The 69387-nt window shown below is 28.4% G+C and overlaps 3 protein-coding genes across 4 annotated transcripts; all 3 read right to left on the bottom strand.

Moving 5' to 3' along the window:
* Positions 1-9133: 9133 nt before the first annotated feature.
* Positions 9134-10827, bottom strand: LOC100209412 (cytochrome P450 4V2). The gene has a single exon (XM_065804014.1). The coding sequence runs from the start codon at positions 10749-10751 to the stop codon at positions 9234-9236; it is 1518 nt and encodes a 505-aa protein (XP_065660086.1). The 5' UTR covers positions 10752-10827; the 3' UTR covers positions 9134-9233.
* Positions 10828-28788: 17961 nt separating this feature from the next.
* On the bottom strand, positions 28789-29817 carry LOC136083485 (histone-lysine N-methyltransferase SETMAR-like). The gene has a single exon (XM_065802886.1). It carries the CDS (start codon positions 29815-29817, stop codon positions 28789-28791), a length of 1029 nt encoding a protein of 342 aa, XP_065658958.1.
* Positions 29818-60332: 30515 nt separating this feature from the next.
* Positions 60333-67028, bottom strand: LOC136084395 (uncharacterized). 2 transcript variants are annotated; one of them, XM_065804399.1, is made up of 4 exons: positions 66961-66987; positions 61153-61230; positions 60897-60990; positions 60333-60821 (listed from the first exon to the last, which is right to left on the bottom strand). In XM_065804399.1, the coding sequence occupies exons 3-4, from the start codon at positions 60979-60981 to the stop codon at positions 60376-60378; spliced, it is 531 nt and encodes a 176-aa protein (XP_065660471.1). In that variant the 5' UTR covers positions 60982-60990; positions 61153-61230; positions 66961-66987; the 3' UTR covers positions 60333-60375. The 2 variants fall into 2 exon arrangements, with proteins under 2 accessions (XP_065660471.1, XP_065660472.1); XM_065804400.1 differs by lacking the exon at positions 61153-61230 and having other exon boundaries at positions 66961-67028.
* Positions 67029-69387: the final 2359 nt, after the last annotated feature.

The following is a 69387-nucleotide window of genomic DNA, read 5'->3' as shown; positions in this document are numbered from 1 at the left end:
ATTAGACGATTAAGAAGATCAGATTTTTTGTTGTGTACCATTTATTTTGCTAGATATACAACTATATGTTTTACATCATTGGTACATATCATATATGTGTTTTCTTTCTAATCATCGTCAAATATGCTATTGCATACAAGAATTTTGTTCTCTTTTCTTTTCTTTTTGTTTTTATTTATATTCATTGTAACTTATAACAAAATAAATCTTTACTTTAGTGAAAATGTTCAGAAAACTGATAAAAGGGCTTTAAAAACCCATAAATAAAACCGGGACACTGTAAAAAAAAAATACCTGATTTATTTTTAAAAATCATAACGCTACATTTTGTTTTTTATAACTGTTAATTACTGTGATGTTCAATGTGTAAATAGCGTAACGGTTCGTAAGAAAAAAACATAACGTTATATAACGTTACATAACGTTTCAAACATAACACTAAGCTAAAGTTGTTTGGAACAAAAGCTAAATATCTTCTTTGAAACAAAAACAAACAAACAAGGAATAATAAAATGTTCAAGAAATATTCAAATAAAGTTTAGTATGTGTTCTATTTGAAAAATTTTTAGCTGAAAATTCTGTTATCACTAGGTCTAGTACGTTTGTCGATTACATGTTATTTATTTTATGTTGGCTGATTTTTATTTTTAGAAAGAAAACAATCATTCAGTGCATCTAAAAATGTGCTATTGGTATTATTCAGGTCTGCTGTTGAGCCAATTTTTTCACCACTGTAATTAAAGTCACCGCATATAAGTAAACCTGAGTATTAATTTTTTTCTAACAACATAAAGGAGTGTTTTATTGTTTTACTTGTTATTTGTCTCACTGCAACCGTCTGCTCTATAGATATACCCACAAAGAATTATTTAAGAATCTGTACAAACCAAGTACTATATTCACATAATATTGTTAAAAGAACTGTTGCTTTCACGGATATAAATGTACGCTTCACCTCCCCTATTTAACCTCCTGTCTTGTCGGCACAAAGAATAACTATAAATATTTGTTGTTAATGATCCATCTCACCATGTCTCACATATGATTACATGTTATGGTTGCTTAATTTCAATATCAACTAATAATTCATCAAACTTGTTGTTTAGTGACGTTGCATTAGTATACCAGCAATACAGCTGACTTTAATTTCTTCGCAATTTACTTGATGCAGATTTTTTAGACTCTACTTCCTCGAATACCATATCAAAAGGGCTTGTTGATAGTTCCTTATATAGCAAGTTTTCTGTTGCGTTTGTTCCTGTTATTAACTAGCTCTATTGTTTGTTTCCATTTAACTCCAGTTTGATCCGGATTAATGTATACTTTTTGAAAATTATTCTATGCCTTAAGCTTTCCTGCAGTTTTCAAAATTTCTACTCTGTTGGCGTTGTTGATTAATATTGTTGGTCTAAACAGGGCGACTTGATGTATCGTTCCTGGGATGACCTCTTTTGATCATATTTTTATCTTTGCTTATTTCAATAAAGAGATCATTAACCAAATTGTAGTCAGTACTTTTTATGTTTTTAAGTATCAACCTTTTAAATAAGTTGCTAAACAACAAAACGACAACAAGATATTTGTTCTCTTTTTTAAGTCATACAATAATATTATAATAATAATAAATATAATAATAATAATAATAATCAAAAAAAAAAAAAATCATAATTGATTGTAGTAAGTAAAAAATAATTGATAATATATATATATATATATATATATATATATAAAAATAGTAATAATATAAAATAATATAGTAATGATTAAATTAATTATAAGTATATAATAATATAACTAAATGATTGATAAGGATGGTGTCACTCAAACAGAATTCTGGTCATACGAGTGTCACAAGTTTTCAATATGATACGATTAATAATAAGCACACACACATAGAACACATAAACAAAGTAAACATTTAAAAACCATCCTTTGATAATAATAATAAAAAATATACAAACAAGAAGTTAATGATAGTAGCTTTAGTAATCATAATTAAAAAATTATGATTACTAAAGCTATATTTTAAATGTTCAGTGAAAATCATGTCAATAAGTTTGAACGAAATTGTTCTCAGAATTTTTTTAAATTGATTTTGTTTAAGATTAAGAAAAGGCGATAAAGGTGTATGAAGTTGTAGTTTTTCGAACTCATTCTCTATGCATACAAGACCCTTGTTCCATTCACAAATGCACTGATAGACAACAGAATGTTAACCATACTTCTGAATTTTAAAAGATGGTACATTAAGTTTTCCATTATATATGTTTCTAGAAAAGTATGTATGTATTATTCAACTTTCTGTAAAAAAGTCTGTTTTAGAAGAAATTTTCATTCAAAGAGTCAAAAGCAAAAGGAAGATCAGCAAATTTTACAAGCGATGAAAAAGGTTGGAATATTTAGTTTTTTGAAAGATTCAAGGTTTTTTGAAAGATTCTGGCTTAAAAGATTAGAAGTTTATAATTCTTATGTATTGGCGTTGAGAGGACATCAATTTTTTGATGTGACAGTTGCCATTTTGACCCCAAATTTGACAGCAGTAACTAAGATGCAATGAAAATAATGCACAGTAAATATTCTTTAGTATGAATTTATCGACATAATGACGAATTATTGAAAGTATGCCGTTTGCTCGATTTTGTTTCTTGCGTAGCTCACCAATATGAAAATTCCACAAAAGATTGCAGTCAATCAAGACACCGAGAAATCTAATAGCTTTTGTAGGATATAACCGTTTATTATTAATTTTGATTTGTATTTTGGAATTGTTGTTTAGATTGTGTTTTTATCTAGAAGATGAAAAAAAAGATTAGTTCAGTCTTTTTTGGCGTTAAGACATATTAGGTTGGCATTTAACCAACGAGCAATACCTTTTAGATCCTAGTTTATGTTTTTACATAGAGAATTATACGATTTGTTGATATGCAATAAGTTTGTGTCATCAGCAAATAGAGTTGTTTATGTCATTTAATAATAGAGTTTGTAGAGCGAATAGAGTTGTTTATGTCATTTACATAAATTAAAAACAAAAGAGGACCAAGAACAGTACCTTGAAGAACACCGCACACAACAGATTTATTAGTAGAATTATAACCATTAATACTTACAAATTGTTTTCGATCTGTAAGATAAGATCAAAACCAGTCACTTACAACACCACGAATATTATAGTAGACCAGTGTTCTAATTTAGAAATCAAAATGTTATGATCAACGTTATCAAAAGCTTTTTGTAAATCTATAAAAAGTTTAGAGCCATTTTTAAATATTGGAATAACACGAAATAATTTTAAAACACTCGGAAAAGTTCCATTTATAAATGGTATATTAATTAGTTTTAAAAGAATATTTGAAAATAGTTAAAATTGATAAAAATGTTTGTCGAAATGCTATTTTGGTCTACTGATTTCCTCGGCTTCAAATTAGATATAAGAGATGAAACTTTAGGAATATTTTTGTTAGAGATAGAGATAGATAGGAGATTTAAGATATTTTGTATAGTTTATGTAAGAAGAATAAATATTGGATTTAAGTTTTTTGTGCGACATTTGTAAAAAAAGTGTTAAACTTTTCAGAGATAAGATTTGGTTCAGTTATACATGTTTCATTATCTTGTAAGCAGTTGGAAGGTGAGTGATTAGAGTTTTTGACATTTACTAAATTAATAATTCCTTTCCATATTTCGCGAAGCTTTTTTAAATTTTTTTGTAAAGAACTTTTTAAAATGCATTTTTTTTTACTAAGCTTTATTAAGGTAATATATAGTATTAAGGTAATAAATAATCATGTATTTAAATTTTTTAGTTTTTTATTTTATTTAGGTGCCTCAAGAAGCCCTTACGGTCTTATCGCAGAGCACCGCGTATGAGGATTTAATTGGAAGTTCACGCCTCCTTCCTAACCGATGTTGCAAAACTTGCCCAGAGGTGGGGTTTCAACCACGGATCCTTTGTTTCTAAGGCAAGTGCGCTACCACTGCGCCAAGGCTGCTCAAACTTGTTTGAAAGTAGTTTTTAATGTGGTTATGTTCCTAATATCTTTTAATCTTAAATTTTTTTTTAAAAGATTGTGTATTTTTAAGATTCCCTTTGTAATCCAAGATTTAAATTGACGATTGGAGTTCTTAATATTAATTTTTTTAAGTGGGGCGTAGCGATTCAAAATCAAGGTTGTTTCAGAAATAAACGTTTGGAAGCAAGAGTTAACATCACTCTTCTCTATATTTATTATATATTATCTATATTAAGATTATTCCAATTAATTTTTAACAAAATGCTGTCATGTTTACACCTAAATGCTACCTCTCTCGATAACAAGTTAAATGAGTTTAAAGTGGTAATTGAACAATACAAACCAAATGTAATTACTGTGACTGAGACATGGTTTAAAAGTGATTCAGTTGTAAACATTGAAGGTTACCATCTGTACAGAAAAGACAGATCAGACGGACGAAAAGGCGGTGGTGTTTGTTTATATATAGACAACTCATTAGACTCATATGAAATAAATGATGCTGTTCTAAATCCCTGTAAACTACAACAAGTGTGGGCAGTTGTTTTTCTTGATAATGAAAAGTAATTACTTGGATGTATCTACAGACCAAATGATATTTTGGATGTGGCAGAATTTGATGTGGTTTTTGGCCTGGTACACAAATATATAGACAAAATTAAGTTCAAAGACTTACTTATCACGGGCGACTTCAATTTCTCATCAATCAACTAGTCAAAGGGCTGTGTTGATGCAATTTCAAATGAGAATGGAATTGAATATAAATTTACAGATATTTTAAGTGATAATTTTCTTTATCAGCATATTAACATATCAACTTTCCAGCTGTCAGATCAACAACTTGGGAGTACCTTAGATTTAATCTTTACAACTCAGTCGGAGAGTGTTAACGAAATAGATTCAAAATTTGTTCTGGAAAATATAACCAGAGGTCATCTAATAATATGTTTCAGTTTCATTTTGTCTGATAAAGCAATCTGTGACAATAAAAGTAAGCAAAGATTTATGTTTGCTTATTCCAATTTTGAACTAATATCTGAACTTATTTCAAATGTTGACTGGATACAATGCTTCAGTAACAAAAACGTACAAGAAATGTTTGATGAACTGATTTTTTATACTGAGATGGCATGTAATCATTTCACTCCAATTAATAAGACATTAAACTCTTTAAAAATTAGACCAGCCTGGTTTAATGCTAGGTTAAAGTTTCTTATTAGAAGCAAGCAAAATTTAAGATATAAAAATTGCTCTTGTAAATGGAAAGACCCTGTTTTGAAATCTAAATACAAAATGATTTGGAAAAATGTAGCAGACGAGATTAAAAAAGTGAGATAAAACTTTGAGCTTAATCTGGTAAAAAGAGCCATCAAGAATCCAAAGCTTCTCTACAGCTACATGAACAATCAACAAGCAGTCAAAGATACTATAAAAGCATTAAAGGGAGAAAATGGTATAACCACTCAAAATTCAAAAGATATTGCTGATATCTTAAACAAAAATTTCAAGCTGCATATGTGAAAGAAGATGATGGTCCATTGCCTTCTTTTGATTTAAGAACTACTGAAACATTCATTATGACAAATGAAGATTATACATATGAAGATGTCTATCTAAGATTAAAAAACTTAAAAGATAAAAATAAAGTGGTGTTGATAATTTACATTCAGGTATTTTAAAGAATTGTGCATCAGCCTTTGCCATTCCACTTACGTATATTTTTAAAGAACCGTTTAAGACCAGCAAACTGCCAGTGCAATTTAGATCAGCAAATATCACTCCTCTGTACAAAAAAGGCGAAAAAACCTTGGCAGGAAACTACCGACCGGTATCACTCACCTCAAGTGCATGTAAAATAATGGAAGGTATAATCAGATGTAAACTTGAAACTTTTCTATATAAGTTCAAACTAATAGTCAAGCAACAGCACGGTTTTGTTAAAAATAAATCATGCTTAACGAATCTACTTGAAACACTTGATTTTATTTCAAATGCCTTAGTGAATGGTAAACCTGTTGATGTTATCTTTTTGGATTTTGCCAGGGCATTTGACACAGTGCCACATAAAAGATTGTAGCTTAAACTTACAGCTTATGGAATATCTAGTCTGACAATACAATGAGTTTAAGCATTTTTAAAAGAGAAAAAACAAAGAGTTGTGATAGGCGAAAATGTATCCTCTTGGGCAGAAATTACCAGTGGTGTGCCACAAGGGTCAGTAATTGGATCACTCTTGTTTGTACTATTTATAAACGATTTGCCTGAAACTCTAAAAAATCGAACCAAGCTGTATGCAGATGACTGAAATGCTTTCCAGTGCATCAACACTTTCTTTGCAATCATATCTTGATTTAGCTTTTAAGTGGACTCAAGACTGGCTTGTGAAATTTAATATTTCAAAATGTATGGTCATGCACTTTGGCCGGAATAAAAAAAACCTACCCCTTTATATCAATGAACAAAAGTTAAACAGAATCTGAAAGTGATCTTGGAGTAATCTTCTCAAGCAATCCGAAATGGAAAAATCATGTAATAAAATGCGTAGGCAAAGTCAACCAAATATTGGGTCGGATTAGAAAATGGTTCGTTTGCTTAGATACAAGACTGCTGAGAATACTTTATGTTTCATTTTGTGCGACCACTGTTAGAGTTTGCAGTACAATTTTGGTCACCTATTCGAAAGGGAGAAATTGAGTTATTAGAAAGAGTCCAACATCGTGCAACTCGATTAATACCATCACTTAAAAAAACCAACTATGAATATTGTCTAAAAGCTCTAGACTTAACTACTTTGACAAAAAGGAGGCTACGAGGAGATATGATTCTACTTTTTAAATTCTTCAACGGTTTTCACGATTTGGAAACAATCAAAAAAATTAGTATTCAACAAACTCAAACGAGAGGTCACAGCTTTAAATATGTCAAAGAAATCACTAAGCAAGCATGTCGTGAAAACTTTTTATTTAATAGAATTTATGGAACAGCTTGCCAAGCGAGTTGGTTAAAGCACAATCAGTTAACAGTTTTAAAGCAGGTCTTCATTGCTAGATGAGCAGCAATCAAGCAAATCGGCTGTCATAGTGTGTTAATACCACACTCACTGGCTCACACCAGTTATAGCATTTACTAATACTAATACTAATACTAAACCTGATTTTAAGTTTATTTAATTGAAGCTTTTAAAATTTCTGCGGTATAAATTTTGATTGCGTGGTATAAATAACTTATTAAAATTAGGACAATACAAAATTGAGGTTAGTGATCAGAAACTGAAGTTGTCAAATTTCCTGATATAAAAATTATTGAATTAGAAAAAATATTGTCAATGATTGTAGCAGAATGGTTAGTAATTCTGGTTGGCAAAGCGATAAAAGGGCGAATATTATAAAAAGAAAGCAAGTTTAAAAAATCATACTTTGCAGTGTCATTATTTGATTTTATCATATCAATATTATAAAAACCTAGAAAGAAAACCGATTTATTTTCAGCATTTATATTTTGAAGTAGGACAGACATGATAATTTATATCCATGCATGCGTGTTTATAAATGCAACCAACAATAATATTAGATTTTTTAGAAAAAATTATTTCAACAAATGTTAATTCTAGACAAAATGGTGCATAAATCATTAAATCATCCCTTCGTCTATAAATCAATTCTTTTGATAAGTATAACGATGTACCTCCACAAGAAGATTCTGTTGGTGTATGCTCAATGTTGTAGTTATCAATGAGAAATGGATGAATTGATTGTGTTTCTTTTTTTTAATCGTGTTTGGGTTGTACCAATCATGTTTCGGTTATACCAATCGTGTTTCGGTTATACCAATTGTGTTTTGGTTATACCAATAATGGAAAGTTCAAAACTCATTAACGATTGTAATAAGTTTAATTCCTCAAAGTGTTTTTGCAAAAGTGATATGTTTAGATTAAATAAAGAGAGAGTTAATTTTGTCCAAGTTTAGTGAACAGAATTTACTTTGATCATAATATTTGCAAACTATGTCTGTTGACGCGTGGATTTCTTCATCTGAATCTAAAACATGAGATGAAACATAATCATTAATTTGAGTATAAAATTTATTTAAATGAGAAGACGGAAAGAGATTTACTGACGGAGGTAAATCATCATTTATAAGAATTTGTCAGAAGAAAATAGTTACTTGAATTCGTTATCTGGTACATTTGTGAATGGACACTCTTTGTACAACTTACACAATGCCGCTGTGAGCGACTTAGTTGTAGTAAAATGTACTCAATATCAAGCCGGCTGCATTTTGAATAAGCCCAAAACAAACAAATGTCACATTGAATTGAGCAGCAACTTAAACTTTTTTTTTTTACAAAGATGACCGTTTAAAGCCATAGTAAAACTAGTGAAAATGACTAACTCTTGCAATATTTGAAAGTATCTGGAGATAATGGTTTATAAGTAAATAACTATGTAAATAATAGTAGGTTAAAGCTAATAATATTAATAAGTAATATTATTAGGTATAACAGGGATAACAGGTATAACAGGGATAACAATAACAAAAATATAACACCTATAAAAATAATTAACAAAAACAATGATAAATTATAATGAAATAACAGTAAAACAAACAGGCAACTGCAAAATAATGATCAAAACTTAGTTAAACGAATAAAAATCTTATTTTATGTTAAGAGTTTTATAAACTAGTAATATTATAATAAATTAAACATTTATTAAGTTGCTCATATAGCATAATTGAATTTTGATAAAGTTTTCTATTTGTGAACTATTACTAATTTCTGAAATATTTCTATATAATGATCCTCAATATTTTCGCTATCGGATCTTTTTTAACCATCTACACTTTCCTTCTAATTATCAATGGTTTGAAGTTGGTTTATATTTTCTTCTATTGTTTTCAATAATTAGTTCTCGAACTCTTAATAAAATAACTTCTATTTGAAAAAGTAACTTAGTCTAAAAGTTTCTTAAGATTTTGGCTTCTAGTGCATATTACTTATAAACAAATTTCTTATTCGAAAAACGTGTTCTTAATATTTGGGGACCCAATGCGAATGCATTTGTTGCACTTGCATTAGTAGGCTCTGTATATACAGTAATTAGTAGAAAAATAAAGTTAATAAATGGTCTCAAATGTATGAACTTCTTTTCTAACAATTCAAAAAAATACATTTCTTTAATAACAAACATGTTAATTTTTTAACAAATAGGTTTTTTACAAATATCATCTTTCATAGAACTTCATCATGATACCATTAGCTGATTTATTTATAAGATCTTGAGTTCTTGAAATTTCGTTTTCATTCTGCATGGATTCTACATAAAAATGTTTCATTATGTTATATAAAAGAATTTTTTCTTCTATCATTGCAAACTTTTGACCAATGCAATTTCTAGGGCCAGCGGAGAATGGAATATATGTGTATGGATTACGCTTTACAAAATCATCTTGATCAAATCTTTCAGGTATAAAGTTGTGAGGATCTTTCCAATACTCAGGATTTAAATGTATCATCATCACATGAATTGCGATTTCAGATTTTTTAGGAATAAACTGACCATCAATCATCATATCTTCTTCAATATATCTACTGATTAAGGGAACTGGTGGATAAAGTCTCAGGCTTTCTTTTAAAACGTTCTCAAGATATTTAAAGTTTCGCACTTTTTCATATAGTGAACCCGAAGTTAGTTCAACTTCATCAATTTCAGCATGCAGTTTCTGTTGAACTTGTGGATATCTTCCCAGCAACCATAATGTCCAACACAATGCTGACGAGGTGGTGTCGTGACCTTCAAACATAAATGTATCCACTTCCTCTTGAATCCCATCAATATCAATTTCATCATTTTTATGCATGTCTAACAATAAATCTAAGAAAAACTTCTTTTTACCTAAGCCGAGTTTCTCTTCATTGTTTAACACGTTCTCATTATCAAGTTTATTGATTAACACACTTTCACTTTTGTTTTGTAAACTAGTTTTAATTCTTTCATTAATTACATTAAAAGACAGCTTATGAGCAACGTCTAATGCTTTAAAGTAACGTTTTCCACAAGAAAAATGCTTATAAAAAATAATGGGCCACAACCACGGGTACTTGGACCGTCTAACTATTTCCTCACTTAAGATGTTAATGGCAGTAACATATTCGGAATCTGGGTGATACTGTGCGTTTATTTTCACTCCCATTGACGTCTCACATATTATATCTAATGTAGCTAACCCAATAGGCACCTGAATATCAAAAATTTTTCCATTTTTGGCAAGAACACGAAATTTATCAATTAAGCAATTTCCTTGTTCTTCAAAAATTTTTAAAAAGTTGTCGAGTATTGAAAAATGAAAGCTTGGCGTTAGAAGTCGACGACGCGATTTCCACTTATTTCCCGTACTTGTTAGTAGACCAGTTTTAAGCCATTCATGCAAAAAATCGTACGCAAATCCCTTTTGAATTACGTTTTGACTGCTTAAAATTGCTTCGGAAAAATTTACAGAAGATGAGAATATAGTTGGCCGAATGCCAACCCAAACACAAAACACTTTTCCGTATTTTCCGCTCCACTCGCATAGTTGTTTGGTGGCTTTTACAGGATCACTTTCAATTTGAAGACAATTGCCAAATAATGGTAATGTGGGAGGAGTAGAAGCAGTTGACAGGCCATAAGAATAAATCCAAAGCTTCCAGAATACTTTAATTAGAATATAAATAAAAAACAAAAACATAGCAGTTAAAAGCATTTTCTTCTTTTAACTTTTTTTTGCAACTCAATAATATGTTTTCATTTGAAATTAAATGTTTTAGATAATCCATTGAAAGTGAACTAATTACGTTTATTTAAATAACTAAACAGCGTGTCTTAATATATCGTTGTTATGATATATGATATCACTATTATAAAAATTTGGACGATTTTAAATTGAGCTTTTTTAAAAACCACTTCAATTCAAAGTTTTTTTTGTTATGCTTTTTTATCTTTAAATAATGAATAACGGGTGATGCGGAAGTTATCGGACAAAATAAAAACAAACTACTATTATATTTTTTTTAAATAAAGCATTTATCTTTTAATAAAAATATATTATTTTTTATATGAAAAAACACCACCATCTGCAATTGATCTCAATTTTGCTCTGACGCCTTTCATATGCGACTGTAAAAAGTTTAAATCAATTTCTTGTAGTTTTAGTTTAATGCGATCAATCAAAACTTGCTCTGTTGAAGCTTGCCAATCTCCCTCGTAAACCTTCTGTGCCAAATGTCCCCAAAAATTTTCAATTGGTTGTGCTTGAGGCACATTTGGGGGATTGGATTCTTTATCAACGTAATAGACATATTGGTCCATCCAATTTAGAGAATCTTTAGAATAATGAAAACTTGCTAAATCTGACCAAAATAAATAGTTAAAGTCTCCATGATACTTGTGAATAAATGGAAGAAGTTGTTTTTCTAAACATTCATTAATATAAATTGATGAATTGATCGCTACAGCCTTGGAAGTGCAAAACAATGGCTCGGACATACCATGGTCAGATATGGCTATTAACATTAATAATTTTTTTGGAAATTTCTTTCATGTCTTTTTGCTGTCTGTGTAGTATCCAGAACTTCCAGGCATGTTGTCCCCTGCAAAACAAAAGCATTTTTCGTCATCGATGACTAGAAGCGATTTTGTGTTATTGAGTTGGTTAACTAGTTTCCTGCTTCTTTTCTTTGCCTTTATTTGTTGTTCTATAGTGTATTTTGGAGTCTTTTCACGTTTTCTATATTTAATATTCATTTTTTTTAACTGACGACCAATTGTCGATTGATTTGCACCGAATTTAATACCTATTTTTCTCTGACTGACCCCTTTTCGATTGTTGACAAGTCTCTTTAATTCGGCTTTCTTTTCTCTAGTCCAGGATGTCGGACGACCTGGGTGCTTTCTATCAGAAAACGATTGAACAGTTTCAAGTCTTTTTAGGTTATCATATATTGTACTTCGAGCAAATCTTTCCTTTTCAAAATGATTTACGATTTTTTTTTTTTATATTAGGTTTATTTACAAAAAACATTTTTAGCCGCTTTCGAAAAGATTCTCGTTCAGCAGCATTTAACCTCATTTTAAATAATTGTGTTTCAAATAATAAAGTTTATATTTTATAGAACGTTTATGCCTACGCCTATAACCACAAAAACTAATTATTATGCTCAAATAATGAAATTAGGATTTGTCGGATAACTTCCGCATCACCCGTTATGAATAAAACTTTAACAAAATTTATTTTTAATGCGAAAAAATACTTCTTGGAATGAAATACACTACTTTCCAAAGTCAGAGCAAACGGTCTTCGAACTAAATTTTCATTTCTTAATTTATTTTAATATTTAAAATTGGAATAACCTTCATAAATACCATTTTTTTAAAGAAAAAAAATTAATATCTTTTTTTATTCAAAACTTATCAGATGATTATAATCTGAAGACCATTTTTTTAAATTTAACGGATTTAATTAATATAGTTTTGCAAAACTTAGCTCTTTTTTTTCAACAGAAAAAAAAAGTATTAGGGATTTGGATAAAAATACAATAATGGAATTTCTGATGTATTATGTTTTTAATCAGGTTTTTGCAAATTTTAAAACTTTTAGAATTACAAATAACATTGAACTTAAGCGTCAGCGTGTCACGTGTCATTGCAATCAGCTTTGGAAATACCATTTTTTATTACAAAATTTCCTCGTGGTAATAGGGTAGATTAGGGTAATATGAGCACCTTAAGCAAAAATTGGAATAATTTCAAAAATAATTAAGCTGGATCCAAAATTTTTGCGAATAAACAATATTCAGGGATCCCTTCTCATGATCCACTTAGATATTTGGGCACCCGAAATTTTTTCTTAAAGACACAGAGGTTTTAAAAAAGTCACAAAAATGCTCATATTACCCAGACCACTTGGTAATATAATTATTAAAAAGGTTTACAATATTTTATTTTTATTCAAAAAACCAATTAAAACCACTGCTTTTTTAGGACTTTAAACTAGGTAATTTCAACGAAAATCACTGGGTAATTTGAGCATGCTCATATTACACAAAAATGGCATTTTTAAATAAAGTCAAAACTAAATAGTTCTATGCATTGTTTTTCAAGCCAAAAAGGATTAAATTTTTAGCTAACATATTTTTCTTTATGAAAAAATTAATTTCACTATTTTAGCACCAAAATTTCGCGCCACAAATCTAATTAAAACGCAAAAAGTTTAACAACGTTTTAATTAGATGATACCCGCTAATTACTGCATGTAGATTTACGCTATAGCGTAATACAATTATAGTTGTACTGATTCCTGTAATCACCACATAAAGTCGATTAAAAAAATACATAGCAACTTTAACTTCACTGCTTACATCTAAGAAATCTTTAAGTATGCTTATATTACCATGGTGCTCATATTACCCTGATCTACCCTATACTTAAATAGCCAAACCATTGCAAAATCAAGATTCATGCAATTTAGAAATATTTCAGGAAACTTCCAAACACACTTGCATGTTTGCGACATGCAAGTGTGTTTCGAAGACACCCAGCTTTAAAGCCATCAATTTACCTGAAAAACTGAAATACCAGAAAAAAATTAGCATTACAGCATCTAAACAGGAGTAGACTACATTGTTCAAAAAACCTTTTTAGGGAGAATACAACTTTATGCAGTTCTGATCAGATTGATTTGAGTTTGTTTGACATCCAGTAGATACAAAATACGTTCTCAAATTCCAACTGCTCACCATAAAATATGAGGGAGATATACTAATGGTTGACTAGATGATTTAATTGGGATAGTGTTGATCCGCTCCATTGATATTCTAAACTATTGATCAAGAAATATGCAAGGACATATGTAAGAGCATTGTATTACCTCGTGCGAAGAATAAAATGCCTTGTGGATGGATTTAACATTAGAAAAACAATCTCAACCATACAGGCAAATTGGTGAAGGAATTATTTAAAAAGAGTAAAATTTGTGTTTTGAAGTTGATATCCTAATCAACTGGCTTAGTTAAAATAAGATGTCGTTGATTATTTATAGCATATTGTTGCCCATTAAGTATTAAACATTGAGCCTACAAATTATGCTGATTTATTTAGAAAAATCAAAAAAATATTGCACTCAATTTGCATTGATGTTTGCACTAATTTAGTTGACTTTATGCCTCCTAGATGCAAAGCGGTTTCTGATTGTCAAGATTGTCTTTAAAAGGTTGTCAAATATCGTTAAAAAAATCCAACTTTTTTAAATATAAACGCTTTGTCAGCAAATTTTTGAACTCATCAAAAATTATTATTATTTTAATCAACTAAAATACTCTGATTAAGTTATCAATATTCGTTCAAAACATAATAGTAAACATGAAAATAATATGTTGGCTTCAGTAAAGTATTTGCTGAAATATTGGTAAAACTCAAATTTTTTTACTTTGTCCACAAATTTTGGGACGCAATTGTATCTATACTATCAATCTGTTTTTTTGAAATGGTTACCCGTTACATTATATATGTAGAATATAAAAGTACTAAAAAAATAATACATTTCATTTAGATTTTAATCAAACGAATAATATTGGTTAGAGTTAGCTTAATAATATATTTATACATGAAGATTAGTTTGTAGCACTACTAAACCTTTATTGAAAATATAATAAATACTGAAATGACGAATGTTTATGAAATAAACACCTAGGTGTTTATTTCATATACATTCATCATTTTTATACCATCAATATACATTCATGATTTTTTAATAAAGGGTAGCATGTGCGCTTCTTTTTTTCCCGCATATAATTCTTCAAGCATGTTTTTGCAAACAAAATATATCTTTAAGTTTTGTTGGTTATGTACAACCCCATGTAATATTAGCATAGCTGATGAAACAATGAATTAGAGAAAAGTTTTTTTATTTTGGACAAAATGTGGATTCATATGGACAAATTCGGAAAGTCCGTATTAAGTTTTGATTTTAAACTTCGAATATAGGAAAGACAAGAAAAATTTTTCTCAATAAGCATTTCTAAAAGCATTATTTGTTCTAGTTTTTTATTTGTTTATTATTCAAAAATAGATCTAGTAATTTATAAGAAGGTTATCTTCTTGCAGTTTTTTATGAAATAAGATATGCTTTGCTTTTTTCGACGTTTAGAAAAATTTTATTTGCTGTAAACCATAAATTTATCTTACTTGATTCAAAATCCATGTCTGCAAAAGGTTGTGTAATACTATTGTTGGAAAGAAACACTATATATTAAGTATTCTGTATTCCTTATTTAGAATATTGTTTTCAAGTTATGAGGTAACTTTTTATCCAATTCTAGAAATTATTTCGTCATTATTTCGTCATTTTACACATTTTACAATGTTATCTATAAATTTAAACAAATATATATAATTACAAGCTGACTGGGGCAAGTAGAAGTCAAAATGACTTATCATCAAGCCCCTTTGTGAAATACAAAAAAAAAAAATACAATTAAATTTTACATTTTCCAATATTACATAAAAGAGTGAAATTATTAAGTTTAAAAAAAAAAATTGGTTAGAAATTTTAGAAGGTTAAAGAAGAACTTAAAGTTAAAAAAAGAAGAAATTTAAGATAAAGTTAAAATATGAAATAACAAATAAAAAATTACAAATCTGTACATATTCTTATACATATTAAAGACAATAAACAAAAAAAAAAAAAAATTTAATTCGCTTCATATGCATATACATATTCAATACAATATTAAAATTAAATAAAGTACATAAAAAATTAAAAATACAAAACTATTTCGATTTTTTTTTCAAAAAAATGAGAGAATGTACGTAATGTTTAAATTTAGTAAGTGTTTTTTTATAGTTCTTTTAAATGTAGCAATAGATTTTATTTTTTTCATATTTTCGTCAAAAACCGAATTCCACAAGCGTGGTCCCCGGCATATAGTCGAGAAGTCAGATTTTTTGAGTGATGTTAGTGGGATGTAGAAATTACTCATTGAATGTCTTGTTTCATATTTATGATTAATTCGAGTGAAACTTTTAAAAAAATATTTTGGAATCATTTCATTTTGAAGTTTAAACATAAATAACAAGTTATGGTATATATTTAGTTTGTATACATTTAGAGCATTTATTTCCTTGAGTAACGGCTCGGCACTTTCGTATCTACTTGCGCCCAAAACTAATCTACTTGCTTGCTTTTGTTTAGTATAAATAATTTTTAGGAAAGATAAATGATTGTTTGCCCAGGCAATATTACAATAGTTAATATGACTATGTATAAATGAAAAGTATAAATTTTTTAAACATAAATTATTTAAAAGATGTTTTGTCTTGTACATAATCCCCAGGGTCTTTGAAACTTTGTTCTCGACTAGCTTTATTTGGCTTTTCCAATTTAAATTCTCATCGAAAATTATTCCTAGTATTTTCATTGAAAAAACTCTTTTTATTTTAATATTGTTAATTGTTAGTTCAGGTAATTTGAGTGGAAGGTTCTCGGATTTAGATGACTTAGCAAACAAAATATATTTCGTTTGCTAAGACATTAATAACTACCCCTATTGCCTCAACTTTCTAACAAAATAGAATGATTAACGATGTCAGGTGCTAATATTCCTAGAATTAATTTGTTTTTGTGAAAGCTATTATCTATTTGATAAATTAATTCAATACATGCGAATTCAGTAGAATGGTTTTTCTGAATACATTCCTTTTTACATGTAGAACAATAATACCCGTCGGAGTTTTCATCAGTTTTTTTTTTTTTATAAGTCATTTCTATTTTAAAAACAAGCACAAGTATGCCATCATAGGCAACCACTGCTCCTATGATGGCATAGGGGAGGATGGGGCTGGTTAGGATCAAGGGTAACTTGATGATTTTATTTTATTTTTTTTTTTTTTTTTTTGGTTTACATTTGTTAATCGTTGCACATCTTAAAATAAAAAATAGTAAAAATAATAATATAAACTTACAATGATAAAAAAATAACAAATATAAACAAGGTATCTGAAAGAAGATCACAAGGATTTTGTCGTCAGAACCTCAAATAAGCATTTAACAAAGATAAGATAAAAAAAAAAAGTTAATAAATTTTTACAAAACTACAAGGTAAATAATCTGATCTGAAGAAAGATCAAGATGATCTTGTCATCAGAATTGTATACAAGAGTAAACCAATGTGGAAGTTAAAAAGTAAAAAGTATATGAACAATAAATAAAATTAGTAGGAATAAAATTCTATAAACTTAAATATGTATATAAACAATAAAAAAGTAGACCAAAAAATATTTTTAACTTTTACTACTAATAGTAACTCAAAATATTATCTAATGAAAGAATGAGATTTTTCAGTTTTTTTTTAAAAAGGCAAAAAGTAATAGGTACTTCAAAATTAAAATTCGGCAAAACAAGTTTATTCCAAAGGTGTGGCGCTCGATAGGTAATACAAAATTGGGTAAAGTTTGTTTGACAAAAAGGTTCATTTAAAAAGTTATTATTTCTCAAAGTATATTTACTGATTGGTTTAAGAGAAAAAAGATCTTTGAAAACGGCTACGGATAAGTTATTTATCCACATATATACAAAACATAAAGTATTAAATACATTTAACTCGTATATATTCAAAATTCTCATTTCAATAAAATAATGCTTCGAATGAGAGAAGCGATTTGCAAAATTGATTATACGGATTGCGCGTTTCTGACGGAGAGAAAGACGTTGCAACTTACTTTTTTCAGTACTTCTCCAAGCAATATTGGCATAATTTAAATAACTATGTATAAATGAGTAATAAAGTTGTATTAAGACTTTCTTATTGAGATAGATTCGTAATTTATATAGGATCCCCATGTTTTTAGAAATTTATGTGCTTATATAATCAATATGGTGATTCCAAGTAATACTTTCATCAAGATAAACACCTAAAAATTTTGTAACAGAATCTCTTTTGATCGATAAAAATTTGAGGTAAATTTGTTGGGAGAAATCGTTTTTTTGTAATCGAATGAAATAAAACCCATTTTGTTTTATTAATATTTAAGGTTAACTTATTACACTTAAACCAATTAGATATATGTCTGAGTTCTTCGTTCATTGTTTTAAAAAGTTCAGCGATATCATAGTTTGAAAGGAATAGGTTTGTATTAACTGCATACATAATGCTCATTAGTTTTGAAGCTTTATTTAAGTCATTTATATAAATTAAAAAAAGGAGAGGTCCAAGAATTGAACCTTGTGGAACTCCACAAGTATTAAGAAAAGTGGATTGATAATCATTGTTAAATAATACAAACTGTTTTCGATTAGATAGATAACTTTTAAACCATTTTAAAATTTTATTTTTTATTCCGTAGTATTTGAGTTTATGAATCAAAATATGGTGATCGACCGTATCAAAAGCTTTTGATAGGTCAATAAAAATTCCTAGTGTATATTGTGATTTTTCAAATGATTTTGAGATTTCACGTACAAATTGGATAATAGCATGTTCAGTTGAGTTATCTTTCTTGAAACCAAATTGACTAATGTTTTAGCCTTTTTATTTAGCCTTACAGTCTTCCCTCAGAAAAGCCAGAAATTAATCAGAACCATCCTAATTTGCCATTTCATGCTACACAGCAGCATAGTAAAGTTTTCGCACATGCGCATAGGATACCTTGCCCGTCATGTATTTTTTGGACAAAAAAAACTTTTTGAAGCATTGCATTCTTTTTACTTTACTGAAAAATAAGTTTTTCTAATAAAAAAAAAAAGTTTTCCCAATATTGCAACACGTCAATATTTGTGCGCAAAGGACATATTTTCACCTAAACTAATGTAAAGTCAGTATAGTCATGTAGGTCTAATCACTTTTTCACCAAAACTAATTTTTATGGAAATATAAGCGGTATGCCATCATAGGCGCTATGCCATCATAGGCGCCTTTCCCCTGTATGCTAACGGGTGAACATTTGAGATTTTTTTAACGGTTTTTATTTTTGAAATTTTTTTGTACACTGATTCATTTACTCTGTCTATTTTAGAGCCCACTCTCTGTAGTTGCTGCCGGCAAAATTTAATGAAAATATTCTTACTATTTTCTAATCTACATCAAAATGAAGCGTGAAAGTTTGATTGATCGTGTGTAGAGGTATTGTGCTACGCATTTTAAGGAAGGTAGAAAAGCCGTTATGGATCATTTTTTGAAAGAAAATTACCCAAGAGCAAGCATTTACAAATACTTTTCAATGTGGGAAAAAGGCAAATCAAAACTTCGTGTTGTTGGTTCTGGTCGAAAAGCTAAAATAATGACTAAAACCAAAATTACCAAGTTGAAAAGCATGACTGATGGTCGTTCTGGCATTTTCACCCGACAAATTGCTCGAAAGCTCAAGTGCAGCCAATCTTACGTTGTGTATACAATTCAACAACACACAAATATTGCTTACCGAAAAAAACAGGCCATTCTAGCCCGTTCTCCTGAGCAAGTGTCCAAGTTACAAACATGTTGTGGCAGATTGTGTAGAAAATTTTATGGGTGTGATTTCACAATTGATGATGAATCATACTTCACATTTTCTCACTCTGATAAGAACTCAAACATTGGGTATTGGTCAAGCAATCCAAAAGCAGTTTCTTATGGTGTGAAATACAAGTCCAAGGCAAAGTTTGAAAATAAAATGCTTGTATGGTTAGCAATTTCACCTCAAGGCATCTCAACACCCAATTTTGTTCCTTCGGGCCTTGCTGTCAAAAAAAATGTGTATTTGAAAGAGTGCATTATTAAAAGACTGATGCCTTTTATTAAAAAACATCATCCTGAGGGTAATTTTTTGTTTTGGTCTGACTTGGCTTTGGCTCATTATGCTAAATCAGTGACAAGCTACTTAATCTCAAAAAACATAACTTTTGTGCAAAAAGCCGATAATCCTTCTGCATTGCCTGAACTTCGTCTAGTTGAGAACTTTTGGTCAATTTTGAAGGGAATGGTTTATAAGAACAATTGGCAGGCTACTTTTTGTTAATAAATTAAAAAAACGGATGACGAATTAACACAACTGATCAAGTATTGTTTGAAGAAAGTAGATGTAAATGCTGTACAGAATATGTGTGGAGGGGTGTATTGAAAGCTTGATTTTATAAGACGAAACGCTGAAACAAGTCTATTGCAACTTCAAAAATAAATTGTTTGTTTATAAATCTACAAGCTGCTTTTTTTTTTATCAAAAAATATTGATCCATTGCAAAGTAAGAGTGTTTCAATAAAAATCTTAATTTTACTGTTCACCCGTTATATATGAATTTCGCTTCGATAAGATGATACGACAATAGCATAATATAAGCATATAAAACTCCAATAAATTCTCCATATTACTATAATTAAAACCTTGTAAATTTTTTCATAATGGGTTATGTTTCAATAAGTTTATCGAACTGTTTCAAATATATATTTTTTTATAACAGAAAAAATGTTTGATTGGAATTATTTAAACGCAGTCATCAGGGAGCTCGCGAAAGACTAAAAACAGTCTTTGAGTCATCGAGTACCTTAACACTAAACGAGAAGAAGACATAAACTTTGTAATTGATGTGATAAATGATGAACGAAAGTAGTTTTAAAAACTCCTTATAATTGTTTAATTTAATAATAAGATTTGTTAATTTTATTTTTGAAGAGTTCTTTTGTTTCCCATGGAAATTTAAATTTTCCTGTCGCTCTTGTATTATATTTGGTCAGGTTTTTTTTCAAAAATGTTTGTATTTATCTAGTATGGATCTAGTATAGATATAGTTTGTATAGATCTAGTTTGTATTTTGACTAGAAAAGTATATTTTGATAAATATTCATTTGAATGATATATTTAGTGCTTACAATTGTTGAAATAAAGGTCGTGGATAAGTAAATTTGTCTTTGTTGTACACAAGTCTTGAGGCATGTTTTAACGTAAATATAACGGTTCTAGCTTTGATTTGTGAGTACTATATATATATGTTTTTCAGTTGAACCTTTATCAAATTCTTATATTTATGTACAAATTTCATAATAAAGTAACTCCAATAATATTTAATACACTTTTCAATAAAATTAACCACGAGCACCCTACAAGATTTTCAAATTACAATTATCAGCAACCTAAAATGCACTATTTGGTTACTAAATTTTCAATTGCCATCAGAGGTCCTAAATTATGGAACACTTTATTAAATAACCAGCTGAAAAATTGTTCTTCACTTTCTCTATTCAAACAAAAACTTAAACAAAAACTTTTTTTTTTAATTTTTTTTTCTTTTTTAACAACTATCTTATTGGTCTTTAATTTAAATTTTCCTAAAATTCTCCTATTAACTTATTTTTAATTTTTAGGTGTATCTACATATAAAATGCTTAAAAGAATACAAATAATACTTTTACAAAAGCTGCTGAAAAATAGCGAAAGAATTTCATTTTTTCAAATTTCGTAGGCGTGTTCGTAGTTTTGTGAACGTGTTTGTTTATAACCGGTGCAGGAAAAGCTGAAGAATTTTACGAACTTAGAAAAACCCATGCTATAAAAGAATAGAAATACAAAATTTGGATTTTTTTGTGACAACAATAATCTCGCTTTGTAGAGTGTACCTATATTCTTATATAATTGTGTGTTTATATAGCTAATAAGGGTTTTACAAGTAATGTATTCATCAATCAAAATCCCTAAAAAGTTGGTATTTTGAGTTCTTTTGATAGTTATGACTTCTATATTAATTGTTGGAAGAATTATGGGTAATTTATTTTTTTGTTTTTTAGAATGAAATAATATGTATTTAATATAATTCATTTGTCTTAAACCATATATTCATTTATTTTTATTATAATATTTGTTCTTTGAAATAGGTTTTCGATTGTTGTTTAGGAGAAGAACAAGTTTGTATCATCTGGAAACACAGTTTTAAAGCTGTTTAAGAAATTTGGAAGGTCGTTAATGTAAATTAGAAACAAAAAAAGGGCAAGCACAGAGCCAACCATTATTATTTCAATTTCCCAAATCTAATTTTTATTAGATTTGAGTTGCTATTTTCATTTCAACTGTTGCCTGTTATTAAGGGTCTGCTGTTAAACCATTGTAAGGCATGATTTTGTATATCATACTTTTGCATTTTTTAAGTAAAACTTCACGATCGACGGTGTCAAACACCTTTGACGGTGTCAAACACCTTTTGATTTTAAATTTTCTATTGTTCCGTTGAATGTCGCTTTTGGAAACCGTTTTGGTTTTTATTTATCATTTTTTCAAAACTTAAGTACTTTTTTTTATTTTACTTATATATTTTTTGTAATTGTAAACTTTTCTTTCAAGAAGAATTGAAAATAAAGAAAGGACATGTATATTGGTACTATTTTGAAAACTTTTAACTCTTTTGTATGGTATGGTACCTGTTTTAAGTACAGTGTTGAATATATGGAAAATCTGGTTACGTGTCTCCCCAAAAGAAACTAGTACTACTTTACAACAATTGTCATCAATACCTGAGAACTTGGTTCTTTCGAGAGATTTGTTAGGTGTTTTGAGTACGTCTTGTTAAAGTTTAGGAAGCAGTAAAAAAATCGTTATTTAACTTTCAAATAAATTATTCAGGAATTTAAGATCTAGATGCAAAATCAACATTAATGTTGGCAAAATAGATGTTGACTTCATTAGAGATATCACTCTTTTCATATAAATTTTTAGAATTAGTCATTATTCCAGAAGGTGTTTTGTTAGAATTAACTTTATTTTTTGCAGTATTTTCCTTCATAAGGGGTCATCCATAAAAGACGTCACGCTAAGTTTAACTGACGGCGTGAAGTAGGAAAGAATGTTGGATCTATTGCCCAGAGATTTTTAGAGCAAAGTAGAGCGCCTTATGTTCAATGAAATGTTCAATCCGCGGAAAAGAACCAATAAACTTCTGGTTTGTATTTAAATTCTGAATGAGATCCTTTATAGACGTTTACTGGTTCCCTTTTTTAAATCATTATTTGATTTTTGAATTTGCTTCAAAAAGTAAGATTCTTTAGATTTGTTTTTTTATTTTTTCAAATAGATTTTTGTATTGCTTTTGTAAATAAATTGGATTCAGTTCTACTTTTTTTATTGTGTTTTTGTGAATAGCTGGATTCAGGTCTATTTTTTAGATATTTTAAGTAAAGTTTTTGTTTTGACTTTCTTATTTCTTTCGTGATCCAAGGACAAGTTAGATATTTTACCTTTATTCCTTTTTTTTTAATAGGTAAGCTCTCATTATTTTGCAAGTAGAAAATCCTACAAAACTATAATACTGAACTTAATGCTGCTGCCGTTACTTATTCATGCGTGTTTGCACAGAGCTCACGGTAGCCATTACACCCGAGTTAATAGCAAGAAAGAGTTGCAGCAGTTTTTGCATAAGAAAATGTGAACGAAAGTGTATGCAAATATCTAACTTATGTAAACTTCAATTTATTTAATGTTAAAACATATATCAAGTTTTACAGTTTTACTTTAAGATTGTATTGCAACAACATTTCCTAAATTCTGATTTATAGCATTTATTTGCCGTTTCATAAAGACTTTTGTTTATCATATAGTGTAAAAACTTTTGTACGATATTCTTTAGTGATTGAAGTGTTTCGGTCGCAGTATTCTAAAGTGAAATGCCGTGATTTAAATCCTTGCTTTTCCACATTTTAAGAAAAATCTTTTCCGATTTTTAAAATACAAAATAAAACATTTTTGAAGTTCTATAAATATTTTTACTTTTATAAAGTTTTACTTATATTTAAAAATTGCATATAGCATTTATTTGCCGTTATATAACGATATTCTGTCTTTTATTTATTAAATGGTGTTAAAAATTGCCAGATTAGTGTGTTAAAGTGGGGTTTATCCAAAAAATCACGCACGGAAACTCCAATATGTTTTGTCTATTATTTTCATAAAAATAAAACTGGCAATCTCTAATTTACTCTCATCTAATGTATATTAATATCTAATATATATTCTAATCTATATAAATATTTTGTAAACAAATACTGGTATACATTAGCAATGTTATCAAAAAATAAGTTTGAAAAAAAAGGTGTGAAGCGGAATCACACTCGGAACAAACGAACGCAAATTTTAGTTACTTAATAAATAAACTTGAAATCCTCGGAAAATATAAGTTTCAGCTGTATACTTTTTTTTTAAATAATACTTTAGATATTAGTAAAATTTTCCAGTTACGGAATCGCACTATGTATCATCGAGCCACAACAATCATTTAAATTCATAAAAGATCACGCACGGTAGTTGCAAATTTGTTGATTTTATGTAGTTATTTTTATGAAAACAAATTGTTTGTGAGTATTTCAAGTAAAATATTACATTTCTTCAACTCATATTTAATATATTTTCGATGAAAAATAGAAGTCACCAAATATTTCTACCTAGAGTAAAGCGTTTTGAAAATTATTGTATATTTTTCACACTATTGCGACCTTAACATGCAAAAAAAAAAAAAAAAAAAAAAAGATAAAATTATATATATTTAACTTAATCAGGTAGCCTAAAATATGACTAAATTATTTTAATGGTTCTTTAAAAAAATCATAATAGTATTGCTATAAGTACCAGCTTTTAATTGTTAAAACAAAGAAAATTAAAAATCACGCACAGAAATGGAAATGGCCAGTGGCCGAATTGGTTAGCTCCCTGCACTTCATTTTTTTTTTTTTTTTGTATATATATTTCGCTGTTCATATAAAAACAAAAAATAAAATTACAATGAAACTTTTACGTTACACAAAGAATATATATAAAACAGACAGGGGCTCAAAGAAGATACGGATGGCTGGTGTCACCACAATCTTTTCATAGAGCCCCTTTAACAATAACATTTAAAGCCCACATGGATCTAGTAAGTTTACATTAAAATATTTTTTCTTAAAAATACGTGAAGAATATTTGTTAAAAACTCATATATGCATACATGCATTTTTTTTTGTATTTCATTTATTTTGCTGTTTAACAAAAATGATCAACATACATATATAAAAGAAAGAAAAATTTGTCCGTAAAAACAAAGAAGACAGTAAAATTTTGTCAGCACCGTTTTTGTATATACAATATAATATACAAATTTTTCTTATTACAACGATCTTTATAAAATAAAGAATTAAATAGACAGTGGCTAAAAGAAGATGAAGATAACAATACTTCATTGTAATCTTTTCATAGAGCCCCTATATATACTTTCAATAGAATATAGATATTATATTAACAACCCTGATGGGCATAAAACTGCTGCGCTGATCAATAAATCAAATAAAGATAAAAAACTGAAAAATAGAATCAACAAACTTCGGAGTTACTCAAGCTTTAAAAATTTCTTTTTTGATTTAAAACTTAAATGAACTTAATGACTTTGCCATACATTTAAATCTTTTTTAATAGATGTTCCATATATTTGGACCTCGATATGCAATGTTACATTCAGTATATTTATTAACGTTTTGATGCAGTTTATATGAGTTACTTATATTTGCTCTTAGATAACAGTTTTCGTTTATATTTATTTCAAACTTGTTGTTAAGGTTTTCAGCAGAGAGATTATTGTTGAATCGATACAAAATTTAAATGCTGATAGATATTTATTTCAAAAATATCCATCATTTTCATATCATTCATTATAGGTTCACGCTTATTTTTGGAGTAAATAATTCATTAAAAGTTTGATGGTTGATACTTGCCTATGATATATTTGCATAACTGATGAAGCAATGAATTAATCCAAAATATATTAGTTTGAGACTTAGTTTATTGATATACGAACGAACTTGATACATCATACCAATTATATTGGTGATCTTAGATTGAATATATCTTATTTGAGAAAGGCATGATAAATTCTCATCAACAAAAGTTCTTTAGAATGTTATACTGGCTCATTTTTTAACTAATTTATCATTTAAGATAATGTCAGGCAACTTAAGAGGAAGGTTTTCTTCTGTATTTTTTTATGGAGTAGTATGTAGTTTGTTTTCTCTGAGTTAACTTTTATTCCAAAAGTTTTATTAATTATACCATAGTGCTTTAGTTTATCTAATAGGATGCATTGATCAACTGTATCAAATGCTTTTGATAAGTCAATAAAAACACCTTAGGTAAACTTATTTTGTTTAAAACCATTAGCCTATTTGATCAACTAATTCAATGATTCCATGTTCAGTTGAGAAGTTTTTTTGAAATTTAAACTGGTTTTGGTAAAATAATTTGTTTTTAGTGAAGTGAATATATATTATATTGTAAGTTACACTTTGAAAAGTTTTGAAAATACAGAAAGTATTGATATAGGTCTATATTTGGTTATGTCAGAAGATTCATTATATTTAAATATAGGAATTACTTTAGCTAATTTAAGTCTATCAGAGAATATCCGAGAAGTTATTGAAAGCTTTAGTATATGGATCAGAGGTCTGTTTAAACTGATTTTGTTGAATATTAATTATATTACTAGATATTTCATCAAACCCTGATGCTTTCTGTTTTTTTAAAGAGGAAAACACTTCTTCAAATTCTTTATAGTTAAGTTCATTATGGTGCATCTAAAACCCTCTAACATCTAAAATTTTATTTTTGGGTTTTAGATATGAACTTGCATTTAAGGGTTTTATTACTGTAAATTTTTTTTAGCATTTTTAATAAGATTTTGGTAAAAATATTTATACTTTTTGTAATCTTTTCATTATCACTGTTTTTTTTTTTTTTTTTAATTTATTATAGAGTTTTTGCTTCTTCTTTTAGCATTTTATCAGCGATTTATCCATCCACGGATTAGCTACTGCTTTTGTCTACTTAATTTGTATATCCTCTTGTGGGCAGGTTTCATTAAAACACTCAAGAAATTTATCTAAAAAACTGTTGAAAGCTTCGTTAGTATCCTGATTTTTATAAACATTGGACCACGTTTCTTGTTTTAGTCTAATTGATACGTCATTAGTATTACTTGTTTTGAGATTGCGTTTTTCCAATTTATAACTTTTGGTTCACAATCAGACGTGGTTTTTAAATTTCTTACTTGTAAATATTGGAAAAGTAATCGCTAATATCAGTCATAAAAACCCTAGTTTTAATATCCATTTCCAGGTAATTATTAATAAGATTATAGTCTATTTTTGTTGCCAAAGTTTTTGACACGTGCTTTGGCTTATTATTTTTTTTTTTTTTTTTTTTTTAGTATTGTATTTGCCGATTGAAAATAATTTACACTCGTAATTTATAAAAACAAATATTTACATGACTGGGGCTTGAAGAAGACAAAATTCATCTTATCATTAAGCCCCCCAAATCTTATCATTAAGCCCCCCAAGGGCTATTAATTGCCGGCAACTCAGTAAATTTAAGAAGCATATGAAAAAAGATTTTATTTTCGGAAATTTTGAATAACTTAGACCATTGAGGTTTATGTCTCCAACGACAATAATAAAAAAATTAAATTCGAAACTTTTATCAAAAAAGTATTTTTGATAAAAGTTTCGAATCATTTGATTTTACCACTTGGTGGACGATAAACGCATTCAATTAAAATATTTTAAAATACACATTTATACATATACACATAACACATATACAAACATACTTATATATATATGTCAGAAATTAAAGAAATTTCATTTTTGCAATGCAGTTTTATTTTTCGTTTAAAAGAGAAAGTGCTTTTCAAATTTTCAATACTCTTATTTTTCAATTAATACCACAATGACGGACTTGGCTAATAATTGAGAATTTCGACACTTGTGACTTTACTGTGTTCAAGTGATAGTTATGGTTGGTAATAACCAAAGATTGTATTTTTGTGAAAAAGCCGATGTAAAAATATCAGAAAATACTTTTGGAAGCAAGTTATTCTTATATTTATATATAAATATTTATATTTGAAGTGAATTAAGTTTTGATATATCCAGGGCATTCATGATTTTCATTACAGGGGAATTTTGTAAGCTCTGAAATCTTATCAATTTAGTTAAGAGTTTTTGTGTTATGATTGTAAAGTTGTTGCAATAGTGACAGTATAAAGGTGTTACAATGGCATGATTATAAAATTTAGTGTTTGCCCAAATAATATTAGCGTAGGAAAGATGGCAATGAACAAGACTGAAGTACAGCAGTACAACAAAAAATTTTAAACCTGTGCCCTTTTTTTTGTTTTTTTTATAGAAGTTTACAATTTTTCCATAAGAAGTTAGAAAGTATTGAAAATTAATTGTTATCTCAAAACAATGATTTGAAAGATTTTTATTTTTTACCACTTCAAAATTATTGAAATAAAACGAGTATGCCAAGAATAAAACTAAAGAGTTGCGATGTGGTGATGAGGGAGAGGGGGGTGATAGGTGAAAAATGGTCAAATATTGCGTAACGTAGTTTGTAGACCCTGAATTTAAATTACAGAAAGATATTTAGAATTGTTAAAATGTTAAAAATTTTTACTATGATTTGTTTTTATTAAAAATTAAAACCACTGCAATTTTAGGAGGTAAACTCAATAAAAAACACTGGGTAATTTGAGCATGTTCATATTACAAATGGTATCTTTAAATAAAGTCAAAACTTAATGTTTCTAATCATTGTTTGTTAAACAAAAATGAAGCAGATTTCTAGATAACGTATTTTTCTTTATGAAAAATTAAATTTCATTATTTTATAATCAAAATTTCACGCCTCATATCAGGTAACCAAAAAAGTTCGTGCGGTTTTTCCGTATATAATAAAAACACACAAAACGACAAAAGTAAGTACATTTATTCATCAAAATAGTCACCATTAGCATCTAAAACCTTTTCCCAACGTAAAACAAGCTTATTTATTCCACTTCTAAAAAATTCTCGGTCCTTTGAGTCTATAAAAGCTTTCAACTCCATTTCAACCGCGTCCTGGTCTCGGAACTGCTGTCCTTTTAAATGATTTCCCAGGGAAAGGAAAAAATGGAAATCAGTAGGGGAGAGGTCTGGCGAGTATGGTGGATGAAGCAAACTCTCCCAACCAAGGCTTTGGAGCTTGTCCTGAGTCACGCGAGCGGTGTGCCGTCTCGCGTTGTCGTGGAGAAGCAGAACTCCTCTCCTGTGCACCAGTGCAGGCTGCTTTACAAGCAACAGGTCGTGAACTCGTTGCAGCTGTGCTGAGTAGACCAGTCCAGTAATGGTTTGGCCTGTTGGGAGCAGCTCGTAATGCACTATACCAGCTGTAGTCCACCAAATGCAGAGCAAAACCTTCCACTCGTGGAGATTGGGCTTGGGTGTCTTTGGGATGGGGTCATCGGGGGACAACCAATGGTAGCAACGCTTGGTATTGTTGTACACAATCCATTTTTCGTCACATGTCAATAAACGATCAAGAAAAGGCTCAACATTGTGGCGTGATAAGAGTGATGTGCAGATCGTATGCCGTTGCTTCTTGTTGTCGATCGACAATTTGTGCGGAACCCACCGACTCAGCTTCCACGCTTTCCCAATCGCATGCAGATGCAGGCGGATGATTTCAACACTCACAGCAAACCTCACTGCAAGTTCGTGGCAAGTTTGGCTGGAGTCAGACTCGACAGCGTCCTTCAGTTCATCCTCATCAACCAACAATGGGCGTCCAGAACGCGGCAGGTCTTCGATGGACTCATCTCCCGAAGAGAATTGCTGAAACCACTTCTGTGCTGTGCGTTCACTTACTGTACCTTCTCCAAATGCTGTGCAGATGTTTTTGGCCGCTTGTGTTGCATTCCTTCCAAGTTTGAACTCGTAAAGTAAGCAAGATCGAATAATCGTTGGTTGGGTTGCCATCCTTTCTTTACACAAAACCTTTCCTGTATGCTCGTTACAAGCCTTCACTAAATATGCAGCAACTGCGCGTGACACACGCGTTCTATTACGCAACAAAGCTACTTGCCTTGTGCAATGTGGGTGTTGTAAAAAATGCTAAAAACAATTCAATTACCAAAAACCGTACAAACTTTTTTGGTTACCTAATATTTAATAACGCAAGAAGTTTAATAGCGTTTTAATTTGATGATAGTAGCTAATTAATAATTGCTGATAATAAGCTAATTGCTGCATACAATTTACGCTAATTATATCACCATAGAAAGTCGATTCAAAAAATACAAAACAACTTTAACTTTACTGCTTACGTCTTAGAAATCTTTTAGTTACCAAGGTGCTTATATTACCCTTATCTACCCTAACCATTTATAATTACAAATGGTTGTTCTGAAAAAATGTGAACAAAAGTAAAACGTATAGAAAAAAAAAATTAAATAGTATAATGTAGACCGTGCACTTACATAAACCTTTGTTGTTGTCACAGCAGACTAACTAAGAACAACTTTGAAAAAATAATAGTGTTACGAGTAAACATCTGATATGTGCTTATTTAGTTCTGTACGTGTAGGGTCTTTTTAAAGCACAACGCGGTTTTTAAAAAGTAGGAATATAAATAGCTTTATTACAATACTGTAGATTGAGCGACTATGTAACGCAGGTTGCAAACGCTACCTAATAATCCATTTTTGAAGTAATTATTATTTTTTTTAAAGTAACATTGTTGACGTCAACTTGCTTTGCCTCCCCCTCCTCTTTGAAAACAATTGTCAAAAAAAAAACAAAAAAACACAGACACTTCTCCCCTATTTTGTTGACGTAATTAATGAACAAACCCAAAGTATAACTATTTTAATAAACAATTTTTTAAAAATAAAACCTAACAGTGTTTTTTTTTAAATAGTTAATAACTTTTTAAATAATTATGTTCCTTTAAAAATAAAAATTTTGTTGGAAAGGAAACTCGTAGAATACTAAGAATTCTTTTCATCAAGTATCTCCTTAAATATTAAATTAAAAAGTAGTTATATATATATAACTACTTTTATATAATAGTAGTTATATATATATATATATATATATATATATATATATATATATATATATATATATATATATATATATATATATATCATGAGGGGTTAAATAATATACAGTCAGTGATACACATAAATATTTTAAAAGACAATTTTCTATAGTTAGGTATTGTTAACAGTATTATAAATCATGGTTAAATGTAATACATTTTGAAAAAATTGTCGGATATTATTTTGTTTTATAGGTACCGACCACGGTAATAAATAGAGAATCATGAGAATTTTGCTGATTTTTAGGCAATGCGAAGTTGCCTGTTGCTTTTGTGATACATTTATAGAGTTAATTTGAAAAAATTATCTAAAAGATGCAGTGGGAATGGTCTAAAGTTGTATTTAGTATGAATAGAATATTTTAGTAGGAAATTATATGTTATGGTAAACAATTGGAACGTAATGGTTCCGTAATGGTAGGAAACTAAATGTATGGTAAACACATAATTTCTTTTTAGAAGTTGAATTAAAAAGAATTTAGAGTTTTTGTTTTACATTTATTGTAAACCAGTCACAATAATTATAGTAATTAATTTTTAGTAATTATAAATAGTTTTTAATTATAATAATACAATATACACTGTGAAAGTTGATGAAATCAATTGTACAATAACAGAATTGTAGAGCACAAAATAACAGAAAATGTTGTGTTATAACAGCTATAAATGTTTTTAAAATAGTATTATTTACTTTTTAACGTATATAACTTTTATTTATTGCTATTTAATAGATAATTTTTTTATAATCTGATTTATTAAGATTATTTTTGAATTGATCAATTGTTACTGATTTTATAATATATGGCGGTAAACCATTCCATCCTTCTACAACTCAACATGGAAAGAAGTTATATCTAGCATTATTCTTGCAGTATGCCTTTGTTAGCTTTTAGTTATAACCACAAAATATGTAATGTTTTAATCGAGCCTTACATATTGAGTCGTTTATCCAAATAATCTCCTCATCGCCTTTCCGTATTTTATATTGTAAAATTAGATCTCCTCGTAAACGACGCTGTTCTAGTGTTGTTAGTTTCATTAACTATAATCTTTTTTCATATGGCATTTTTTTAAAGGCCGGTACTAGTTTTGTAGCTCTTCTCTGTACTTTTTCTAACTTTAAAATGTCTTTTTTCAAATAAGGACAACATGCTTGAATAGCAAACTCAAGATGTGGTCTTCCAAAAATTGTATATAATTTTTTTGCTACATTTGAATCAAAATATTTAAAAGTTCGTTTAATAAGAGCAAGCATTTGATTTGATTTTTCTACAGCTTTATCAATATGAAATTTTAAATTTGGTTGCATCTTTTCTCCTAAACCCTTTCTACTTTTGATGTTGCTAAGATATTAGATGTTGCTAAGATATTATGTTGGGTTTCATTATCAAACAATAAGTTATTCATGAATTTTTAAAGCCAATGTGGATAATTCTACATTTTTCATAATTTAATTTCAATAACCATAACGACAACCTAGTAAACACTCTTTTGTTGGCCCAACTGACGGGCCAGTATTGGCTATAGTTGGCTAACTGTTAGCATTCCCTGCCAACCATTAACCAATTGTATACCGCGTGTTTTTGAATCGAAAAAGTTTCCTGTATGTTTTATAATTATATTTTATGTAAATGTTTAGTCGCGTTAGTATAATATGAAGCAATTTATAAATTTTTTACTTTCAAACGCTTTTTTATCTTTTAATTAAACTTTTAAACTCAAACTTTCCTTCACTTTTTAATATAACCGTTTTGCTGATAAGTACAAATATTTTACTTTTATTTATTAGTTACTCATTCAGATATAAATTTTGACATTTGTTATAGTTTTTATATTGACTTTACGATGATTTTATTATGTATTAGACATTTTAGCTCTGTTTTAACTATTAATAAGAGTTAAAATACAGCTAAAATGTATATGCGCGTATATAGTAGTATGTTTACGTGTGCATTTCTATATATATATATATATATATATATATATATATATATATATATATATATATATATATATATATATATATATACATATATATATATATATACATATATATATATATATATATATATATATATATATATATATATATATATATATATATATATATATATATATTAGTAGAAAATAACTTAACAAAAAATTTTTTTCATTTTACACTGTGTTTCATCAAGAAAGATTCATCAGAAATATAATTGCTCTGTTTTTTTTAAAACATAGAGCACTCTATTGTGTTGAAGCAACTTTTAAATGTATTCTACACAATAGAGTGGTCAATGTTTTTAAAAGAACAAAGCAATTATATATTAGTAAAAAATCACTTAACAAAATTTTTTTTTCATTTTACACTGTGTTTCAGCAACAAAGATTCATCAGATTTTCTGATGAATCTTTGTTGATGAATATATATATATATATATATATATATATATATATATATATATATATATATATATATATATATATATATAAATTTTAATATATATATATATATATAAGCATACTACTTTATATATATATATATATATATATATTATATATATATATATATATATATATATATATATATATATATATATATATATATATATAGGTTTTAATATTCTGATATATAAATATATATATGTTATAATATAATAATTTATATGTATGCATTTTGTGTTTGAGAATGAATGAATCTATAAATGTAGGTATAGCTTATATGGTATTATTTTTAGCACTTCCCTAAACAACTACTTTTATGTCCTTATTGCTATTGACAATAATCTATCAATGCATTGATTTTCGATTCATATATAATGTCTTTTTCTTTGTGTTTACTTATTCGTTACATTTCTTTATTTCATATTTATCATATGATGGATTTATGCGATATAGAAGAACAACGTATTGTAAATTTGTATAAATTTTTTAAAAACATCTACTAATAATTAGTCCAGTTGATGTCTAAACTTCAATGTTGCATATGTCATTTTTAAGTAGTTTCTAAGCTTTTCTAAATGTATTTCTTATTCACACGGTTTTACAAGCAAGGTCTGCAAGCAAATTTGAGCTGAAAATTTTTTTTAGCCTCTAAGGAGAATTGATGTTGTTCTTTGTTTAATTTAATTTGTTTAAATATAGTAGTTTTAATAAATAAATGTTTGTTTGTTCTTGGTTTTTTACTTATTTGTTTTCAGATTCTTAAGAACTAGGCAACTTAGCTAAGCAAGTTTTGTTTTATTTTTTAGTGCAATCGGAAAGAGCTGAAAGCTATTTTTTTAGTACAATTGGAAAGAACTGAAGTGTTTTTTAGTCACTTCACACAGTATAAGTGGAACTGATTTGAGTAAGTTTACTATTTTGAATTTATTTTATATTAGATTTATTTTATATTAGATATATATTTTATGTATTTAACATGGAAAACTGACTGTAATTTGTTGATACAAAAGTGATCGACAAATTACAGTCAGTAATTTGTTAATCACTTACTTAAATAATTTTGCGCATTGTAGTCTAGATTCTTTGTCAAATTAAAAATAATTAATGTAAATAAATATTGTTTAATATTTTTAATAAACGACTTATGTATATAAACATAAAAAGATATTGATTTTAATAAATCATAAGTTTAAATGTAGTCTTAGATTAGAAAAGATCGCAATTTGTAAGATTTTTTTACATTTTTTTTATTATTCAGCTTTAACAATAGTAATGTTACTGGCAGAACCGGATTTACAGTTTTAGGGGCCCTATGTCAAAAAAAAGCCTGTGGCCCCATATTTAGAAGTAATATGTTAGTTTAAAAAAATTTAATCTTAGTTTAACGTAATTAAAGGTTTTATTTCAATTTTTTAAATATATTTTTTAAAATCTACATAATCTTTTTTCTGTATTTTTCATTAACGAAATCTTTAATCAATTAGTCTATAATAATTGACTTCATTTTGTCTGCGTTGCTTGATAATAATGCAAAATTGTTTAACATTTTTTGTGACATAGTTGATCGTAAATCATTTTTTGTTAATTTTAATTTTGAAAATGATCTTTCTCCAGAGCAGTTGGATATCATAAAACATTTGAAAATCCTAAGAATGATTTCAGTATTTAGAAATTTAGCCTACATTTGTTTTTCCTTTATAAGTTTGTACAAAAACAAATGGGACAATTCAGGAACTTGAGTATTAAAATGTTCTTTCAAATACAGATGTAGATGTTCAATTTCTCCGTATAAATTATCATCAATATTTTCCGTATAGTTTTCCACCAGACGATTAACGCATGCCTTCAGCTTATCTTTGTTGAATCTCGTGTCTATTAAAAATACAAATTTTACATTCAGTTCCTGATAGCATTGAGCTCTTTCTTTTAAATTTGTAGTAAGTTTATTGATAGTTTTTAAAAAACGTTTGTCTTAAACGTGGACTTAGTTAAGGTTCTTCTGATCAGTTTTCACCTAGTAGCGCTTTCTTATTACGGTGTCTCTTTTGTAAATAATCTATATCTGTAACAGTAATTTTGCATCTTGTTCTATTAAATTTAATGTGTTAGTTAATCCAAGAAGATAATCTCCAAAAGATGAATAAAGTTCAGCTCATGTATCTAGAGTAATAGTTACACTTTGCAATGATTTGGATACAGCATTCATTCGTTGCAAAATTTGATCCCATATTATTGCTTGTGAAGCAAATTCAAAAGTTTCCATTTTCAATAGTAAATTTCCAGCCACAGCTCTTGTTTTATGTTTCAAAACTTTCACACTCATTGATTTTGACCAAACCTTCCATTAATTTATTGTAGTATTTGACCGAGTATTCGATAGTAATTTCAATGAGCTACTTGCAAACTGTTCCAAAACACGCCACAACTTTGTAGAAGCAGAGAAAAAATTGTACAGTTCTTGAAAAAAATCAAAAAAATTGATTCCCTCGATGCAGCAATCTACAGCAGCCTCTCCTACCAAGTTAAGAGAATGACCTGAACATGGTAAGAATTTTGCCAGCTCATTGAACTCCAAAATTCTAGTTTTCAATTCTTTATATTTTCCAGTCATATTCCTTGAGTTATCATAAGACTGGCTTCTGCAGTTGCTGATTTCCAAGTTCAATTTTACGTTTAAAAAGTCCACGGTTGCATTTGCTAAATTTTCCCCGGTGGGATTATCGATGTGAATGAAGTTGAAAAATCTTTCAATAGGCTCATTAGAAATTTGATCAATCTACCTCAAGATCACACATAGTTGATCTTTGTGACTCGCATCAGGTGTTGAATCTACTGGTAATCCATAATACTTAGATTTTAAAAAACTTTCGCTGATTGATTGCAAAACTTTTCTTGCCATCAATGCAGTTAATTCATTTCATGTATTCTTTGAAAGGTAGTTTGTTTTTCCCGAACCACTGTCACCATAATTTTTTATGTGTTTAGCCAATAAAGGATCAAACTGAGCAATCAGCTCAAGCAGACCAATAACGTTCCCGTTGCTCTCAGACCCAAATTTGAACCTCTAAAAGCTAAGTTTTTTTCGATCAATGTGCAAGTTACAGCTATAACTCTTCTTACAGCCTCTCTCCAGTAGTTTTTTTTTCTTTGCGAAATTCGTTAAAAAGTCGATCATTTAAAGAAACCTTGTTATTTTTTCTGTGAAAGTATGCAAATGAAGCTTTTCTGTGGTCTGATGAGTGTTCATGCGCCTGAATTGATGGCCCTGAATTTTTCCAATCTTTATATCCTGTTGAAGTTAAAGCACATTTTGAGGGTTCAAAAAGCTTGCAGACAAAACAGAATTACACAACCTAATGCTGGGCAATATATGAGCCATTCTATATTAAACGTTTCACCATTTACTTTTTTTCTCATTAACAAGCTTTTTGAGCAATATCAATCGCGATCTTCAGTCTTCTCCGTTTGGCGAGCGCTTTCGCGCTCATGCATTTTTGCGCTTGCCCACACGCCCGCCAATACTTTGGTCAGCGCTTTTTTTAGCGCTCGCCAATAATTTCAGGCGTGTTTTTATATTGCAACAAATCTTTTCTTTGTCAAATACTTTTATGATTTATTTACGTATCTGAAAAATATTTTTTTTGCATAAGTTTTTGCTAAGTAGAACTATTAAAATTATTAGTGCAATATCATCTTAAAGCGTTTTCCATATTGGAATTTTAGTAAAATAACGTAATAAAAGATATTTTTGACATTCCTTTAAACCAATCAGAAGATTTTATTAACACGTGTAAACTATTAGAAAAAGAGAACACTACAATGTATAAACACGCTTTAAAAAAGGAAAAACTAAAATGGCAGCAAAAGGAAATACAAAGATTAAGTTAAGCGTATTTAGTAAGTGGGATTTCAAAGATATTTTTGGCTGGAAAATTGTTAATGAAGACGGAATCGATTACATTAATTTTATTTGGTGTAAAATTTGTGCTAATCACCTAAGTAGATCTATGAAACCACGCGAAATAAGAGGAGCGACAAAACTTTCTTCTGATAATTTTACAAATGGAACCAACTTTATAACTAAACATACAGTATAATTCACATGCTTTTACTATTATCACATTTACCTTAGGCTTTAATAATCCTTAAATACATGTTAAAGTTTTTGCTTAGCAATAATTTCTTATCTTCTTTTGTAGATTCAACGCCATCTTGCAAGCAAAACACACCAGAACGCGGCAGAAATTGAAAAACGAAAGCCGAAAGAAGATCGTATTAAAAATGTACAAAATGTTCCTGCGCAAACTTGTTTTTCCTCTAACATAGAGAAAGCCAGTCATGATGCATATCAAAAGCTTTTTAATACAGCATATAAATTGGCCGTCAATCCTAAAATAAGCCTCAATTGCTTTTCAGTACTTGTAGAAATCCAAAAAGAAAACGGTATACCATTAATATCAGGTATGTTCGTTTTTTTGTAAATTGTTATGGACGATAATATTATGTACGTATAAAGTTATTGGCAATTATAAAATTCTTTTTGTCTCAGTAATTTAATAAATAATAAAAATAAATTTGAAAGAGTTATCTCATCTAAAATGGTAATAATTCCGATCTGAAATAATTTAGGGACTAGCGATGGTCAAGCTGCAAAGAAATTTATCAGTTCTATTTACTCAGCAGTTCTCGAAAAAAGCAACTTGATTTTAAATCAAAGTCATTTTTACTCAATACTATCGGATGGTTCGCAAGCTTGCAAGACAGGAGTAGATAAAGAACTGGTACTGCTCAAAACTACATTGAAAGGGTATTTATTTTAAATACAGGGTGACCACAAAGTATCCGCACACGAGACGGTTTCATCTTGTGAAAATATAAGCATAAAAGCACTTATGTATTTTCTTATTTATTTGTTGTTTTTGGTTAATATTATGTCATAAACTTTATATACTTTACTTTATATACTTTGTAAACTATGTTCAATTGGTTTTTTTAGAATGGTGCGCGTTTCTCCTTATCGTCAATCTATCATCGAGTTTCACAAAAAAGGCTACTCAGCGAGCTACATTCAGAACCGTTTACATGCGCCAAGACGGACAATTTACGACACAATTAAACGCTTTGACGAGTTGGGAACAAATTCTAATCATCCAAAATCCGGAAGACCTCGAACAGTGATCACTGCGAGCAATGTAAAAAAGGTACGCGATCGCCTGCGTTTGAACCCCAATCAATCTGCTCGAGGTCTCGCAAAGAAAATGGGGATAAAACGAACTTCAATGGCAAAGATAATCAAAAAGAAGCTTAAGCTCAAACCATACAAGAAGAACAAGTCTTCTTTCTCAAGCAGCTAAAGTCAAACGTAAAGACCGTTCTCTTGGACTTCTGCACCGTTTCAACGGAATTGATTATCCCAACATCTTGTTCACTGACGAAAAGATTTTTACAGTGGAAACCATTCTTAATAAGCAGAACGATCGAGTTTGGGCAAAATCTCAACCAAATGTCTCGGTTTCACGCAGTTCTCATCCTGCTTCAGTTATGGTATTCGCCGGGATAACGGCTCATGTTAAGACACCGCTCATATTTGTTCCACAAGGTATAAAGGTCAACGGTGACAATTATTTGGATATGCTCAAGAAAGAAATTGTTCCTTGGGCTCAAAAAGAACTTGGAAATCGTATTTGGACGTTCATGCAAGACGGAGCTCCAGCCCATAAAAAGAAGACAGTTCAGGATTTTTGTGCGGCAACTTTTCCTGATTTTATCAACTTTTCTCAATGGCCGCCATCGAGCCCCGATCTTAACCCGATGGATTTCTCAGTCTGGAGCGTCCTAGAAGGAAAGGCATGCCAAAAGCCGCATAAAAATATTGAAAGTTTAAAAAAATCACTACTGAAAGCTTGGGATTCTCTGGACCCTGCCTACTTGCTCGCCACCGTCGAAGCATTCCCGAGACGCCTACAGGCCTGTTATTTTGCTGATGGAGGAAAATTCGAATTCAATCTTTGAATCATAATTGTTATAGTTCAATAAATGTTTTAAAATAAAATTTGTGTTCCAAATACTTTCTACATGCTTTTTATTAAGCTCTTTATCTGTGCGGATACTTTGTGGTCACCCTGTATAACTTTTATTTTTGAACAAGTCTATTTTAAAATAATGTTTAAAAGCTTTAAAAAAATATTTTTACTATTTAGGTCACCAGTAACGATGTTTGCACATTTGATAGACTGTAACGGTTATGGGGAAACAGATGCTACTTCTTTGAAACTTGGCATCGACAGCATATTTGACGAAGACGGGCTTTTACCATGTGCCGCATTTCGTGAAAAATTGATTAGTTGCACAGCCGATGGTGCTAATGTTAACACGGGCCACAAAGAAGGTCTTCACAAAAAACTTTGCAGAGATGGTGATCGCCCTTGGTTGGTACCAATACATTGCATCAACCATCTAGTAGAACTAGCAGTTAAAGATGCATTCTTTGAATCGTCTTTAAAAGATGTGGATAGGCTTTATGAATATATTTTTTCCCTATGCAAGTCTTCAAGAGTTGTAAAAATCGAAATTACAAAAGAAGCTCAAGTGCTTAATATAAGTTATTATGGCTTTCCAAAGTTGAAAGGTACAAGGTTGATACCGCACAGTCGAAAATCTATTTCCAACCTCATAAATATGTGGCCAGCTGTTATCATGGCACTTGAAAATAATATGTCATCTAAAAAGGGTAAAAAAGAAACCAAAAATAAGGGGATTTTAAAACAACTTAAATCTTATAGAGTGCTTTGTAAAGCTTGCGTCTTTTTAGATGTTCTTGAAAAGGTTTCTCCTCTCTCTAAAGTTTTTGAAGACGATAGCCTGCTAGCTTTTGATGTCAAACCCTTACTGGATTGAACTCTAATGGAATTAGGTGACCTTTTAGAAAGCACAGGAAAGCCGGACGAGTTGTTAGACAGTTATATAATAGAACCAAATAACCTTATTTCTTATTTCCATAAGTATGGTCATATACTTAAATTACCCGCTAACCGTGAGCAAATAGTAGTTATTCAAGAAAATTTTACTTTTCTAACCATGTCATCAGTAGAGGAAGCCTCCAACGAAAAAAAAAGAGTTACTTCTATATTGCTAGAAACTTTGAAGACTTGATTTGAATGTTTTAACGTTCCTGTATTTGCAAACATGGTTTGGATGGACCCAAGAAACTGGGTAATTAATGAAAGCCTAACTTATGGCAATGACATGATTGATTACCTGCATAATCATTTTAAAGTACCCCTTATTTATGCTTGATTCGACAAGTCAAAAGTTATAAATGAATGGAAAAGATTTAGATTTTTTGTAAAATATCAATTTGCTAATGATATTTCCGAAGAAAAAAAAAAATGCGCTTCAAAAGTTTGGATGTATATTTTGAGATTAAAAAAAAAAGAATTCTTTAATCTTTCATTTATTGCTGAGGTGGTGCTTTCAATTACTGGTTCAAATTCTGCAGTTGAGCGCATGTTTAGCATATTGAGGCTTATATTATCTGACAGAAGATCAAAGCTCAAACATGACACAATGACAATGTTGATGTGCATTGGCTGTAACGATAAGTTATGGACAGAGATTGAGAGAGAGGCAATAAAAAAACGAGCACTAAATATATATCTTGAAACTCGTCGAAAATTAAAGATTGATGAACATATTTCTAGTTGAATAAACCAATCGCTTTCAGTCCCAATTGATGTAGATGGTAGCGATTCGGAGACAGGAGAAAATGAAGACTCAGATGATGAGATCTAAAAAAAATTCAACACTACTTTTTAATTAAAGTATTCTCAAAATATATAGAGGTTTTTAATTAAGAATAATATTTTTTCAAATTTAATTTTGTTTTAATAAGAAAAATAAATTAATACTTTTTTGTTGGGAAACATTTGATGTTTTCACAATAAAAAAGATCTGTAAACTAAATTGGTAAAATTAATTACAAAGTACAAAATTTCGAGTGAATTAATGGATAGCACCTTCAAATGTGAATAGATAATGCAGATTTGCATGAGGGGCAACTTCTAATAATAAATAAATTATAATCGAATTATAATATAATATTTTTTGAAATCGCGCACGCCTTACAAATTTTGACTGTAGGCCAGCGGTTTTTCGTGCGCTGGCGGCAAATTTCAAACGGAGAAGACTGGATCTTGATACATCATTTTAGAGGATTTAAAGTCATAATCTGAATTTTGACATTTTAACGGACCGTTCTCTATCCAAAATTGTATATCCTCAGCTGAAAGAATTTCCCAAAGTCCTGGATCTTTTCCTATTCAATGGCAAATCGATAGGGAAACATACTCTCTTCTTATTGAGTTCCGATTGCTTGTTTAAAGTTTGAGTTTCATTAATTGAGTCCTCTACAAAATCCAAAATTTTACCTCTTTACTTATGCCTCAGTTTGTAAGATTAGCTGAAGTTGGTGAATTACCATGATTTTCTGCTTTTAATAAAAAACTGTCAAGTTTTTTATTAAAAGCAGAATATCATGGTAATTCACCAACATTTAATTAATTTAATTGCTATTGTTTATGAGCACTGATTTTACTTATAGATAACACTCCACTATTTTTTATTATTAAAATTAAGTAAAATAGCCTACATAAATAAGCGAAAATTTGTTAAAAATAAACAAGAAAACAAACGTTAAAAATTTATGATTACTTTTTTCCTAGTGCACTTATTTACTTTACTCAAAAGCGTCCAAAATATCGCTTAAGTTAAATGCAATTTGAAATTTAAAACAATTACTTTCTTCAATTACTAAGATATTTTACTTAAAAGCGTGCAAAATTTTTCTTAAAATAAACACATTCATTTTATTTTAAATAGAATATTTTAAAACATTATGCACAAATAACAAAAAAAACAAATTTATTACCTACCGTTTTGATTAGTTGAACCAAGTAATTCTAGAAAATAATATTTTAGAAGGTTCTTGATTGAACTTTAAATAAAAAAACGTAATGTTATTTAAAAAAACGTCAAATTTTAAATAAAATTGTTGAGTTGATTGTTCGTTAAAGTTAATATTTATACTAATGAACAAAATGTTGCAAAATGCTTTTTGTTTAATTTTCGTTTAAAATATTTTATTTATTTTTAATCATGAAAATATTTAGAAAAATAAAAAAGTAAAATTTTTTACACAATTTTTTTTTTAATGAAAATGTATGCAATTTCCAAAAATTAAAATTTAATTTTGTTGCAATTCGATTTTGGGACCCCTTTTTTTTGCGGGGCCCCAAGGCCATGGCGTATTTGGTTACTGGCAATATGTTTAATGATAATAGTGAAATTGAAATGGATAATTGTGTTAATGTCTGCAGTGTCAAGCAGTTTTAATGTCTGTTAATTTGATTTTACTTTAGACAATTTAGAACAAAGCAAAGTATGAATTTTACTATTTATAGTAACAATTAATAACAGTTTTGAATTTAAATGATTTTAAATTTTTTTACAATTTCAAACATAATTATGTCCTTTATTTTTTTTAGTTGCCTTCTGTCATCACTTGATTAATTTGCTTACTGTTGAAACATGGTTTTATTTTTGTAAATTTAATATGATGTGAAATTTACTCTATTAATCATTAGTCAACAGTTAGAGAGAAGCTGGAACTTAATTAAAAAAATGCTGGAAATTAAAACAAAGGTAAAAATAATTTTGTTTACTGGTAACATAATAAAACCAGTTACTACTATTTATTGCGTGTTTTTTTTAATTTTTTGAACATGCTGCTTTGGAAACACTTTCTTTCTTTCCCTCTCTCTCTTAGATGAGAGGGAGAATGAATAAAACTTTTTTAAATACTCGGGAGACAGTATTGTGTGCTTACAAATATTTTATGATATGCGCTATTGTTGCTGTGTTTTATGTTGATAGACCTAGGCTGTTATAGCTATTTTTTATTCTTTATATTTTCTGTTATATTATTATCCTAATTCTACTAACAATAAAATGCAAATAATTCTTTTTTAATTAAAAATTATAACTTTTTATTTCTTTTTTTAGGTTTTTTCAGGCTTTACTTGACTTCCATTTAACTGATGTTAATGCGGTCTTTATGTCGTTAACTATAAGCAATGATATTGCTAATAGGGAGTCAAAGTTAATATATTATTTATAAATAAACTTGTATTTAATTTTTTAAATAATATATCAAGTTATTAATGTGTTTTATTATTAATGATTTAATTACTCATAACCCCTATTAAGGGTTGCTTACTGCTAGTTGTTTTTATTATTGCTACTGTTGTAAATTTCTACTGTTATTATTATAGTTGTAGTTGTTATTGTTATTACTACTATTATTATTACAATGATTATTACTATATAATTATACAGCTCAACAAAAATTTTTTTTTTTTCTGGTGCCGAGCAAACACTTTGTTTTTTGTATAGCATTTCTCATTTTGATTTCAAATATGCAACTCATTTTTCACTATCATCTCAAGTTGTAAAAATAGTTTATAACATTTGCACTTTCAATTAAAGTGAAAAAGCGAATTTAAAAAATCGCGAAAAAAATCATATAGTTGGGCCAGTAATGGTACCAACTGTTAGCCATCTGTTTTATTGAAATATTTAAAAGATGTATTGAAATTTTCAAAAAACGGTATGAAATTTTCAAAAAAGGGACAGGGTGAAATAATTAATTTATTAAAAGTTAAAACCACCATAAGTTGGGAATTACTAAAAAACAAAGAATAGAGTTAAGCAGTAAGGAAGCGGTTGACAATAGGCTTGAAAAGATAAAGGTTGTTTGAGGAAAACATGAAGATGGAAGATAGTTAAATTGAAATTAGGGAAAATAAACTAATTGAACACAAGTTTTTAGAGCATTAAGAGGCAGAAAAAGTTAAAGTACGCATCTTTGCTGAATGATGAGTCACGCGAGAATGTATTTTGGTTTATGGAAATAGATATGATTGCAGCGGTTCATACCATGATAATATTTGTAGAAAGGAGAAAAAAATGCAACCTTACGACAATGGGAGTGAGACTCAATCTCGGCAGATAAAGCAAGTTTAACTACGTTTACAAAAGGTTTTTGGACATTGTTTAGAACTCTAATCTAGCCCAAAAATGACAACAGTGTTTCATACAGGTTCGATTAATAGATTTGAAGAGGTAGAGAATGGAGTCAGGAATAAGATAATGATCGCCAGGAAAACTTTAGCAGATGAAATATTTTTCAAGCTTTGCAATCGGTTGTATATATGGTTTCCATGCGAGGTCAGTAGTAAATGATAATCCAAAAAGACGTAAAGAAAAAGACTCAGTGAGAGGGTCGCCAGTTATTAATATAGGAGTGTCAAGAATATTGTTATGTTATTTACTGCAAAAAACGACTTTGTTTTTGTAAACAACTGAGATTTGTTGGAGTTAAAATTCGCGAGTCTTTGCAAGCCTCAAGCTGTTACAAAAGAGAGACAGATTCAAGATCAACTGTACTAAGTAATACAAAAAAGACGACTTTTTGTCAAGATATGAGTATAAATTTGGGTCAGCAAAATTTTTCAATTTTTCGCCAGCAAAAAATACCATTTAATACTGCTCTTTGAAAAAAATGTTTTGATGCACTTAAAACTATAAAATTGAACTCGTGTTTTTTAATTTTTTTTAGTTTTATTTATTTAAATTTTATACTATATTTTGCTATAACAATGCTCTTATACCCGATGATATTGTTGACCTAGCATAGAAACAGTCAAAAATAATAATAAAGATTAATCTAAAGTAGTGTCCGTTATTGGCCACCATTTTCGTATACCATAGTACTACTCAAGCGTTGAGATGACTGTGGGTGAATTTGAACGTATATTGCACAACAGCTTGGATTTTAAAATTTCTTTTGACACTCTGATTAAATAAGCTATACTACCTCTCTGTAGTGAACGAGTAATTTTAATTGCAGGCAATATTGTGTTCAAAATAATAACAACATTTAGTCACCACTCAGTGGACATTTTATGTTTTTTTAAATCCTACTTCTTGAAAAAAAAATTTCAAACTTAATTAAAAAAAATTAAAATCAAATCAAAAAATAAATAAATCAAAATGTATATTTATTGCGGTGGTTCAAAAAACAACATTTTTGAAAAATATCTGCAGCCTGCATCTTATGGTGTTCTATATGATAAAATAACACTAGATTTAAAAACTTCTTGAATAAAAAATATTTTTAGAGGAGCCTGAAACCCTTCAACATTTACTGGGTTCCTAATATTATAAAAAAAAAAGATATTCAATAGTATATTATGTTGGGTCTTAAAAGAAATTTATGTTGGGTCTTAAGCCGCTGCAGGGCTAGGGCATTAGGAGAGTCCAGCAAGAAATCAATAGTTTTTTTAAATTTATTTAAAAAAACTCTTTTTCAAAAAAATTATAAATAAAAGAATCTTGAATCTATTTTGAAAAAAAATAATTTTCTTGTATACATATGGGAGACTAAATCTTCTGAGGGATGGCAAACGAATTTCAAAAAGAGTTCTTTTTTTCTAAATTATTTAAATAATTTTTATAAGTGAAAATAATAATGAAAAATCAGCAGAACTTTTAGACTAAAAAAATAAGTTATCAAGTAAAAGTCTGAAGTGATCAGTGAATAATATTAACATGGATAAGCTTTGCAAAAGAATAGAAGGAGGAAAAAGAATCAAAGAGGCAAATTTAAAACGAATTGCAAAACTAAATGTTGTGGTGTCATTGTCATGGTTGCCAAAATTTTTCGAAAAGAACAATCTAATGTATTATTAAAAAAGCAGTGGATGCAACCTTGGATTTGGACGAAAAATTAACTCAGAATGTCGAAGCATTTTACACCAACCCTTCCGACTATATACGTCAAAATAATAGCCTGATTAAGTTCATCACAACAATTGACAAAAAAGAGAGGTCAACACCACTAATTTTTCAAGGTCTGAAACCCTTTACAATGCTGGAACTTTGTGACGCACCTTAAAAGATTTATTTATGTTAATATAATAAGGAGTCGTATAATAATGCCTTCTATATGTATGGGGTTTATACTGAGTTGCAAGCTCATTTTAAGGAGTCAAATCTACTAACTTAATATGTTCACTACGCCGGTCATTCTTTGAATCTGGTTGGTGTTGCAGCAGCTGAATCTTGTGTGGTAGCTATTTTATTCTTAATTTGAGCAGCCGTGACGCAGAGGTTGTGCACTTGCCATAGAAATAAATATCCGTGGTGCTTGAAAAGCAACAGACGAACACGGTAGTAGAAGCTATTATACTTCTCATGATCAGCTGGAGACAGCCGTCATGAAAGCCATTAAGAGCACAATTATGGAATGCCGCAAAAGATTGAACAAAATACTTCAAGTTGCTGAAATTGACTTAAGAGTGGTGAATGAACTGTATAATTCTCTGTCTATTTTTGATCAAGAGGTTAGATCAAATGTTGACAAATTTTATGACATTAGTGAGCACCAACAAGTTCTCTGCTGACCAGAAACGAAAGCGAGTGCTCAAACACCAACATGATGGATTGACCTTTATTGAGACAAAAGGCTTCAGCTGAAGAAAAAAATTAATAGCTGAGGTTAATATAATCACAAATCAACTTTTAGTTGAGCTTAAAAGACAAAAGAAAGCTTATGTTCTATTTATCGCTTGTTTTGGATTTCTTGACCATCTTCCAGATTTGAATTATGTTGCTATTGCATCGTACATCCTAGAGCTTTTAAAAATCAACAAAAACGATACGACATTTATTTTCCAAATGAAAGTTTGCACTTCAAGAGCTTCATTTCCACTTCAATTGATATTAGTAAAAGGGTACCGGTGACCAATAAAAATTGTATCTACATTCCTAAATATATATGATACAATAAATTAAACTCTTAAAAGTCCTTTACAAATATATATATACAAAGCATGATAACAGTGTAAACTAGATTTCCGAAAGAAGATCACTAAAATCTTTTCATCAGAACCTTAAAAAAAATTCTAATAAACAATCAAATTTGCAAATACCTTGTAAAGTATACGTTAAAATAAAGCAGAGACGTGATGGCACCTGAAAAGCAAAAGAGAATCCCGGTGAAGTACTTTTAACGAGAGACAATTAAACGGTCAAGGAAAATTACATTTATTCTAAAAAAAGTTTTTTATAGATACAAAATACTACAAAACTTATTTGATCAGAATAGTTTTTTATTATGTCTGAATGCGTCAAATTCCACATTTTCTTATGTGACAAGAGAACACAATCCCCAACATGCTCTGATGTCAACCAATTTGCTAGAAAAGTTTTGAAAAGTTTTAGTTTGCTGAAAACTCTCTCGCACTCTGCTGAATTTGTTGGAATTGTAATAAATATCTTGTATAGAACTACAACAGAGGGGAATACAGCATCTAACATAGACCTCAGTATAAAATTGTAAATGGTGAGGAAAGAAGGCAAAGTTTTGTTATCCTTCTCAGCAGCCTTTCTGTAGATCTCCACAAAATCAACCATTTCAGTAGTGAATTCATTTAAATTGATACCAATTTTGAATTTTTCAAGCACTGATTGAATTTTTACTTGTGAATTAAAATTATGAAAATTATGACTAATATCTTCACTCATATTCTTCAATAAAAAGACGTCTATGCTTTCTAAAAATTTCCGCTGTGAAGAAAATTTTTCAACAAGAACTGCAGTTGATGAATCAACTACAGTATAAAACACTTCTGCTAGCCATTGATCTTTAGCGTGAGTAAGCCGCTCATCTTCTATTTCATCGAAGTCCAGTCGTTTCTTTCTACGAGTCCTTTTCTCAACAAATGTTTAAGCTGAGCTTCAGTTGCTGTTTAAGCTGAGCTTCAGTTGCAATTTTAACAGCAGATAAAGTAACATTTTTGCCAGCACTGTTCCTTAGCACTTGAAGCTTTTCCAGTGATACATTGACAGACATTATAGCAATCGAAAATTCAAGTGTTTCTTCTTGAAGAATTTTATTTAGGGAACCGAAGATAGTAAAAATTTCTTTGAAGAGACATAAAGTCACAATGGTTTCATGTGACTGAAATCGGGATAAAAGACCTTGTGCTTCACTTCAAATATTCATTTTAAATTCCATGTCATTTGAAATTTGTTCAAGGCATTCGATTACTGCAGTGTATAGAGTCAGCAGTCGGTCTGTAGCATTTTGTAAGGCACTGAAACGAACACTGTGGGTAGCAGCCAGTTCAAGAGACTGGTTCACATCCTCAAGAAGAGATTTGCACTTCTCAAATATATTATTTCGTTTCCTTGAGTTTCCTTATAGAAAAGTCTTTAGTTTCTGCACATCACCAAGCTTTTTTTCTTTTCCAAAAAGGTTAACAGAAATTACAGAAGATTTTGCACAAGCTTTCATAGCCAGATTTGTTCCATGAGATCCTCAATAAATATTTTTGCCATGGGAGAACACTGCTTCAAATGTGTTGCAACTCCTTTCTTTATTCCTTGCATATTGCTCGCACCATCAAAAGACATACCCACACACTTTTGAATATCTACGTGATTTGATTTGAGTTCATCTTTGATTTTTTCACTTTCCTTCACCAGCAGTTGTTTTAGTTTCAACCATTGAAATCAGATTTTCCTTTACAACGGCCTCTTCAACAGTAAGCGTAAAATAATGTAATACAATAGAAGTTTGCTCACAGAGTGTAATATCAGTGGTACCATCAGCTGATAGTGAAAAGAATACTGAATTATTTACCTCTTCTGAAATATCCTTCTTGACCATCTGTGTCATTGTATGAATCAGCTTGTTTTGTGTATAATTAGAAAGAAACGTAATTCTAGCACCTCTTCCAGCAGATTGTTTTTGAGTACTGCGAATATTTTTTTATTCAACACCTCATCATACTGACTGAGTAAATTTAACAAATATGGAAATTTACCCGCACCACTTTGAAAGACTTCACTTTTTTCAGAGTCATTGTAAAAATTGGCTTCCTTATTTCCATGTAAAGAAATACTCTCTGCGATCAAATACCAAATAGCATCAATAACCCGTATTAGGCATTGATGTAGTTTCTCCGCTTCTTTACTTTTTTTGCTCAGATGTCTCATGGTTTCAATTTAATATTTTATTGATTGTGGAGTCTGATAATGCATGAGCTATAGCTTCAGCTGCATTTTGATGGTTTTTCTGGGTGCAATGCTTTGTTATGGTGTAACTTAAGTTTGACAATTATCAAATCCATCACGTAAAGACATTGTGTCCTCTCTTGATCCAAAACATAAACAAACAATGCAAAAAACTTTGTCTAGTGATAGAAAGTAGGTTAGCCATGATCTTTTCTGAACAACTTCAAAGTCATTAACTTTAACTGATTGAGTGTAATACTTGGATAACCTTGAATGTTTTGTTGGCTGATTTGGCCCTAATACAATAAATTGCTTTTTATCAATCATATTTGCATTTTTCAGTTCTAGAAATTTAGCTGGATCATTTTCATTGATATTTACAACGTTGTCTGATTGCTTCAGAATTATCTAATCTGCTAGAGTTAGATCCGCCACTACAGTTACAGGCACTTCATAATTACCCATTTCTACAGTCAACTTAACGACAACCACTCTAGAAAGATATTTAGGCATTTATACCTCAAATGATTTGAAATGGGAAGAACATATCAATATTGCAGTTGGTAAAAAGAATATGCTGCTTCAATATGGAATCCTTATCTTAAAAAAGACATTGAGAAAATAGAAAAAGTACAACAAAGAGCAACAAGAATTCATCAATGAAAAGGTTTAAGTTATCATGAAAGATTAGATAAATTAAAAATGACAACGATAAGTGAAAGAAGAATAAGAGCTAACATGATTCAAATGTTTAAAATTATCAATGGTTATGACAATGTAATTTGGCATCATACACCAGATTTTCTAACAAACTCAATCACTCGTGGTCACAACATGCGTTGATTACAAAAAAACTTAAAATGGGTAAAAAAATCCAAAGCTTAACAAGAGAACAAAGAAAAGCTCTAAAGGAAATTAAGGAAAACAAATTTGTCGATATCCGTTTGATAAGGGTAATGGGTTTGTGAGAATTGAACATGAAAACGCTTTAGAAAGAATTCGCAATCAAATTGGTCAAACAAAGGTTTTAAGTAAAGATCCTACTTCTAGCTATGCTATAAAAATTAAAACTCTCTCACAACTTAACAAAAAACAAAGATTTTCAAAAACAGAATATGACAGTATATATCCAAGTGATCCAATCCCACCTCGTATGTATGGTCTAATTAAGGCTCACAAGCCTGAAAAAGCTTACCCTATGAGAATAGTTATAGCAACTATCGGCACACCTAATTATGGAATATCTAACTACTTAGTTAAAGCAATACAACCTATCTTAAATAAAAATAAAACACGTTTGAAAAATTCTTTTGAATTTATTAGCAAAGCATACTCATGGAATGTTGACGAAAACGAAGTTGAAGTTTCATTCGATGTAATAAATCTGTATCCATTAATTCCACTTAAAGAAACTACTTTAATTCTTATAAATCAATCAAATAAAGATAAATCCTACAGATGTTCTACCCACTGATCTCAATAATAACTGAGATAATTGAGATAACTGAGATAACTGTTATAATTGAGATCAATAATAACTGAGATAATTGAGATAACTGTTATAATTGATATCAGTGGTTCTACCAAGCTTACTATATCAGAAACAAAAACACTGATAGAGCTTTGTTTACATCACTGCTATTTTTTGTGGAACAAAGAGATCCTTGAATTGGAGAATTCCGGTCCTATTGGTCTTTCATTCATGGTTGTATTGGCAGAATCTTTTCTACAACATCACGAAGAAAACGCTTTCAAAGTTGCAATGACATTAAATCCTCCTCTCGACTTAAAATCCTATCTGAGATACGTTGATGATGGTCATGTTAGATTTTCAAACATCCAAGAAGCAGAGAAATTCAAAATAATCTTAAATAAACAACACCTGCAATACAATACACAATTGAGACAGAAAGCCATAACAAAACTCTGAATTTCCTAGATATAACAATAATAAATAACAGCAATGGTAAGTATGAGTTTAAAGTCTACAGAAAAGAAGCCATTACAAATATTCAAATAAAACCGCACTCGAATCATGACCCCAAAATTTTATGCGCAATATTCAAAAGTCTTGTTCACAGGGCATACTCCATATGCAGTGTTACACATTTAAAAAACGAGATAAACTTTCTTATTCAAGTTTTTATTGAAAATAGGTACACTGAAAAACTAAAAAGTATTGCAAATCAAATTAGAAAAAAACGGTCCGTAAAGAACAATAGAATTCAATCCGAGAACAATGCTCTCCCAACGGTATCATTACCATGGATACCTTCACTATCACCAAAGTTAATGAAAATATTTAGAAAAGTCGGATATAGAGTAGTTTTTAAATCAAATCCTAATTTAAGAACATTACTAACATTACATCATTACAAATCAAATCCTAATTTAAGAACATTAAAAACAAATCTAGATTGCCCCAAAATAGCCAATCTGGAACATATTTAGTTGAATGATATTGCTCAAAAAAATATGTAGGAGAAACAAAGATACAAATTAGAACAAGAACTCAACAACACCAAAAAAGTTTAAACGATGGCAAACATTATCAATCAGCAATTGCCACACATAGCAAGTTTTGCTCTGAAAAAATAAATTGGGAGAAAACTAAAACTCTTAAAGTTGAAATAAAAAAGTTTGACCGTAAAATACGCGAAGCACTCAAAATACAGAAGCACCAATGTTTCCGATTGAATGGCGGAATAAATCTCGATAAAGGGCAATTTGTCAAAACTAAGTTTTGGACTCCGTTTTTTATATTCTTACGTAAAGAAAAAAGAAGCCATTCAACTGCTGAGGCCAGTTAAAAAATTTATTAAACTGTTTTTTTAAGGTTCGAAAATTTTGTAATATTTTACGAGCTGATGATGCTGGTGTCCATAACCCAGTGAAAATTTCTCAAAATAAATTATTATTTGTATCAAGATTATTCGTATTGTTCAATGTTTTCTTATTAATATATATATATATATATATATATATATATATATATATATATATATATATATATATATATATATATATATATATATATATATATATGTATATATATATTTATATACATATATATATACATATATATATACATATATATATATATATATATATATATATATATATATATATATATATATATATATATATATATATATATATATATATATATATATTTACACATTCTTTATCTTTTACTAGCACTTTTAGCTTTGATTATAAACAAAAGAATATGTATGTCTGGGATTTAAACTGTGTATAACAATGTTAGATAACAAAACACGGTTTCTTTTTAATAATTATTACTAATAATATTAAAATTGTATTTTGGCATTCTTCTGCAAGCAAAATAAAAAATGAAATTTTAAACCAAAAAAAATTTGAATTAATTTTTATCCATAAATCTAAAACATGCTTAAGATAACTTGTAAATAGCTATTTACAAATGTCAGGTAAAGTGTTATATATAGGTATGAACTTTTTTTTAAATATTAATACTTTTAAATAAAATAAAATAAAAAAAGCACATTTCGCTGGGTGATTAGCCATTTTAGTTTTAAAAAAGCCTTACTATAATAATCTGCCTCGATATTAAATAGAAATTAAAAAGACACGTTATTTTAAAGTTGAAATATTAACGCTAGTTTATCAACTGTAAATCAACGTGGAAGCGACGTGGAGAATTCTGACGTTAAACTTTCAACATCACTAAGACGTTGAAACGACGTCATATTTTCAACGTTACTTTATCAACGGTTAATCAACGTCGAAGCGACGTTAAAAGTTCTGACATTAAAAATTTCAATCTTGCTTAGATGTTGACGCAACATCGTTTGCTTGCTGGGTAGGCCAGACAAAATTAGTTAAAATTTGCTTGACAAAAAGGTTTGTTGAAAATATATTTTTTTAAAAAGTGTATTTGTTGCAGGGTTTTAACTGAAAAGATCTTTGAAGACTGGGGGATAGATTATTTTTCTACATATAAACAAAGCATGAAGTTTTTAAAACGTTGAGTTCAAATATATTTAAAATTTTCGGTTCAATAAAATAAGGTTTACAATGAGAAAAACAATCAGTAAAGCTAATTATGCCAATTTGTTCGTTTTTGACAGCGATAAAGACGATGTTATTTACTTTTTTCTGTGCTTCCCCAGGCAATATAAGCATAGTTTATGTAGCAGTGAATAAATGAGAAATAAAGTTGTTTCAAGTTTTTCTTATTGAGATATGTTCGAGCTTTGTTTAAAACTCCATTATTTTTAGAGACTTTAGTGTATACATAATTAACATGCTAATTCCAAGTAATGTTCTCATCGAGATAAACACCTTATAATAATGGAATGCCTATTTTTATTTCAATTTCATCAATAAAGATTTGAGGCAAGTTTGAAGGTAAAATTTTTTTTCCGAAGCGAATGAACGAGAGTCCATTTAGTTCAGTATTTAATGTATAAAAGTTTAAGTTCTTTATGGTGGCAAAAAGTAACAGTTAAAGCGTGAATGGTCACACACCAAAGTGCGAAAGGTTTGCTAATATCAATCTTAGAGATGAATAAATTAGTGCCATCAGTGAACATGATGCTTATCAGGCTAGTAGCTTAATTTAGATTGTTTATATAGATTAAAAAAGGAGGGGTCCGAGGATTACCCCTTATGAAACTTCACTAGTTATATTTAAACAATTGTTGTGATAGTTGTCATTACCAACAAGAAAGTGTTTTTGGTTTGTTAAGTAACTTCAGAACCATCTTAACACTTCGTTGTTTACTCCATAGTATTTTAGTTTTAGGAGTAGGATGTGATGGTCAACCATCAAATCCTACTCGAAACCTATCTTATCGATAGGTCGATAAAGATACCTAAGGTATATTTTGATTGCTCAAAAGATTTTGAAATTTCATTTACAAATTTGATAACTGCATGCTATGTTGAGCTATCCTTTTTAAAACCAAATGAATTAACATTGAGTAGGTTGTTTTTGTCAAGGTCTTTATATATTCTGTTACACATAAAGCTTTCTAAGATATTTGAGAATGTAGAGAGCACAGAGATGGGGTGGTAATTAATTATTTGGGATTGGTCACGCTCTTTATAAATAGGTGTTTGGCAATTTTTAATTGTTCTGGAAAAATTCCTTGTTTAATTGAGGCTTTTAGTTGCTCAAAGTAATCATCAATCACGTTTCCATTTATTTTTGTCTGGTCCACATGGTTTATTTTTTTAAATAGATTTGAACGCCTTTTCAAATTCTTCATTTGATAAATTAGAGGATAGCTTATCAGAGCATATGCACTTATCCAAGGGTAATAAGAAGTCACTTAATAAAGTTCTGGTGATAGGAATCTTATTTGATAGTTTAGGACCTAATTCAGTTAAAAATTTATTAGATTCATGTGATATAGCATTTGATTCAAATATACTAGTGTCATCAACTTTTATCATTTGTGACAGAAAGCCAAAGCATGATTTTTATTTTCCTGTAATTTCCTTCATTATTTCCCAAATGCGCTTAGTGTTATTTTTGAATTTCTTAAGTAATTCCGAGTAATAATTTTTTTTCAAGATTTTACGAATTTTCTCAAACAAGTATTTATAGTTTTTGTAAATTTTTCGTTTGCAGTTGTTTTTGTTTTCAGAAAATTTATTTATAACTTCTGCTTGATTTTGGAAGACTCTTTAAACCCCTTGGTAATCTAAGGAGAATTTAAATTCTTAGATTTTGTTATTATTTCAACTAAAAGTTAGCGTCATGTACAGAATAGAAAGTTTTGAAGAAAATTTCATATACGTTGTTTGCATTATCGTTTGTGTTAATGTTATTTCAATGGAGTAAAGATAGTGGTCTTTGAATAAATTAAAATTATTCTTATTTATAATACGTTTCGTTAATACAATTTTCTATATTTGTATTAGTTGTTAGGGAAATGGGAGAATGGTCCGTTATACCAGTTTTTAAAATACCTTTTTTTTATACCATTATTAAAAATATCAGTTGAAATATTCGATTATCGTATCGATTAATCGATGTCGATTAAAGTTGCTGAATTTATAGTTACTCTGGTAGGGCGATTGATGAGAGGAATTAATGAAGGGGATTGATGAGGGGATTAATGAGGGGGGTTGATGAGGGGGGTTGATCCTGTTTCCAAAAAAGTCATAAAAGCTTTTTACTTTTATTACTTTTTACTTCATGTTTTTACTTCCCCAAGTAAAATATTTTTTTTCTTTTTACTTCCCCAAGTAAAATATTTTTTTTCTTTTTACTTCCCCAAGTAAAATATTTTTTTTCTTTTTACTTCCCCAAGTAAAATATTTTTTTTCTTTTTACTTCCCCAAGTAAAATATTTTTTTTCTTTTCGACATCGCCTTATTTAATAATATTTTGCAAAAACATGCGAAGGCTTTCACTCACGCCAGCAGGTGGCAACAACAGCAGGTAGCAACAAGAAGTTTTTTGTTTGGTAATTTTCAATTTCAATTATTAAAACTTCTTTAGCGGAACCATTTTTAAATTAAGGGGCCCTTTTGAAAATTAAAAGATCTCTTTTTTTTCTTTTTAAGTACTAGCATGTGAAAATTTTTTTAAAGAAATTGGGCACTAATTTGATATATATATATATATATATATATATATATATATATATATATATATATATATATATATATATATATATATATATATATATATATATATATATATATATTTTATATATATATTAAAGTCTCCCAGAAAAAATTTTTTTTTGCATTTAATATTGTGTTCTATGTCAATCCTCCTTATGTCCTTCCAATAAAATCCTAAACCAATATGATGTGTCTTTCAGCCCTGTCATCAACAACTCCTGATTAACGTACACTGAACACTGTCTTGAAAGATTTGTTGTTGAGATTTTTCTTCAAATTTGACATTCGTTCTTCTTTTCATGAAAGACTGTCATCTTTGGTTATACCAAGATAGAGAAAAAAGAGATAAGACTCTTGAGAAACAAAGTCTGATAGCTTTGAGAGGAGACAGACCTGTATAAAAGGTTCTGGTTGTTTATTGTCCAAGCTGTTCTCTCTGGAAAATCATAAATTAACAATTCCACAAGAATATCCATCTTCTCTTTCTCCTCTAAGTGCTGGTCAGCGGAAGCAAAGATTTTACACTGTGGTGTAAAATACCAAATGTGTCTGAGAATACTAAGATTAAGAGCTTTGTCTTTCCGTACTTCTTGGAGTAAAATAGATTAATCATGATCTTCGATGAAATTTGAATGCTCTAAGATTATTGGATGGAGCCTGAGCTACCATCGAGCATTGATAAACAGTAAAAGATCACTATATAATCTATTGCATCCTGTATCATCTTAATCTCAACAATACTGAGTTGCTTGTTGTAATTCTTGGTCATTTGCATTGCTAACAGATACAATGAATCAGCCATAAATCTTGCTTCGTGATGTGCACCTGGTTGTAGAAATCCGAAGTTCAACCAATCTGCTCCGCGGTAAAAAGCTTCTAGTTGACATAAATATTTGTAATCGCCTCTGTCAAAAATATTTGTTTTAAGAGCTGTTGTGCATAACTGCATTGTTTCATTTGCAAGATTGTAAAAGAAGATTCCAAAAGCAAACTCAGGTTTGTTCTCAAATTTCTCAATGTTGGCCAATGTAATTACAGCTTTTTCAATCTTAGGCCAAAGATCTTGATGTTTTTTGTATAAGGATCTGCTGAGTCCTTTTCATGTAATTCCATCATAACATGATGAACATGTCATTCCATTACATGGTGCCTAAATTTATTATTATTATCATTTTCTGTCATAACTTTCAGAAAAAAAAAGCCTGTAATTCATATATTAAAGCATCATACCTGCACATTAGCCAAAGAATCGGACAAGGTAGAGAATAAACTGCAATATTTCTGATTGCACCATTGTGTTTTCCAGTATTTGAGCGAGTTTTGTCAGCGCAACAAGCCATGATCTGGTCTGTTAAGTTACAATATTCCACAAGAATTTTGATAGCCAGATAGCCAGTACTTGATCTTTCCCTTTGGAGGAGGGTACTTCAAGTATTCCCAGAAGAAAGTTAAGTGAACTGGTCTCTGGGAGGAAACACTAATTGCCAACCTTTCTACTGTTTCCGAAATCTTGACTTCCATCCTGTACTGTTAGGTTCTGCTCTCTTACTATACGTGCTTCTTTCTCCATAATTTCATGGTTTTTTCTGCAACTTAGAAATGTTCAACATGTCAATATTTGCTCCCCTAGCTTGTAATAGGGAAGACAACATTGTTGTTTTAGCTCTCACGCTAACTCGATACCTAAAAAAAACAACAAAACATTGTCATTATTTAAATTATGTAACATTTAAGTTGGTTTAACTTGAAGTTTTATATATATATAATCTTTGTAATACACTTTACTTTTTTATAAATAAACTTGTTTACCTTGTCATAAATGGAATCGACTTATCGAAAACATCATTTAGATTGAGTTGAAGGAAAATTTTAGTTGAATATTTAACTTTTTTTTCTTTGCAGTAGGACATTTTTCTAAAGCTCAGTTCAAAAATTTACTTCAAATTTCAACATCCAGTTCTCATTTCTTATTCAACGGGAAATATTATGATCAATTAGATGGCGTTGCCATGGGTTCTCCTTTAGCGCCAATTTTAGCTAATATTTTTATTGGGTTTCACGAACAAAAATGGGTTAGTAATTGCTCTTCCTCCATACCGATTTTCTATAAACGTTATGTGGATGATATTATCGCTATTTTTAATTCAGAGTTTGAAGCCTAGGAATTTTTTACCCATCTCAATAAACAACATAAAAACTAAAAATTTAGGATGGAAAAAGAACAAGATAATCAAATTGCATTTTTAGATGTTCTTATCAATAAGTCTGTTTCGCTTTCCACATCAGTTTATCACAAAAATACATTTACTGGTCTTTTACAAAAATTTTCCAGTTTTGTTCCCTGTTGTTATAAAATTAGTCTTATACGTTGTTTAATTGATAGGACGTATAAAATCAACAACACATGGCTAGGATTTGATAAGGACATAAAAAATCTATCTAATGTTTTAAAAAATAAACAATATCCACCTAAGATAATTGACACTGAAATTAAATTATTTGTTGATAAAAAGTTAAATCCATCTGTGATAAATAGTACTGATAACCATAATATAAGATATTATAAGCTTCCATTTATAGGATTTTACTCAAATTTTACTAAATATAAAGTTAATAAAATCATTAAAAAATATTGTAAAGATGTTATAATTAATTTAATTTTCACTACCAACAAATTACAAAACAGTTTATGTATAAAAGATCCACTTCCTAAGCTGCTCAAATGTTGTTTACAATGTTGTTTACAAATTTTCTTGTGCTGGATGTAATGCCAGTTATATTGGAGAAACCTCCAGACACTTAACTACACGGATTTATGAGCATCTTACAAGTGACAAACAATCTAATGTTTATAAGCATTTAATTTCATCTGTTAGTTGTAAAAATCCAAGTAAACATAATTGTTTTAAAATTTTGGATACTGCTTCTAACAAAAACAAATTGAAAATTAAAGAAGCACTCTATATTAAATGGGAAAACCCATCTTTAAAAAAACAAACTGTTCATTATAATATAAATTTGTCTATCTGTTAATATTTCTCTGTAATGTCTTCAAGTTTTGATTATATATTTATATCCAGAGTTTTAAATTTGTAATTTTATCTTTTGAAAATGTAGTATGTTAACTACGAAACATGTCAGATTAAAAAATATCGTGTTTTTCTTTAAAATATGTTCACAATTATTGCTATTGCGTTGCTCAAGAAATATATATATATATTTATATATATATATATATATATATATATATATATATATATATATATATATATATATATATATATATATAAATATATAGAACTCTTATATGTTGTCAGAAAGTTTTTTCCATATTTCGTTGAGAAAAAGTAAAAATTAAAATGCAAGACCGGAATTTTTTTTATTATTAATTGATAGACTGCCTGCCCCAACCAAACCCTCAGTCGATGTAGCAGCACTCCCTTGCGGGTCAGGCTAAAAGATAGTAGATGTAGCAGCACTCCGTTGCGAGTCAGGCTATTGGTCAGTCGATATAGCAGCACTCCCTTGCGAGTCAGGCTATTTGTCAGTCGATGTAGCAGCACTCCCTTGCGAGTCAGGCTATAAGATAGTCGATGTAGAAACACTCCGCGCAAAAAAATAAAAATAAAAACATTTTATTAAAAAAAATAAAAACATTATTCATATTGTTAAAAACATTCAGAATGTTTTTAAAAACATTCTGGTCAATTAAATTTCCGTTTTTGTGTTTTTTTTAAAAAACGATTAATTTGAAATTAAATTAATGGTTTTAACTTTCTGACAACACGCATATGTTGGACGAAAGTCAAAAGTAATTAACGTATGTGTTGGCGTAAGAATCATTTTTTTCCTTCCGCTCTTCCCAAATGCAACAGTCTATAGAACTATATATATATATATATATATATATATATATATATATATATATATATATATATATATATATATATATATATATATATATATATATATATATATATATATGTATTTATATATATATATATATATATATATTTTATATATATACATATATATATATATATATATATATATATATATATATATATATATATATATATATATATATATATGTATGTATGTATATATATATATATGTATGTATATATATATATATAAATATATATATATATATTTTTGACTTTCTTTATAAAAGAACTTTTTTTGGACTTTCTTTATAAAAGAGACATAATCCTGCATATCAAGGTAATTTAATTTTTTTCAACTTTTTACAATCATTGAATAATTCCATAAATATTAACGCAAACTCTTCCTGAATTATCGTTTTCACCATAATCAAAAAGATCTTCGCCATTCCAAATTTCAATATATTGTTCTTCTCTCAGATATGGAATTGGATGGTTAAAATTTGGTAAAACCATTTCATTGTCTTTTGCGCTTAAACCAGGAAGTTTGTATGCCTTGTTGTCATAAGTTAGTTGTTGGTTTGAAAATGGGAAAACAATTTTATTTTTGTTATCAGTAATGTAGAGATTGAAAAAACCATCATCGTAGCAACCAAAATTACTGCCTCCAGATGTTAGATAGCATTTTAAAACGCCACTAACATGTACCAACTTAATATCAGTTAACCAACCTCTCGTAACAAGAGGAACATATGCAGAATGATTTCCACTTGCTTCGAAACAAGCATTTTTTCGTAACATGATCCAATTCAAATCTATGGAATCAACGATTTTAAACATGACTTTCTTTGTTTATTTGTACGGAGAAAAAAAAACTTATTTATTCATACCACTGTTCAATATTTCTTTTTTATTTTTTTGTTCTTTTTTTGCAAATAAAACTGATAGTAGGCAAGCCAGTATAACAAGTTTCATTTTATTTGCCTAAATTTAGAAGTTTTAAAAAAAACTAACGATTAGTTAATTAAAATTAATTAAAATAAACCGAAAATTATAATAACTATAAATTACAATAATTATAATGTGTTATATTTGTAAATTGTATTTGTATAAATAAAAGGTTAAAAAGAAACTAAAATAGAAAACCTTTGCAAAGCTTTTCTAAAATTGTGAGCGAAAGTCGATTGTGTTTGAGAGATATAACTTCAATCTACTTGAAGCTACCTTAAAGAATGATTATTATGAATTTACTTGTTTATTTATACTTATTTACGTATCAAAAAAAAATCTTATTAGTATTAATAATGGTCTATTTTAAAATTTAATCAGAACTAAATGTGTATTGAATGTGCATGATGGGAAATGTAGTTAATAAGATTAAGATGTTGTTCGAGAGATTAAGTATCCATAATCCTTCAATCCTCCCAATAAAAGGATTAAAAATTAAAAAAAGAAATGCGTTACCCTTAGGGTGGTTATATGGTAAAAACCTAGCGATTTCCATAAAAAAAATTAATTTTTATTTTATTAGCTAACTTTTTATAAAATTTAACTGGCTTTTCAACCATATATAACATCATATGGTTTTAATAACAAAAAATAGTTAAAAAAAATTAATTTTTTGTTGATGATGAGTTAAGAAATTTACTTCGTTACGCCCATAGCAACCAATCTTTTTATTGATATATTTATTAAAGAAGTAAATTTTAAATAGTTGTTTTTATTTTTGGGTTTGTATAATTACTAAACCAAGCCCGTAGCAACCGGGGAAGCAGCAGGGACATTTGCCCCTCATCTCCAAATAATTTTTAAAATAAATAATTTTGAAGTTAGTTTTTAGAAAAAAATGATTACAAATTAAGATAGAAAAGAAAAAAAAGGATAGAAAAGATCTAATTTATTATCTGTATTTTTGGCGTAAGTTCCTTTGACAAAAGGTTTTGAACTACCACTATTTGACCTATTGTCCCCGCCCCCTCCCCATCCCTTCCACAGTGGCAGATTAAGACTTTTCGGGGTCCAGGGCTATTTTTTTTGGAGTGACTAAAAACAACTAAATAAAAAGAAAAAAAAGGTCCTTAAAAATAATTCGGGATCCCTTAATCCAGCACTACCTCCCGTACTCCCAATATAATTTTTGTTCCTTTGGACCTGTAAACGACTTAAAAACCAAAGTTGTAAATCTGATAATGAAGTTAGTTGAAATGAGTGTATGAAATTTTTAATTAATATATTGTTTTCAAACTTCGAAGCTTGATTTCTCAATTGTAATTTTTTGTCTGACTGCGAACAGCAAATCATTCATATCTTTTTAACCAAATATGGAACTAACTTCAAATTTTCAAGGTTGTTTCTTTATAGATAGAACTGCATTACCTTACTATAATTAACCTTAAACTTGTTATTATTTGAATATGGTTATATTTTACCAAAGGTTTTTGCATCGAGATATCCTTTAAAATTAAAAGAGATGCCATTTTAAAGATAATTATTATTTTAAGTTTTGCTAGTAAGGTTTTCTTTATTACTTTATAATCCATCAGTGTGGTAAGTTTTAGCTTGTATCGCATTGATTGCAATTGATTACTATCAATGTAGTGTAATAAAAACACTCGCTGTTTTTATCTTTGAATTAAATTTTAATTTAATTCAAAGATAAAAACAGCGAGAAATAAAGCAGATAATGTAGTTGATACAATAATGTTATGATAAATTAAATGTTTGATTAAGACGCCAAATAAAGTTAACTAAATCCCGCCTGGATGAACGTTCAAAGAAAATTTAAAAATTGTCTTTTTTGACTTTATTGACAACAAAAATGATTATTATTCCTCCTTTTATATATATATATATATATATATATATATATATATATATATATATATATATATATATATATATATATATATATATATATATATATATATATATATATATATATGTACAACCTACTATGCCAACCTGGCACTCAAAACAACTATGAAGATTCATTCAAAAAAATCACTTAACCTGGCACTCAAAACAACTATGTGCTAATTTTGAGAATAATTTCAATTGTTATTTTTAATTAAATGCATAAAAAATATAACTTTTTCTGTTTAGTATTAATTAATATATATATAACATTTTCAAAACCAGCTTTTTGAAACTATCAACTATGTAAATAGTTTAGATAAAAAAAGTTTAATTTATATTAAGAAATGTATGTGAAATAATATGAAGATTACTTAATGAAGAATAATTAAGAAATAATATGTGAAATTTTTTTCATCGAAAACGTTGAGTCTTAGAGGTACGTGCATATCTTGTATGTGCATATCTTGCTTGTTCTCTCTATTAAGTCAGTCGATGTATGTAGGGTAGAGCCAGTTAGTTGAGCATAGGGACAAGTTACGAACTTAAAATTTCTTGAAAACTACGCATTGAATGACTATAAATCTAATGGATGAAAGTTAGGAAATTAGAATACTAACTCAATGCATGACTAAAGATTGTTAGACGGCAGTCAAGTAAAACGCTCGGGCCCTTTTTCTATAATGATCCAAAAAATAATTATTGCTATTTTTATCTCAGGTTTTCTTAACTTTTTTTTTTTTTATTTGTCACTGTTTATCTGTATTAATATTTCATCAATATATTGGGCTTTTGATTATAATTAGCCGTTTTTTCCTTAGTATATATATATATATATATATATATATATATATATATATATATATATATATATATATATATATATATATATATATATATATATATTTAAAATGGTCATTTTTAAATCGGCTACAAAGTTCAAAGAAATTATAGTATAAAAATAATAATATTTCTATTTTTTATGACACTTTCTTACTATTTAGTTTTTTCTCTTCTTTTACTTACATCATTAGTGTTTATAAATTAAAAAATTCTTAAACTATGGACATGTTTACTGTTACCCAGTGGGCACAGTACGTTTTTAAAACGTTCTTTGGACGTTTTATTAGGTTTAAACCTTATAAAAACGTCTAAAAAACGTTTTAAAAACGTACCGTGCCAACTGGGTAAGATCCAAGTTTCACATCATACATATTCATTTATTCGTTGATTGCTCAACTTGCCCTATAAGTTGCTCATCTTATCCCGTTGGGGCAGGTTGAGCAGCTTTGTAAACTGTAATCATTATTTTCTGAAGCTTATCAAAAAATATACTTTTTTGAACCAATTTTTAGTTGGTTAAGCTATCTTTCAAAAGTTGTGAAAATTACAATTTCACAAATACAGGAACTTTTAGAGTTTCATGAAAACACATTGTTGTAACTTTTTAACGATAAGCTTGATGAAATAAAAAACAAGCTATTTAGTGTACCATGCTAATGAAAAACTCAAATTAAAAAAATAAAATCAATGAACCAAAGTAACCTGTTGACTTGATAATTACGAAATATACAAAAAGCTATTAACTTATTTAATATAATAAATTAACTGAATCTAAAAAGTTAACAGTAACATAAATTTTAAATAGATAGAGAAAGAATAACGAAGATAAGAAAAAAGTTATTTACATAGGTTAAAAATGTTAAAAAATGTATGTTAAAAATGTTAAAAATGTATGTTAAAAATGTTAAAAATGTTAAATGTTAAAAAAATATGAAATGTAATGTATGAAATAAAAAAACTATGTTAAAAAACTGTGAAAAAATGAACAAGTAAATATGAAAATATAGGTTATACTTAACTGATTACGAGAAATTTTTTTAATAATTACGAATAAAAATTAAGCCTAATAAATCGGGTGGTTTAAAAATAAACTGTTTTGAATACCGCGCCAAGTCCAATTTAAACAAATTTTATCATTATTTGTTAAAAAATGGGGCGTTTTTCCTTGACAAATAAGCAAACTATTATTTACAAAAATACGATTTCGCTAGTTAATAGTACCTCAAGAAGCGATATTTTTAACGCAAATTTAAAAGAGGGTATTATTAAAAGTGACATCTCTGATTTTTTCTCTTTTTTTTTGCAGTATGTATAATTTGTCCGTAACAAAAAGGATTTTCTGATTTATTAGAGATTTGTTATTTAGTCTCTGATTCGTACTAACTTGATTAAACTTACAAAGGATATTTTTGTTGGCAGAGACACTTTAAAAACTGGTGTCTCATCTACAGTCATCACTTGTAATGAGGGATTAAGCGTATTGTTAAATGTATTTGACATTTTAAATATGTCAAATATGTTGAACAAAAATTTTTTTTGCATCTACATTCTTAAATAAAGTTTATCTTCCAATTTACTACTGGAAGATGAATTTTATTTAAAGCCAGAAAAGATTTGAAACAGCCTATTTTGTAAAAAAAAATGTTTTTATTTAGTTTGTCATTATTTAGCTCAAGTTCAAAATTATTTAGCTTATGTTCGACATTTGAGGAGTCAAACAATTTTTTAAACAACAATTTTTAAATAAATATATTTTATGTTTAATTCAGTAAATCTAAACTACTTATTAAATAATATACAAAAAAAAATCCAATGTAAAACATTGTTGTGTTATTTATCGGAGTGTAGATGCTCTATTTATGGTCCCTATTTATATAGTTTTATAATACCTTTTATAATTTATTTAAATAATTAGTGTATTGATAAAAAATTTGATGGTTAAGCTTTCAAGGTATACTTTATTTGCTGTCTTCTATTTATATAGTTTTGTAATATTTTTTTCCGAAAACTTCCAAAAAATAAAAAAACAAATTTTTTATCGATAAACTCACTATTTAATTGAATCATAAAAAATCCTTTTCCGTTACACTATGTCTAAAAACTAAATATGCCAAGATATAAAATACCAACTTAGAAAACAGGTTTCCAAAGATGGAATAGCAGGCTATTTTTATAGAAGTTATTTTTAACAAAATAATTTTTTTTCGCATGCTTTTGATTTTGAAATTATATAGACTCAAAGACCATAGTCTGTTTTTTTAAAATTGAAATTGCAAAGACTTGGCAAGGAAAACAGAAGACATTCTTAACTACTATACTATTAATTTGTTGTCTTTTTTTTTTTCCTTACTACTTCAACTAGCACAGAATACCAGGTGTTGAAATAAAATATATAACGGACTTAAATGTATATTGGACTCTTAATTTTAGTGAAATTCATTTTACTTCTTTAAAAAGGTTTTATTTAAAAAGTAAAATTTCACAACTTTTTAGTTAGTTTGGAACCAGTCAGTAGCTCTGGGAGCCAACAATTAATGACCATTACTGGTTAAAAACATATTTTAAATCAAAAGATGATCTCAAGTAATTCTGGGATAACAACATCAGGAGTATCGGAATGCATTTAGAAGGAACAAACAGACTTTAATTTTTAAATGCAAAGATTATTTAGCTTTTATATAGAGATTGAAGTCACTTTTAAAAATATCTTTGAACGTTTGTACATGCATAATTAATCATAACTTTATCTGGCGTCTTAAACATCAGTTTACTTAATCTAATAAATTTAATCAAAGCTTATATAAATTAGAAGATTAAAGTTAAACATAGATATTATTTTTTGCTCAACTTAATTTCTCACACAAACACAAAGGCTGCTTAGCTGATCAACATCATTGGGAACTTTTACTTTTAATTTTAAGTGTCTTATTTCAAAGTAGATGTTTTTTAACTGCTATTGTTGTTTGTTTATGGTTGTTAATTGTTTATTTTTAAACTTAATTAGAATAAGTGCAATACGCACAAATAAGGAAAAATATGTTGTACGTGCGTCTAAATAATGCCAATTTATTATAACTATATTGACATTAAGAATAATATAGATTAATATTAAAAAAAATATTATTAGTTTTACTATAATAGTTTTTACAGCCATTATATATATGAATATAATAAACCTTTAATTAATTTAGCTTTCATCAAAACCACTTTAATAATTTTAGTTACTTTATAAAAAATAAAAATCGTTTTTAAACTTACTACCACTCTCCTTATTGTTGTCAACAGAAAAACAAACAAACAATTGATAGTAAATCTTCACTTTAGTAGATAATTAAGAAGATTAAATAGATCTTTGATCTATTTAATCTACTCTAACAGTCTACTACCTTGTTAATAAACTTTAATTATTTTCTGCAACTCAGTGTAATTACAACATAGGTATATTTTTTAAGTAATTAAAAAAAATTTAAGATTATAATATATAAGATTTTAAAAACCTGAAATTTTAAACGAATGTAATAAAATTAGCTCATTATAACAGCAATAAAAAAAAAGAAACTTGCAAGTATTCTGATTCTTATAACTTTAAAATATGAGAAGTTTGAGAAAAAAAGAGAGATTTTATTCTAATAGATTTTTTATTAAATATCTTATAAATAAAAAAATTATAATAAATGGAATAAATAAATAAAAAGTGTTCTTATAAATAGTAATATATTAGTTTTACAAGTTTTGTAGAATATTTACTTTTATTTTTTTAACTTGTATATTTTTTGTATATATATTACCTTGTATGTATATCTTTATATAAATATTTATTGTATATATTTTGTATATATTTTTATATATACTAATATTTTAGTTAAGAAAGTTTTTTCAAAATATTATTTAAATTAAATAATAATATAGCTTTAACATGGATTTATTTTGCATAGTATATTTAATTTTATTTAAATTAATGACAGTTCTTTCCAACCTATATATATATATATATATATATATATGTATATATATATATATATGTATATATATATATATATATATATATATATATATATATATATATATATATATATATATATATATATATATACATACTTCTATTTTTAATTTATTTTCTTATTATTCTTATATTTTCAATTTATTGTTTCTAATTTTTGAATTATATTTATTCTTACTTTCAGAATTTATTAGAAGGAATGAAATTTGTTATCATTACATGGTTGCTTTGCTTTTTGAAGGTTGTTGGTTCCTTAGATTCAGACTGGGTTTTGTTACGAAAAAATGCATGTTTTGAAGCAAGAGATGATCACCCTGCATTTGTTCCTCTTTATAATCTGAATCGGTTAACTAAAATTAAGCTAGTACACGTTAATGGAGTTTTGAAATGTTTTTCAACATCTGCAGGCTGTAAATTTGGTTGCTACAGCAATACAAGTTTTTTAAATACCTACATTACTGACAGCAATAGAAAAGTAATCTTTCCATGTCCAAAACAACAGCTTTATTATTTCAACAAAGCATATATATTTCCTGGATTAAGTGCAAACGACAGTGAAATAATTTTCACAAACCTCAAATATTCAATACCTTCCCCGATAGAAAACAAGTATGTTGAAGTTTGGAATGGAGAAGATCTTTATGACTATGGTGAAGTTGATAACTCGGGAAAAGTTTGCATTAACATATATGGGTCATTTGAATGATTGTTCTTAGTTAATTTTTTTTTAAATAAAAATAAAAATATTGAAAAATAAGCAAACTTTTTTTAATTGTTTAATCATTATTTATATTTTTATATAAATATTTCTTATTATATTTTTTCAGTTATAACATTTAGCTTTTATTATCTTATACTATTCAATTTTATAAACTAATCAATTAAGCTATTTTTATAAACTAATCAATTAAGCTATTTTTATAAACTAATCAATTAAGCTATTTTTTAAACAATTTGTAATTGGAGAATTACTGTCACGTAAACTGTCGGTTGTGAATTCAATAGTTCGACTTCTTTCTTAAATATTTTGATCGTAAAAGTAATAACGCCACTTTAATACTAAGGAAGAAAATATTATTGACAAAGCAATATTAGAGTACACTTTTTAAGATGAAGTTTCTGCTAAAGTTATTTTTCTTCAGGTTTTTTGAAAAAAATATTATTTTTGCAAACTATGATATATAATATAAATAAAAAAAATATAGTTATATCATGCCCTTTAAATGCTGTGTAACGGGATATAAAGGAAACTAAACAAAACACATATAAATACATATATATATATACATATTATATATATATATATATATATATATATATATATATATATATATATATATATATATATATATATATATATATATATATATATATATATATATATATATATATATATATATATATATACATATATATATATAAATATTTAGCAAAATTTTTTAACAATTATTAGTAATAGTTCCAGGTAACAAATAAAAAACCATTCAAACTAAGATGAGTAAAATATATTTATTAGTTAAATTTTAACAAATATTTTCAAACACAGAAGGCCTTCCATACAAAATCTTCAGCTGTGTATGAGATTTACAAAACTATAAAAAAACTTAATATGGAACTTCGTATAAAAAGTTTAAATAGGAAGTATACAAGGTTTATATAAAAAAAACTATAATTAACAGTATTAG

Source organism: Hydra vulgaris, chromosome 08, assembly GCF_038396675.1.
Source record: "Hydra vulgaris chromosome 08, alternate assembly HydraT2T_AEP".
NCBI lineage: Eukaryota > Metazoa > Cnidaria > Hydrozoa > Anthoathecata > Hydridae > Hydra > Hydra vulgaris.
This window is presented reverse-complemented; position numbering and strand designations above follow the sequence as displayed.

What these genes read in the sequence shown, in the direction of transcription:
- LOC100209412 (XM_065804014.1), bottom strand. Translation starts at nt 10,751, where the DNA reads ATGCTTTTAACTGCTATGTTTTTGTTTTTTATTTATATTCTAATTAAA.
- LOC136083485 (XM_065802886.1), bottom strand. Translation starts at nt 29,817, where the DNA reads ATGGCAACCCAACCAACGATTATTCGATCTTGCTTACTTTACGAGTTC.
- LOC136084395 (XM_065804400.1), bottom strand. Translation starts at nt 60,981, where the DNA reads ATGAAACTTGTTATACTGGCTTGCCTACTATCAGTTTTATTTGCAAAA. An exon ending in AAAAGAAATATTGAACAGTG is followed by an intron (nt 60,822 to 60,896) that starts GTATGAATAAAT and finishes TTGATTCCATAG; the next exon opens with ATTTGAATTGGATCATGTTA.